This window comes from Eucalyptus grandis, chromosome 2 (genome assembly GCF_016545825.1).
Source record: "Eucalyptus grandis isolate ANBG69807.140 chromosome 2, ASM1654582v1, whole genome shotgun sequence".
Classification (NCBI taxonomy): Eukaryota; Viridiplantae; Streptophyta; class Magnoliopsida; order Myrtales; family Myrtaceae; genus Eucalyptus; species Eucalyptus grandis.
Genome location: NC_052613.1, coordinates 8,095,228 through 8,165,207, shown reverse-complemented (window position 1 = coordinate 8,165,207; position 69,980 = coordinate 8,095,228). Strand labels below are relative to the sequence as shown.

Genomic DNA, 69,980 nt, shown 5'->3' with positions numbered 1-69,980 from the left:
GACCCATTTTCAACCAATATAAAGTTGAACTAAAAACGGGTCGAACGTGGGTTAATAGTTGTAATGGGCTATTAACCCATATTCGACCCATATATGAAAAAAATATGGGTGCAAAATGGGTCATGGACCCATTTTGCCACCCTAGCAGCGGCCGGCGGCCGACAATCGACAAGAATAAAAATAAATAAATAAATACAAAAATATAAAATTTTATGTAGTTCTGAAACGCATTTACATTAACTTTTCTATTTCATAATATAAATTTTGTATAGTTACTAAATACATTATTTTACTCAAAAATTATTCCCTAAACTAGAAATAAAAAATAACTATTTTTGAAAAGAAACTGTTCCCCAGCCAAAAGTATTACCATGTGCACTCTTAGCTTCCATCTTTTGATCTTGCTCCAACTTGGAATCGATTATGTTTTGCCATTCTATTGTCACGCTTGTGCTAGGTTACTAGTTCAGCCCATTTGTTTATCATTCTATGATGCAATTCAAATACAAACATGAATCCAGAAAAATAATGTTTTCATGCATAAGAAAAATCATGCTCTTCTCTGCACTTAAAAGAATTGGAAGGGAAAAGGAAAGATTTTCGTGGAATTGAGAGTTCACTTGAATTGCGCAGGGCTTTCACGAACCAAGTTTTCTACTTTTGGGCCTGAACACTTCCAGTCCTATGATCGCAGGCGTAAGTCACGTTGAAGGAAAATCGTTAGTTTTAAAGCATGATTGAAAAGAGAAAGATGAGAAGATTGGAAATTTAAAAAAAAATTGATTTTTTTCTTATTAGAAGTGAAAGTTGTTTTCCCTAGGGTTGGCCCGAGACCTAAGCATCAGATGCCGAATTCCCTTAGAGAGAAAAATATAACTTGCTTACAATCTATTTAAGTATTTATGTGATGAAAATTAGTTTGCATAATTTGATGATATAGCATACATGGCACTAATGGTGCATGTCTCTTTAAAAAATAAAAGTAAATTTAGTTTTCAAACATGAAAAATAGTATCATTTTTCTGAAAAAAAATAATGACTCTTTGGAAAATATTTGCCATTGGTGTCAAATTTTTTACAAAACAAACAAAGCCCTCAAGGTTAATCAATTCATAGTAGGAAGACAAGACCGAATAATAATATCATGGAGCCAATTCTCTTGCATAATTTTTTTTTATTGATGTTCCATCACTAGGTAAGTTAGGCTGCGTTTGTTTTCGTTTCTTTTTTCTATTTTTAAACAACTTTTTGTTTAGAGAACAAAAATAGAAACAAAAACGCGTTTGTGTGCGTTTTTGTTCCAAAATTATTTTTATTCCCAAAACACATTTGGAAATTTGCTCGGAAATAAAAAATGAAAAGAAAAAGTTGTTTGGTTTAAATTTATATTTTCTTTTCTTCTTCTTTTTCTTTTCTTTTTTTATTTTATTTTTCTTTCTTTTTTTCTTTTTTGGCCGGCAACCTTTTTCGCCGGCCCCCTGGCGAAGCTTCTTTTGGCTCGAGCTCACCCGGATCTCCGAGGCCGACCTCGCCTAGCGGCCGGCGAGGCTTGGCGTCGCGGGCCATCCATGGCGAGGCTCGCCGGCTCCCCGGCGGCTCGACCTCACCTTGGCTGAGGCAAGCTCGAGCTCGCCCGAGCTTGGCTGACCTCGCCCGGATCCGGCGAGGCTCGACGTGCTCGCCGGGCCACCGCCGCTGGCGAGAGCCGAGCTCGGCCGCTGGGGGCCAACGAGCCTCGCTATGGCTAGGGAGGCCGATCCTCAATCGCGTCGCCGGCCCTCGACCGGCGGCCAAAAGAAAAAAATGAAAAAAAAGAAAAAAAATAAGAAAATAAGAAAAAATAAAATAAAAATATTAAAAAATAAAAAGAAATAAAAAAATTTTTGTTTCCGTTTTCTTTCATTTTTTATTCCTTTTTGAACAAGTTTACCAAATGCGTTTTTGTTCAAAATTGTTCCCCAAAATAAAAATTTTTTTCATTTCTAAAAAAAATTTTTAAAAAGAACATTACCATGCAGGGCCTTAGCTTCTATCTCTTGATCTTGCTGTGATTTTCAGTAACGTTGTCACCCTTCCATTCTCACGCTTGTGCTAGGAGTCAATAGTTCAATGCTTATATCATCCTATGATACAATACAAAACACAGATAAATCCAGAAAAATAATGTTTTAATGCATAAGAAATATCATTCTCTTTTCTGCACCTAATGAGATGGTAGTGATAAAACGAAACATTTTCCGTGGAATTAAGGGTCCGACCGAATTGGTATAGAGCTTTCATGGACTAAGTTTTCTGGTTTTGGGCCTGAACAATTCGAGTCCCCCGATCGCCGGCGTAAGGACCCAAACCCTCCTGGCCGTGACATTTGTGTTCGCCCTGATCTTCAGGTTCTGTACCAACGTTTGACCGCATTGTTTTGCGAAAAATTTCGGATAAAGAAAAACATGCTCTGCAAAAATCATTTTGAAGGAAACTGATTTTAATTATTTTATTGAAATACTAAAAAACATGATTGAAAATGTTTTCGGGTATTTGGATCTCATCTTTTCAAAAGAAAGAGCTGAGAAGATCAAATATAAAACAATGAATTCGTCAAATATTTTCCGCATAAATTTTTGTTTTCAAAAAAAGTGTTTTCCATTAATCGTTTTCGATCGTTTGAGCATCGAAAGGTCCGAAAACAATATTTTGAAATGGTTTTTCATTAGACAAACCGATTCTTATATTCAAAATCACAGTTTTCAAGACATATCTTATTAACTTTTAAGTATCGTACATCAAAGTCAATTTCTTTTACAATGCCAACACAAATATGAGAAGCATTAGTAGAATATTCGGGAGTGCGAGCTCCTAGAGATGAACGAACCGGGTTGAACTCAAGTCAAGCACACAAGGTTTGAGTATCTGCTTGCTACTAACTAGTACACCAAGACCCTAATGATCAATGTCATACGTGCCGTTCATGCACATACTCCATAAATCTATTCTTTACCAAAGCAACCTCAAGTCAAGCAGGGTTACCATTGAGCAAACTTGTTAAAATAGGTCTTAAACTCATATATGGGTCACTTCAATTTTGAAGAGCCTACTTTAAAGATGTTTTAAATTTAAGGCTAAAATAAATGGGTTTAAATGGGGTAAGTTTAGAACCCATTTCCAACTCACTAGGCTCTCACACACTCTCTCCCTCTTCAGCCTTATAAAATTATTTTTAAAAAAAAAATTGAAATTATAATTTTTTTTTATTTTTTTTTATTTGTCTTTCTTCTTCCTTCTTCCATGTTCCTTAACCACAGTGACGACCTACAGCTGACCAAGCAAGAGATAAGCTCACTAGAGGCTAGTGAAGCTCAAGCTCACCAATGTCTAGCGCTAGCGAGCTCAAGCTCGCTGGCTAGTTGTTGGCTAATGACGGCCCAAGAAGAAGGAAAAAATAAAAAAATTAGAAGGAGTACACAAAGGAAAATCAAATTAGATTTCCGATATCAAACGGTGGAAAATATTTTCTAATTTATTTTCAGATTTTAGGTAAATACTAGAAAATATTATTGTGTTCCTAGAAAATAATTTCCTAGAAAACATTTTTCAAGAAACAAATGAACCCTAATTTTTTTTTTTAAAAAAATTTATAAAAATTGTCCACTCAATTTGTATTGCATTAAAGTGTTTTAGCAATACAATTTTTTTTTAAAAATCACAGGAAACAAGCTTTTCTAGATTTGGTTAAATTGGTTAGGTTGGGCATAGGCTAGGTATAAGTCCAGAAATTTGTATTACAATAAAAGGATTATGAACGGGTTAGATGAATCAATTTGAGTCGAACTATTTGTGACTTAACTCAAACTTGACCCGACCCACCTATTGTACAGGTCTATCGTTGAGTGGCTCATTCATGCCCAGGACATAGCCTCATCTTCCTAGGGAACTCGATCACCAATTCATCCTCTTTGTCCGACACCTGCTCTGTTCAATTGCAACCGATTGCCACTCTTGATTACTGTCTCTATCTGGTACTAATTGCTAACTAACTAGCTAGCCATTAACCAGCCGACCAAACTCATCAATTAGCTGCTTATTGATGGGTCGGGCCGGGAACGTGACTCGACCCATGTGGCAGGCCCTCCATCCGCACGAGACCCGATCGATCCCCTGCATGTGCGCCCCATTGATGATCTTTGAATACGAAAGCCATCATCCATTTCGTGCCCCCACGCTCGTGCGATGACATCGAAGATCATCATCATTAAAACCTGTCCTTCGATTGTACAAACAAATTATTCGACCACGAAAACGATGTTTACCTGAACTAAGAACCTGGACGATCCACGATCTTCGTTCCCCAACCCATTAAACTAGTATTCTTTTGGTTTTAATCCCGAATCAGGAGGAAAAGGAAAAGAAAAAAAAAAACGAGATGATAGTCAGATGGATTAAGCCGGTGCTCACAAAGCCTCGATGCAATCCGAGGGCTAATACTGATGGATGCTTCTGTTAGGATTTAGCACACAATTAATAGCAAGAAAGATAATTTAAGATGAGATTTTGTCTTAGTTCACTTTTAAGTTGAAATTACGTGTAGCTAGAGGAAGAGAATATAAATACCCAATAGGGGTATTAAGAAAACCTAATCCTACTCGAGCTAGGTTTTCTTTACAGGTCCTATGCATTTTGGGTCGAGTTGGTTTAAAGAAAACACGAATTTTATGATCCAGGTTGGATTGGGGACTAGAGAAACCCGACCTAACCCATTGACACATTTTATATTAAGTAGTTATTCATGAGTCTAAATCCACTAACAATATAATCTCAAACTATACAAAACCCTTTGGCGTCTTGGGGGTGTGCCCCGCGACTCTCGCCAGGGCAGCCTGCGGACTCCCTTGTCATCCTATCAACGGGGAAGTGTGGACCATAGCCCGACAAATTCGAGCACGAGCATTGACTCGAGTATCAACGCAACACGAGTCGGTCCGAGCACAAAGGGCGCTCAAATCATGGGATCAGTTCAACTTCCATCCCACCAGCAATCGCGTGCGCGATCGTCCCAAATCCACTTCCACGAAGCAAAAATGGCCAAACCACCGCACGCACAAGAACCAGAAGAAACCCCTCCTGTCGTTGCAATCATTCACGGCTTCAATGCGACCTCTACTAGCAAAACGCCTCGTGCTCGTCTGACCGACCTTGATCCTGACCCGTCGTCGATGATTCCCTGCTCTGGTTGGCCACTGTGAGGTCGTCCACTCCTCGCACGATCTTCAGAAAAGGCCCATTGGAATCTAATCAGATCTCGATAAAATAATTCATTCAATTCGTCGTCTGTTCCTTTTGCATCAGTTCTCTTGCACAGTTCCAGGATTCGGCTGTCTTTTTCTTTGTACTGTTCGAGAATCCAACGTAGGAAGCCACTTGACAGTGCGTAAATAATTATGGATGGGGGAACTGTTGTGGCGCATGGTCACACGTCCGCGTGGAAAGGATGTTCAAATGGAAGTTAGCTAGGATCCACGATCGGTGCAAAAAATGAAGTATCCATCCAAGACCACATCTTTTGGATGAAGAAGCCTAGTCTTTGCCGGGACGACTTCTTATAGACTCTTTGAGAATGATTTTGATCTAGTTCATGGCTTATCCGAAGTAGATGACGTAATTCTCTGATATCCCAAATTAAAGTTTGAAGGGACAGCCACAGATACGAAGCTACTTTGCAGTTAGTGGGATGCGGAGGATCAAATTGGGACCATGTCTAGATCATGCTATTGTCCGATCCTCGCTCACCCGACTAATCCCATATGGTTGCATTGTCGGTCATAAAATCTTGAGGAGCATTGCTAATGACCTGAAGGCCTCAAGATTAGGTTGCATCCTAGGCCCCTCTTTCAGCTGATCGCGAAGCTAGCAGCCCTATAAGAGAAACATTGATGAAATACCATTCTATATTTCGAATCAGCCCTCTATCACCATATTTACCCAAATATCTAAGATCGTACGATAACATCTACAACACCAAAGCACATCATCCTAGAGATAGATCTATTCATTATTTGAGCACATTGATTCTTCTAGGTTTAACTATTAAGACACGTGCAAATTCGATCAATAGTTGTTGTTGTTTGCTACCTATATAGGCATTGTTTACGAAAGGGTTCATGGGAAGAACCCCCAAAATGTTCCAAGTTGGGGAGCCTCATGAAAAGTCAAGACAACCCCCGTATCGTTGCCCAAATTACAACTCAATCGGTAAGTAATAAACATGTTGAATTAATTTGTTTCGCATCATATGTTCTTTATGTTCATATGATCTTAGCCTAGAGATCACTGTCGATCATGAAATCTTAAGGAGCATTGCCAATGGCCCAAAGGCCTTGAGGTCAAGTCGCATCCTAGGCCTCTCTTATAGCTAACCGTGACGCTAGTAGCCTCATAAGAGAAAACATCGTCAAGACACCATCCTATACTTCGAATTGACCTTACTGTGTTTACCCAAATATATAAGATCGTACAATAATATATGCAATATCCAAGCACACCATCCTAGAGACAGATCTATTCACCAATGAATACATCGATTCTTCTGGGTTAACTATTGATCAATAGTTGCTGTTGTTTGCTACTTATCAAGGCATAGCTTTATACGAAAAAGTTCATGAGATGAATCTTAAAAATGTTCCTGGGGAGAGCCTCACAAAAAGTCAAGACAACCCCCACATTACCGCCCAAATTACAACTCACTCACTAGGCATTAAACATATCGAAATAATTTGTTTCGCATTACTTGATAACGGGTCATTTATGCTCTTTATATTCAAATAATCTCTTTCTATTTATTAACATAATTTTTTAAATCGGACTTTTTAATATGGTAATACAGTCATTGACAGTTGATAAATTGGTTTTTATATTCAAGCGAATTGACATGCTAGAAAAGGGGAATAAGTAAGAAAAAATATTATGAGAGAGAGAGAGATCAAGGAGATGTGACTACGAGATCTTGGCCTAGGGTTTCATCCCACCACTAACGTCAAATAAAGTTAAACCTTGTTTAGAGGAATAAGAATGATAGCTGAGATGGAAGGGAGAACGGGGGAGAAGGAAACAACAGAGGAAGATGTGTCGATTTGCATGTGTTGTTGTCGCGTGGCTTTGGAGGAGGGACCAACGTCGCAGACAAGGACGAGGCCCGATTGACTCGACTCGCCTAGCCTCGTGTCATTTCGCTGTCAGTGTCCCTTGTCCTCAATCTCACTTCCTCTCAATCTCTCTCTCCCTAAAACATATACATATACATACATCCATATATATATATATATATCTCAACCTTTTATTTTGACATTTCCCTTTACCAAAGATCCTTTTCCGACGCATAAAAAGGACTAATGTCATTAAAATTTCAAATCAATATTTTTGCTCACAAAAAATTTCAAATCGGTATTTCTTAGAGTAATTAAATATTACACAATACTTTTATCTAACAATTTAAACTTTTAAAACAATTAATAGCAATCTTGTAAATTCTCACATAATATTAAAATAAGAGATTTTGAGTTTAAATCTTTTCCAATCTCAATTTATCTTTTCAATTATAAAATTTACATGCTTTAGGCTTAGGCTAAAATCCAACCTATGCATGAAAAATAATGTTATTCTCCATGTTGAAGGAGAAACTTAGTTTAAATTTTTAGAATGGTTAGTAGTAATTTCATAAATTCTAACAATATTCCATTGATGCATTCACCCTAAATTAATTCAGGACTCACAAAATGCATGTATCAACACGTGGATTTTTCGCATTGGATAATGTCATCTTCCGTGTTGGATTGCCTCGTGATCGTCTACTACATATGTCAACATGCACGCGTTTTAATAGGAGATTATAGACGGAATGCTAAAGGAGGATAGATTAGGGTCGGACGATCAATACAGATTTCATTTCTGAAATGAAAATTAATCTAAGGTACACACGTCAAAGGGGTATTGGTTTCGAATGGATGTGTCACCAGGATACCAAAAATTAAATCCGGAAAAATGTTGATTAAATTAAACGAAAGAAACGAGTCGTTTGGACTTGGTTATGCAGTTCCTTTGTGAAGAGGACAAGAGATGAACTGGAAGGGGGGACCCAAACAGCATTCAATTCCAAAAGCTCACAAGTCACGACTCGACCTATCGAAGCTGCCTCCTCCGGTGAAAATTGAACGGCATTTGGCTGGACTAAAGGACCGTCGCGTTAATTGAAAATTCTACACTAAAGTATTATTTTTTTAATGACTTGTCTATTCGATCCACCGTCATATCACATTATAATACCGCAAAAGTACATGTTTTAATATGTTCTACCTAATTCGAGGGGACCACGGCCACTAGACATTCTCTCGATAAGCCGAACCTAATGTTGTAAAAGAGATCGGCAGCCTCAAGGTTCCGTGTGCTTCGAAGATTATGTGGGGTTGAACTTTGCAATGCTGTTCTTGTTAAATATTATATAGTATAATACATAAGGTATGGAAATTTCTAGTCGGCGTGCGAAACGTTATACCGCGTGGTGCTTACCATCATGCTTGCATGATCTCGACATCACATAATGAAATTTGAATGCGGGTCACTTCCCTTTTCTTCTTGCGAGTTAAGATCGTGAATCGTTGGTCTATTGGCAATGAGAACCTTGCAGAATCCACGCAACATATTTTGATGAGTGAAATGTTACAAAAGTCAAAATCATTTTCCTCAGTAACGCAACAAAAAGCTATGTGTAGATTATCAACAATGGGATCATATTTATGGGCACAATTTGGCTTAGCACTTATATAATCGTTGGAGAAAAGGTGGGTTTATTCAACTTTCTCACAGCCTTGTTTTCAATTGAACCGGAATTCTTCCCATGTGCACTACTTAGGTGTCATGTCATGTCATTCAGGCGTATTTGAGCTATTTAGGACAAGAAACCTTTCTAAACAAAGTTAGTATGTATTTTTAACTTGATCTCCACATTTCGATCTCTAAAGTCATCCCTATGAGCACTAACCCGATTGAGATGTACAGAATGCCTCAAGGGTCCATGAGCACTACATTTGGTTCAAGATAAGAAAGGGAAATTGCATCGAGAAACATGCAAATTTCCAAGAATCCATTTCATCGAAATGGTAGGAATCAAATTAAGAAAATTACCCATAAGACACATTGTAGCACAATTTAGGGATGGTGGGTAGGCTAGCACTCGGGGGGTAAGCTAAGGTTTCGAATAATAGCTCTAAAGACCAACCCTAGAATCTCGCCATCCATCTGCGGAGCCAGCGCCGGGCCGTGTAGGGTGGGTCGTGCCGTGCCCCTGCGCGCAGGTACTTCAATTATTTCCGCTCTTAGAAGGGCTAGCAGATTCAATTTAGGGGGAGAGGGGTGGGGGGCCACACCCCAGAAGGGTGTCTCCTAGCCAACCGACTGGGCCCATCTGGCCTGAGTCCATTGGTCAGTGTCCTAGGACAATGACCCTGAGAGAGAGAGAGAGAGAGAGAGAGAGAGAGGACGAGTTGATTGATATCTTTTGCAATCTCTAGAGATGGTGAAAGGTGCCCCGTTTAGGAGGCGGGAAAAGATCTAGAGAGAGAAAGGATACCCGATGCGAGGGATACCATGCAAGGCTTCCCATCTACATTGGGAAATCTAGCGAGGGATATCAATCCTATCAAGGCAGGCACGCACAGATAGAGAGAGAGAGAGAGAGAGGGAGGGAGAGATATCGATGGAATAGCAGAAGAAGAGACCTTCTCGTTGTTTCGCATGGGATCGGGTCCCCTTTCTCCTTCGATCTGCACCGTCCCGTGTGCAGTGCATTCCTCTCGCGCGTGCTGGGGATGGGGAGTTTGACCCACTTCGACTTCGAAAGAACAAAAGGGTACAGACAGATTCTCGGGTCGTCGTACTTTTACCTACGCCGTTCTCGAACAGCAACCACCTCGCACGGTCGAAGCGATGAGGACTGGTCCTGGCTTTTCATGCAATGCGTCCCCGCCTTCATTTTGCTAATCCATCGTTCCTTTCGTTACTTTAGAACCCGGTTGTAGTTCCACGATATAGATGGAGCGCGAGGTGCATTCCCTAATAGCATTCCAGGTGTCTAGGGCATGGTTTGAATGCTAGAATGTGTCATGCCCCGAACCCAAGCACACAAGCATCCCTCGACGGTAGATTAAAAATGCGACATTTTAGGACACATTGCCGATTTATTCTTTTTATCTTTCAATTAAACCCATGTAGAAGCGACTTAAATATAAACACCAAGTCATTTAACAAAAATGGGATAATAAAACATAACAGACGATTTCCAAAAAGCGGTACATTTATTTATCCACTTGTTGACCCAAGAAGTTTGATATTTACAAGTTTACCTTTAAAGACAATTTCCTAATGACCAATAGGCAAAAAGGGTCAGAGAGGTTCGGGGTTAGCTTAAACTTCACTAACTATGAGACCAACCAAAACTAATACCAGGCACGCCTGCGTCTTGGTCCATTGAGACCCCAAACAGCACGTAACGATTCTCTATACTACGGACCTGAAAATAATTAACAACAATATGGTGAAATATAACTCTTAACGAGTTAACAGCCTAAACCTCGATTAGGACGCAAATTCGTTTTGGAGGCAGCCTAAACACACACCACATACAAACTACCTCGTCTTGACATGCTTATGCATATTAGCACATATCACATGGCAATAATAGTGCAACATGCATAAATAATAATCAGAACGTATCCTAAACCCTCAGGCCACAGCCAACCAACATGACCAGGGTATCGTCCCACCCTATCGAGCACGGCATCGTCTAGAAATTCCGCCTAGATGGCATTCCATAAAGGAATATCAATGCGGCCTTAACTGCGACTCGGTATCTATATTCCTGCCAAGCATCCAATAAAAATCGGGCATCGTTCCCAAACTCTCATTGGATGACGGGTTTGATTAAATGACCATTTAAGCACACCAACAATCAAACCAATTTTTATTGGAATTAGCCCAAAACAAAAGTTCGTTTTCAAATAATTAATTCTGGCAATTTTTTTTTCATATTTAAAAATTATAGTAAAAAAATTCGTACGTGGTCACGTATTTGAAATTAACTTGTTAAACTTTACACACTTTCATTTCAAAACCCCATGATTTTATTTAGTAGTTAAAATTTGGCCTCAAAAGCCGACACCTCATATTTTTCTATTTTCTTGCCCATAAAACCTCTTTGAAAATAGTAAATAAAAATATATAATTGAGCAACCAATAGCCTAGTATCACGCGTGCAAACAACCGGAATTATACACAATCTCATCTAGAAAAACGAGCATAAAATTCCACTTAACAATTAATCTGTCATTAAGTACACTAATAATGATTAACTAAGCTAATCATGATTAATTAGGTTAACTATGATTAATTAGGCTAATTGAAATTAATTAAACTAAATTCGATTAATTAACCTAACTATAATTAATTAAAAATTAATCGACATTAACTAAAATAATTACGATTAATTAAATAAATCATGATTAATTAATGTAATCATAATCACTTAAACTAATTGCACTTAAATTTAATCTAAACCATCTTTAATTGAAATTAAGGCTAAATTAAAATTAACTAATAATAACCATCATTAATATTAAACTAATTTATCCCTAAACATAATTAACGCATTAATTCACAATTAGAAGGTTAACTCCTGGTTTTCGAACAGCAAGCTCGGGGCAACGGCGGCACGACGACATGAAGAACGTGACACTCGCGGCTCGAAGGGAGGCTCGACAGTGGCGGCGGCAGCTCCAGCTCATGGCTCGAGCTTGGGTGGCTCGAGCAAATGGTGGCTTGCGGCTACGTCAATGGTTTCAAGGGTGTCGGTGGTGGTGGTGGTGATGGTGGTTTGGTGTGGTGGCGGAGATGGGCGAGTGAAAAATGACGGTGGAAATTTGAGATGATGATGCAAGGGAAATGAAGATGAAGAAACGAAGAAGAAGAAGAAGATGGTGAAGAAAGGAAAAATGGAGGAGGGGAAAGAACGTGGGGGAGAAGATAGAGGGAAAAATAAAAAAAAAAAGAAAAAAGGGGGTTGTAGAAGGTGGCGTGAGGGAGGAGGGAAAGAGAGAGAGAGAAAGGGGGAGTGCGTGGGTTTGGCAGAAGGTGGGGAGGGGATGGACCTGAGAGAGAAAATAGAAGGAGCCCTAAAATCCCTAAAATCTTCATGATTTTCCCTTCCATCCACTCTTCATAATTTCCTCTTCACCAAGAAATTTATTCCCTCAATTTTTTTTAATTTCATAAAAACAATCTTTTTGATCCATAATTTCAATTTTGTCTCTTCATCCGATTTTTTTTGTCCGAAAATTTCAAACTTGCTGATAATTCGACGGACGATAAGTTGACGTCTAATAATTAAATCTCGAAAGCCTCTAAAGTTCGATATTGAAATCGAATTAAATTTCGTGATTAAAAATTGATTGAACGTGATTTTAATACGACTTAATCTATAGTGGCTTTTAGAGGTTCTCATGTAATTGACCCGTGGTCGATAATTTCAATCCACATTTGTGCCTCTTCGAATCACGAACAACTCTCGATTGTCATGTAATTGCGAGGATTCAATTACATACTCCAAATTAATATCAATATAAAATCGGTTTATCATCGTTCGACGCGAATATCATAATCATGTGGAATTACCCACAAACCAATTACGTAATTCCGTCGAATCAATTTATATTAGTCCATTAATTGATTTATAACAGTGTAGTATTGACCATTGTCAATCCTTATGGATTTCTAATCGAATTCTTTAGTTCTTCGTGTTTTAACTCTTTTATGGCCTCACTTAATAAATTAGTTAACTCGTGAATGATTAGTTTAGGGTAAAGTAATTATAAGCGCATCGACAAAATAACAATTTCATATATTTCGAAATAGGGCCGAATTTCGGCGTATCACAAAACGTACCGAATCGAAGTTGATACAACCTGACGAAGGGAACCAGGTGGGGTGTATGTGATATTGCGATCCAAACTTTCGAAACCGACGCGAACGAATCATCACAGAGAACAGTAGGTGCGGCTCATGACAAAATGCCCGGATCGTTCGGATCTTTTTGGGGCGGGGGATGATGGTGGAGGGATCTGTTTATAGAGTGATTGACGTCGGGTCGGATCGAAGAACAGGTGAGATCGACATTGAAGTGGCCACAAGCGTACGCACTGTTTCGTCACATTCGATAATGCCCGAACAGAATGGAGGGGTCCTCGCGGAGCTCTCTTGTCCGAGCGTGCTTGGATGAGATATTGGGATGTGGATTGGCCTCTCGAGTGGGGCTTGGACTTTGGGACCAACATTTATCGGACACACACCCATTTGCACCTACTTTAGTGTGCCGATGTGTCGAGCACGTGTCGATCTCTGATACGTGCGCGCCCGAGTCGTCGGGTCGAGTGCATCCTATGTCAGACTCTTGATATCGGGTCTTCAGATCCGTCTAGAAATATGGTAGAAATACACCGTTGACATATTTCATAATTACTCAAAACTTTTAGGAAGAACAGTCCATTGAACACGGTATCGCACGGATTACAAGCATCCGAACTTGGCACTCTCTCTTTATTCATGTCTTAATAAGATTTTTAGGGGAAAAAGAAAACATATGTCTAACGAGATGGACACTATTTCGAGTATGATCGTCTCTCTTTCTCCCTTAGGATTTTCTCCTCTCTCTCTATAATTTTCATGCAGCTTTCTTCTTCAATCTCTATGGAGGGGAGGAGTTGAGTTAGTTCTCTCCCTCCCCTTCATTTTTCCTTTTTCTTTAGCTGATTTTGTTCTCTTTTTCTTGCTTTCCTCCTATTTTGTGGAGTTTTTCTCTTTTATCTAGTCTAGATTTAGAAACTTATCTCTCCTGTTTTAAGGAGATTTCTATTCCAATCTAATCTAGATTTGGGGGGATTTTGCATGTATGATTTTGGGTTTTCACTTCCCTTGAGTTTTATTGGTGTACAAATCCAATTTCAAAGGAGATTGGATGAGCTTCGCAGATGTTTCACTCTCACGAGCGTTAAATCTTTGCTCATTCAACTTTATTTTTTTGAATGGCGATGGTTTTGAGAATGTCGAACCTAAACTCAGTGTCTCATCCATGTTCGTACTAGCAATGTTTTCTTCCACCATCGGTAGTGGACCAAGGGTATCGAGTATTCAATATTGGAAATGGCGTTTTGCATTCCTTTTGCATCCATGCCATCGGTCTTATATTTGATGAATGAGAATGTCCGGTTCAAGCAATTGACCAGATTAATTGTTAGGTATGCATAACGTATGAGGCCGAAACATCGACCGAACAACAACTTTATGTTTTTGGGTCAAAGACGGAGCAACGACTTAACATAGAGGAAAACTTGCTACATGATAGGGGTAGCAACCCTAAGGTCCTTACGTAATAGGGTAAATTACCCAAGTTCAGAAAAATTCCTCTTTTTTTCTCATTTTTATTTAATTTTTTTGGGGTGTCGGTATATAGAAGCTGGAAGGCAAAATACGAAACATAAATTCTAGCCATCAGCGACCGATTTAAGTCCATCCTTAGTGGTGGGTGCACCGTCGCCTTTAGAACGTATCCAAACCGATCGATCAGACCCCATAAGGCGCCGAGAAGATTGGTGTCAGTCGTTTCTCTTGTCTTGCTCGTGTTAGTGCTCCCGAGTCATGTCGTTGTATTAATGTTGTTGGATGCTACTATTGACATCTCGATTGTTGTTCCATCCGGATCTAGCAAGCTCTGTCCAATGGGGCATACCACAGCAATTAGTTCTTATCGGTTTATGAACCTTATTGGTTCGATAAATTTCTCTCTCTTGGATGGCTCCGTTTTTCCTTTTGTGGAAAACAAATGATTTGATGAACATATTCTTATAAATAATCATTTGTATCGCTTGAAATAGTTTATCCGTGAAAAATGTTTTGTGAACGATGGATATGTTTTTCTTTGAATAATTACTTTTAGAGGTGCGAGTGATCCTTTATAGGAATATGTTTTCTAAATTGTTCATCTTTTGCGAAATGAATGGAACCTTAGAAAATGGATCTTGTCTGTATTAAGGTTCTTTAATGTAGAGGCGAAATAGAGCGAAGGAAATGCGTGATGATATCTCCTAGAAGGATGCTTTTTCTAAAAACTCTGTAAGGAGATAGTTAAAGTGGAAAAATCATACAAATAGACCTCGTATTATTGCCCTTATTGGGTTTTGGTTCACATTTGATCCTGTGATGGACTTGGTTCCTAAGCTAACCTCTGGTCATGATTTCGCGTACTTCCATCCCAAAGTGGATGGAATATGCAAACGGAGCTTTAGAGATGAACACATTGGCATGACAATGAAAAAAAATTGAGGAGAATTTGCCAGAACGATCGTTGTACCTATAGCTTATATTTGATTTTGGTCCTCGTACTTTATTTCGTGAATGTCCCTAATTTCCAATCTTGATTTCAAGGTAAATTTTGTATCACCTCCAAAATGGAGATAGAATTTGACGACTAAGTGCTTGAGACGAACAAACGACATTGCTGCTCGACTGAGGCGTTATATATTATTCCAATATTTTAAAACTCTGACTCCCTAATTTCGCATAATGCAATTAAGGGGTCAAACAGGAGTTTGGAAATATTTGAATTTATGACCCCTTATTCTAATATCCTATAAGATTTTGTAAAATTGTTGTAAACTATTTTAAAAATTTAAGTTGTTAGATTAATACACGATTTATTAGTTAAATATTTCAAGAGTAATGATTCAATTCGATATTGGTAGGCCATTAGTTTTGCACTAATCATAACACGTGGATGCCAAGTGTTAAGCTAAAGCGTTTGGCCAATTTTTTTTTTTAATACCCAAGAAATTAAACCCAGGAACGATGCTAGCGAATGATCCACCATCCCGACGTCGCGCTTAAAATCCCGTGCGACCCGCGAGATTCGAACTCCTCCGTCTTGAGTAGACGTCATGGGAACGCTTATTCAACTAAGTCACCGTAGGTGGTGGTGTTTGGCCAACACTTTTATTAGCATTTAAATCGGAAAGTACGCAAATCGCCTGTGCAAATCAAGAATGGAGATTAGTTCAATGACCTGATCTCTTAGAAAGTGAAATATGAGAACCAAAACCCAGTAGGACGATAGTATAGGGACCAATCCTTTTGTACTGGCACTGGTGTTTGGTCAGCCCGCCCTGTTGACATTTGAAAATAATTTTATAGCCGGTGCTCGAATCATGACGGAAGATTAGTTCATGGTTGAATTTATCACGAGATAAAATATGACGACCCAAATCGAACAATAATAATAGTATATAGGCCAATTTTCTAATTTCCCCCGGGGCACCCCCGTAAAAAAAAAAAAAAATTGAAACACGTGCCGCAATAAGTATTATCATAAGAAATCAAATGTTCTCAAGCTAATCCATCCTGTTGTATGACTCGTGTATTGATATTCCGGAAGTAAACTGCTAGATATATGGAGATGGATTGATCGCAAATTGACAGATTCAATAACAAGGCAATTTTTTTTTACTATTTCTTAAATGAAACTCACTTTTTTAAATACATGTGAGAGTTTGACCAAAAATAAAATATACTTTAGAAAAAAAAATGACATAAATGGTCCATGGGTTTTGATCAGGTGTATAATGTGACTCTAAATGTTTAATTTGTTCAACATAACCTATGAACTTTAGCTCAATATATAATGCGGTCCTTGAATTTTAGCTCAACGTGTAATGTGGCATTTGAATTTTTAATTCGTTTAGTGTGATCCTTGAATTTTTTTATTTATATTCAATATGGTCCCCAAACTATTTGATTATTCTTCTATTAATTCAAAATCAGGGACAACATTGAACATCGCTTATGGATTAAATTAAATATATATAAAAACTTTAATGATCATATCGATAAATTAAAAATTGATGAATCACGTTACAATTGTATTAAAATTTAGGAATTACATTGAATACATTAAAATGTCATAGATCACATAATAAATTGGACCAATGTTTAGGAACTGTTTGCATCATTATCCTTACATTTTCCCCATATATGTATGTACATATATTATGGGACTGAATCATTGAACATTCTTGTTCTGTATAAACCAAAAGATTTCTCGGCAAACTCTGGTTCGTACAGTATCCGGTTGGATGTAAACTGACAAAGGCACAGTGTACCTCCAAAAAAAAACACAAATCAGTTTCGACGGTTCGGCCAATGGGCGGTCGCTACGTGGCCGCCCCTCCGCCAGTCGCAACAGACAACTTCCCCGGAGATATCAGATTGAAAAAACTACTGTGGCCGACAAGCCGACAACAGGACGTTTGTGGACAGCAGCCGCGGGGGCCTCGCGACCGTCCACGTGTCGGGAAACGGACGGCCGGATGGCGCCCCCGCGCGCGGACCTATCGCGCCCCCTCGTCGTCGGCGATGTCAAAATCCCCTATTTTTTTTTAACCCCCCCAAAAAAAAAAAATTTCGCTATTTTCACCTCCCCTAATGTTGCCTCGGCAATAGGCCATGCACTAGCGCACGGAAACCGCCATTTATAGTCAGGACACAAGTCGCCATCGCAGGTCTGCGAAAGAAATATCTCCGATTGGACAGATTTTCGTAATTTTGGGAATTTGCTGAAATTGCCACGGTTCTAATTAATTTGGAAAAGAAGGGGGTAAATTAAGAAAAAAGAGAAAAAAAATGGAGCAAACCCAGCATTTGATACTAAGATGGTGAATTAGTTTCTTTATTTTATTTATAAAAGTCCAAAATTAGATCGGTATGCAATACAATAGGATTACATTATATAATTATCAATAGATCACCAAAAATGCTTGATGAAAAACAAACTAATTAGATTTTCGATTGGAAAAATATCAGGCGACATGACATGGTGTGTACATTTAAACTATCGAGGGGGAGCTTTCAGTATGTTTTGTGCATCTTTAGCTTAGAACCACAAGATTCCATTTACTTCACAAAATATCTCGTCTCTATCGATGAAAAGCATGTCGTATCACCGCCAAAAGTACATGCATGATCGTGTTAGGTGCAATGTTACATTGCTTAAGCATGTGATTATAATGTGCCTTATATGCAGGTCGTGCCCATCACTTGATATCTCCCATCACTCGAGATCTCTAGCTCTCGAGTTAGAACATTTTTAAACTCAACATCTGAGCATATGTCAAGATCTTGAGTCCTAGTACTCCAATTGATGCTCATTGTTCGTGATGGGTTCAAAGCTTGATTACACCATGGGAGTCGTGCCTATTTCATAATATACGGTAAAGTCAAGCACTCATAAGTTCGACCAAAAAAAAAAAAAAAGCACTCATAATCAAAACAAGTGTCGAGTGTAGCCTCGCATCACTAATTACGTATTTGTAATATGCCCTTATAAGCATACCACTGCACTCCACTAAATAATTTAATTTTTTTTAGTTGACTTCTCTTAATCTATTTAATCGGATTTCCTTTTTCAATCGAACCAATTACATCTTCCGTTACATAGAATTTGATAATCAGGCAATACGTCGTCCTTCTCCGAACAATCCTTCTAGACTTCGTTCATCGAACCCAGGTGGTCTCTACATATGAATTCGAGACTTACTTCTTATGTCATCGCTTAAATTTTGCCCTAAGGACCAGTCTCTCTACCCATGCTAAATCAGGATATTGTCCCGGTCACTAATAAGTAACTCCATGTACCTTAATTTGTGCAGGGCCAAATTGGTCATTTCACACCCCCCCCCAAATGAAAGTAAATGAATAAAGGAAAATAGGAACTGGTGCGGGCTGATATTTGTCGCTCCCCTCTCTCTCTCTCTCTCTCTCTTCCGCAGGCTGAAGCCGCTCGCTCTCGCTCTCGCTGGCTTTTTTCTAAATCATCATCATCTCGCCGTCGCCGCCGTCGCCGTCGTCATCATTATCCTCCACGCACTGCGAGAGAAGATGGCGTCCGCACGCGCCCACCAAATGTGATCCCGTTGCAAATCTCTCTCGAGCATCGCCGCGACGATCCCCCGACGAATCCCGGGTCGCTCGTCTTCGAGGAAGAGGAGGTAGGCGGAGGAAGGAAGGAAGGAAGGGAGGGAGGAAGGAAGCGAGGAAGGAGGAGGAGAACATGCAAGATATCCACTCGATCCCAGGGGGGCGGATATTCGGAGCCGCTGCCGCCGCCTCGTCCGCCGTCGGGGACCGGAGGCTGCGGCCGCACGGTCACCACGGCCACCACCACCAGCACGGCCACCACCCGAACCACCAGGCGCTGAAGTGCCCGCGCTGCGACTCGCTCAACACCAAGTTCTGCTACTACAACAACTACAACCTCTCCCAGCCGCGCCACTTCTGCAAGAGCTGCCGGAGGTACTGGACCAAGGGCGGCGTCCTCCGCAACGTCCCCGTCGGTGGCGGCTGCCGGAAGTCCAAGCGCTCCTCCAAGCCCAAGTCCTCGCCCGCCGCCGCTGCTGCGCCGGCGGATCCCCCGCCGGCTGCTGCGGCCGCGGCGGCGGAGGATCCGCCGAAGGAGCCGAAGACGAGCTCCCACTCCAGCAGCGAGAGTTCGAGCCTCACCGCGACGACCACCGCCGTCGCGACCGAAGCGGTCTCCGCGCCGTCTTCGGCGTCGCACCAGTCGAGCTTGCTGAACATCAGCGATTACAAGTCGATGATGTCTCAGGGCATGAACGCGAACCCCAGCGACGCCGGCTACGAGCATCCGGGCTCCGCGGAGGGCGGGCTCGGGCTGTTCTCCGACATCGGGAGCTTCACGAGTCTGATCACTTCCTCGAGCGACGGCCCTCTATCCTACGGGTTCAGCGCCGTGATGGCGCAGCAGAATCAGGACCACCAGGCTCAGCAGAACCAGTGGCACCAAATCGCCGCCGGCGCCGGCGCCGGCCCCGGCGACGAGATGAAGATGCCGGAGCTGGGCGGCGGCGGCGGGTTCCTCGACCAGAACGTGCTCGTGGACCTGCCCACCTCGACGTCGCAGGGGAACAGACCGGGCGGCGGCGGCGGCGGCGGCGGCGGCGGAGGTTTCGGGGCGTTGGACTGGCAGCCGGGCGCCGATCAGGGGCTGTTCGATCTCCCCAACGCCGTCGATCATGCTTACTGGAGTCAAAGTCAATGGAGTACGGACGGAGACCAAGACCCGACGGGCCTGTACCTCCCGTAAAATCTCTCTCTCTCTCTCACTCACTGCCTTTACTCCCGAAAAGGCGGACGGAAAAAAAAAGGAAAAGGCCTTGGGAAGAAAAAAAGATATAACAAAATAAACCGAAAAAAGAAGAAGATGGGAAAAGAGAAGGAGAACGTTATATCGACTTATATTTTTGCAGTAATGACTTTTTGTAAATTTTTTGCTTGCGAGTTTCTCGGGCCTTTTTCTTTTTTTTTTGGGATGCGAATTTTTTTCTTTAAGGGTTTTAATTCTTAAGTCTCGCATGGGTTTGTTCTTGATGTTCATGTGCGGTGCAGCTACGAGCTCTAACCTTTTCCCTGCCCATTCCTCCGGTTTGCATTTTCCCTTTTAATTTCTCCTGTGCTTTTGATTTTTGGGGGGGTTTTTTTTCTCCATGTAAGAAAACCAAATTATTGGTGGCGATAATAGACGGGATTATAGAGTGGTTTTGCTGCTGAAAGCTTTGCATGCTCACTCGAGAGCGCGCCACGTAGCCGCCGTTTCGATCGGAGCCGATGCTGATAACGACGTCGATCGTTTTTTTTTTTTTTTTTTTGGGGGTGGGGAGATCGTACGGACCAGATTTTGGGCGGGGAAGAGGGCAGTTGGCATGCGAGTCGGTTGGGTGGGTGGGGCCCAGCTCGGGGGCGAGCGGGCCGGGGGTGGTGGAGCAGTGACGAGTCGCACGCGCGATTATGACTCCACGTGGCGATGGGGACGGGACTTTACGGAGTGGGGGACACGCGGTGGCCCGTGATTGGCCGGGTGGCGGAGTGGTCGGTTTGTCCCGACTCGGCCCCCGAACCGAACCCCACCCCGGCCACCACATGCGATCTCTCCCCACAACGTTTTCAGTGCCCGAACAGCGATCTTTGCATGCGCCGTGTATTGCAAGACGGGTATGGGAAAATTCGTTTTTTTTTTTTTTTTTTTTTTTTAAATTTTGTTTTTCTTGACATGTTAAATTTCGGATGATGAAGATCGTGGGATTTTGCCGCTCGGTTAAAATTCCTCGTGCTTCGAAATATGTTTCCTTCCGGGCTTTCGCCTGAGTGAAGAAAATTCGGGCCGGCGGGCAGGCGAGCGAATGCCGTGATTCGCCACGTAGTCGAGGCGTCTATGGCGGAGCGGGTTGTGGTCTACGTCGGCACACGAACGCGAAATATCTAACTCGGCGGCACCGGTCCTGGGGAGGCGTAGCGGGGATGTGGACGGGTCGGATGACGTGGAGGGGCCAGGTGGTGGGGGTGGGGGGGGACCATGTTAGGTGGGTGGTTGCTCTATTGGGTGGGGCCGGCCACGTGCGACGGGAGTGGCGGCACGTGCGGAGGGGGAGGGGAGGGAATGTGTGGGATTGGACATCGTGACTCCCTCGTTGCCTGCTCATTAAAAAAAAAAAAAAAAAAAAAAAGCTTTCGAGAATCGGACTTCCACGTCTTTCCCAATTTCGATTAAAGCTAGATACGTTCTCGGGTACGTCAATTCGATCTCGTCTCGACGATAGCAACATCTACGTGACGCATCGACTTTAACGAATTCCGACTCTATACTTTTCTTTCCCGTCCGGCCAATCTCTCGATCCGGAACGGTCTACTGCATCATTTAATTTTGGGGGGCCCTCGGCCTCCCTACGCATGCGGACACGGGGAGGCCCGTCGCCATTAATGGTGGGGTTCCTATAAACGGGTCGACCGTAGGCCCCATGCTCGAGCGAAGCACGCCTCGAACGAACTTGGAAGAAGGCCTAATGGGAGGAAAACCTAACCCGTGTTCTGTTCGGTTTCGCGTGCACCGTCCTTTGACGAGAGGGTCTAAACAAGGGGCGATTAATCGGGGAGTGAAGCGCATTAACCTCAGTGCCTCTCTCTCTCCCCCCACCTCCACAAGGGGCAGTGGTCCAGGGCATGGTTGATCGTGACCCGCCATTACTAGGGGCCGGCCTAATTCTGGAGGGGGACAAATTTGCTTCTTTTTCGTCACCTAACGTGTTTGAAAATGGAGGGTCAGGGGGGGTCCTTGATGATGGAATTGAATGGGGGGCACGCCTGAAGAAGTGCTGTAATGTGGCCAGTACCCCCACCTGGTTTTCTTGAAATGTCCAGGTGGGTGGGGAGATCTCTCACGGTTCCAGCGGTTCTTGATCTTCTTGTAGAAAGAAATTTGGTTGCTGAATTGCAGGAAGAAGTCAGCTAATGTGAAAGCCTGATTCTTGTGTTGGTGTTGTGAAATCTCGTTTTCTTGTTCCTGGGAATCGTGATTTGGTTTACTTCTGGAATGGGACTGCAGTAATTTCGTGTGTAGTCATGTTCAATTAGTGCCTAAACTTCGCTTGTAGAGATGATTCTGCCCAGCCTAGGCTCGAGAGATCATAGGCGACCCCATCCCGGCTTACATTGCTGAGCTGAACGAACGAATTTATCGTCCCGCTAATCAAATGCCGCGCCCCTCTGCATCGATCATGGAGCTCCGTGGTTTAGTCTAAGTCCCTCTTTTGACAAGAAGAATCTGTTTCGGTTTACTGTTGGTGAAGGCATTATTAGCTTCATCTGTCTTTACCAAAGTAATCAGATGCATAGAAACTTTTGTGTCGCGGTCTTTCGAATGGCCAACAACTATTTATTACACAACAACTATTTCACGATCTTATGAGCAATCTCATCATCCGAATCGCACTGGCTTATGTACTTCTGTTTGCAGCAGACAAAACGTGTCCACCGTGGCCTGCTCTGCTGCTCCCGCAATTTTGTCTGGTTGGCTTTCGCCATCTTTATCGGGCTGCCATTCCATTCGAAGGGCAATCTGTTCACGCACGAGAAGACTCGATGGTGAAACCTCTTCGATAATTCTCATGGTATTGTATAGGACGTGTAGTTGGAGAGGAATTCAGGCTTACAGTGGAAATGAAAAGGACGTAGAGCTGGCTGTACTGCTATTCGATTTCGAGCGAAGAGAGATAGTACGGAAATACGGTACCGTATCGGACTCCGTCGGAGTTGTTGTGACTGAACTAGGTGCAGAGAAATAGGCATCGCCGCAAACCTGTTTCTTTACGAGTATCTGACCTGATCTTGTTCCGGCTCCCGGCATCACGCTTTCGAGCATCGGCTTACTTTCCACTTCGAAAGTATCTGCAAATTCTGAACTCCCAGGACACTCTCGTCGTTGGTTAATGTTGGGAGGAACATCGTGCTCCATTGCTGCCGCTACATATGAAGCTGCAGAAATTGGTGCTGCAGATGTCTCACCTGGAATCTGTAAACATCAGACTATACCATTTAAATTACCACGAATAAGATGGCATGCGACATTGTTCTCTATTCACGGAATCCTTCCTAGTTTATGATTATTAAGTATCGACATGTTGAGTGGAAGACGTATATAACAAAATGCAGCAGCCGGCATGTTCTTACATGTCCGTGTACCGGCGGCATTTCAGGTGAAATATGCTTGACTGGAATCTCGTCTTTCACGTGAACATCTGCTTTCTTCTCCATCGCAGCCTGTCCAGGACTGCGTATCTCTACTTGATCCTTGTGGAGCACTTGCTGTGCCTCGAATTTTACGGCATATGATGCAGAAGTTTCCGTCCATAAAGCATGTCTAGTCGCCTGGCTTCCGCTGTCCGTATCCGAGTCAAGTAGGCACGAAATGGCATTACGGTCGAGTTCACAACCTTGCACCCTGCACTTTCCGTGAGGAGGATGTCGTTCACCAGCAGCGCTTGTATCTTGCAAGAATGCGACTAGCTCTGGGAGATCCAGATCTACGGTGGACTGGTAATGTACTTCCTTGCACCATTTTGTTTCAGCTTGAACTTCAGCATGCTTCACTAAATTGTCCGCCTCATCGAATTTTCTACTTACCCCAAGTCTATTGCCAACAGAACAATGCAAGAGCGCCCCGGAATCTCGACTTTGTAAGTCGAGAATGAAGGGATGCATGTCCTCGTAGCCCTGTTCCTTTAACTTCCTCATCCTGTAAGAACTTTGTGGTCGACAAGCTAGTGATTGGGTTTTTGATCCAGAGCTCGGTCGGTGGAATCAACGTCGTCTGTTCTGGGATTTATGTCTAAACCTGTAGGAAACACATAGCGGACAGAGTCAAGGTCGAAAGGCCCGAAAAGGCTTTTCCTCGTAACTATGTTCATCCTTGCTGGCAGGCATGCAGGATATACTCTTGCAAACAGGCTAGTTCTGCAGTGCGGTATAATGCAGACTTCTATTGGCATTGCATTGATATACAGGTGTATCGGTTGAGCTGAGCTTCATGAGTTTGTTCGATGAAAATAATATAGCTGTGCAATACACGCTAACGCACAGGAGGGTAATGCAGAGGCGGAACCTTATTCTGCAACAGTATTAACAGGCCAAAGTACCAACCTGTTGCATACTGAGGATGCAAAATGGAAGTCAAGCCAAGCCTACCCGCTGCAACCTTTCAAAGATCGAATATCGAATGAATAAGAATAAAAAGCGACGTATCCTAAGTGTCGATGTCGAAGAAAAGACGATAGAGAGAAACTACACCGGGGCATAAAATCAGCTTGAAAATTTCTTTGGCAGCTGTTCTCGACCTGGTTGACACTAGTTAAATCATCACGAAAGCACAAGATCCTTCCAATGCCATTCCTTTCCCTTTCTATAACCAAGTTTCATTCTTTTCTTGCCTTTCAGCGTGAACTAACAAAGATAAGACCATTGTCATGAACCAGAAGGGTCTCTCTTACACTCGGAATAGATGTCACCCATTTGGAAATGAGAACTCTTAGCAATAAATAGCGCATGACCTTTCAAGCAGTTAGGCTCTTGCTAGATACATGATCATCCAGAACGGAAATTGATTCGCATGATGACCTAAGAAAGAGCAAATAGAGATGTAAAAATGCCCGCTGATTATAACCACTCAGTCAATTCGAAGATGTTGATTCTGTCTTAGATGAAAGCGGAAACAGAAAATAGCTATAATGAATAACCTGAAATGTAACTTAACAAGCAAAAAAATAAAAATAAAAATGCTGCGCCTGTTTGTCATCTATCTTACCATAGAAAAATCCATTTACTGCAGTTGGGTTCTAATAAAAGCTCATGAAACTCAACCTGCTCTTATCGGTCCGTCGTTCTTGAGCACAGTTGTTACAGATTTGATTGTACGGGGCCCTTCGAGAACCCCCGACCCCCTTTTGTTGAGGAAGCCTCTTAAATGAAAAAGGAGGACCGGTTTCATTGATGCTAAAAGCAGAGGCCCTCCTCCTTTTTTCAAATGGTGGCGTGCATATTGTCAACTAGAATTGCAAGCCAGGATTAATTTTCTGGGATCAACACCGGTGAATTTTTGTGACTGTGTAGACTGAAGTTGTCTTCTTTCCCTTCTTTTTTACTCTCTCTCTCTTTTCATTCCATCACTCTCTCTTTCGGCTTCCTTCCCGTTAGTGCTTTTGTCTTGCAAATTCAGGAATTCACAGTCAATCCGCATTTCACATTTGGGCTTCAAGCTTGTCTTAATAGCATTCGACCGGCTTGATGGGGGTGAAATGAAGCCCATAAAGCCCCATTCATGAGGGGGGCGCACCGGGTCTGGTTCAGGGCACAAACCGAACTAAACTGGCTCAGACCGATTGATTCGATGTCAATTTTAGAGAGCATTGGTTTGATTCCCCGTTTTAAAGGCCGAAACTGCCCGTTTTCGAGTCTTAATCCGGTTCAATTGGTTGAACTAGTCCCGCTCCAGTGTTAAATTGGTTCTGGACAAATTTTAAAGCCTCTTTCCGGGGGTAAAAACCTTTGTACCCATCGATAATCGAACCTGTCTTCAAATGAAGAACCCACTATGTATTTACTTGACCAACATATGTTTTTGAGTTGAAACTGTGCAACCTTTGTATATTATAAATAAAATCATTTCTTACAAAACAAAAAACAGACTGGTCCCAACTCCAAGCTATAGGGTTGGTTTCCTGTTCTAGGTAGGGAATCAATTCCTCCGAGATAGTGACTTTTGGAGTAAAGATCACATGTTCACAGAAAAAGAACCATTAATGAAAAACATCATTTGATTTTGAAATACTATAGATAGTGAGAGAGACATTGAGATAGAACTTGCTTGAAATTCCAATGTGACCCTTGCCGGGATAATATTTCTAATGCTCAGTTGAATCTCCTAAATTCCGAATTGAAAAACGGAAACAAAACAAGAGAAAAAGCTAAGAAAGGAAAAGGAAAATCAAAGAGAAAAGAAGATAAATTGCACGAACGGCCGACTTCTCAGAATCTACAGCACTGAAAGCGGACTCGGACTCGCGGAACTCTCTGCTTCTTCAAGTACGGCAATCCCTCCTTTGCCGCCGGCCTTGGCATTTGCACCGGACTTCCCGTCCACTCCACCCTCAACCTGCATCATTTTCACGTTCAACAACACTCCGTCACGCAAATGTTCGCGAGCCATTCGATCCGTAAACTAGGTCCGAGCGAGGCTTACGCGGGGAAGGAGAAAGAGCCGCGGCCGCTGCCGTCTGATTTGGTGGAGTCCGTCCGCTCCGTCGTCTCCTTCCCGGCGCGGCTGACTCCTCCTTTCTTCTCCTGTAAAGATCATTTAAAAGGAGGAAGGGAAAATGCGTGAGCTCTTGTGGCATGATAACACGTACGTACGGTTCCTATCCTATGATGATCTATGAGAATACGTCGCTTATTAAGATCAAGGGTTGACCGACTTCTAGGGTTTATGAACTCGACCTTCTTATTCGAGCTTGTGCATTGCCCGTTGCCTCTCGATCCATTCCCTTCATCTTTAGACCGAGAATGCTCGACGACTTCGTTCCTTACCGTTTCGATCTTGCTATGATCGAGCTGCGCTCAAGAAGATCAAGAGAAAATGATACTAAAATTAGCCAACTTCCCCAATGAGAGAAATTGAAAAATGAACGTACGTTCGATGCAGATCATGATATCCATAACACCGGCATATGTGAATATATAACATGACTTGCATCATCTATCGAAACTTAAACTTTTGGAACAAACACGGGAGGTGCACTGAACCGACTTTCCGGTCGACGGGCCTCGGAATTGGAGCAGTCGAATTCACGCCATCGAGCTGAGCCGACGCCGACGCCGATGCCGACGCCGATGACTTGTCCTGGTTATCCTTGATGACGTGGAACGCGCCGTCCTCTCTGAAACAGAACTCTATGTAGTCCTCATCCTCGGGAAGAATTTTCCTACCGGTCTTCCTGGCCATCGTCGCCGTCGCACAGCCGCTCCCGATCTTGGCCATGGCATCGCACGATCTCTTCTTTGCGGTCGTGCTGCTCCTGCTCTCGTCTCTCTGATCAACACCCATGTCCCTCTTCTCCCTCCTTCGAAAACGAGAGAAAATGTCTGCTACTCCAGACCACGAACCTTCTGATTTTATATACATATATGGCGACGACGTGGGATTTGAAAGCCCGTGCTGCATGCGATCTCGCAACTCTCGTGACTCTCATCATCCCATGGATCGGGCCGAACGGTAGAATCTCTGGGCAGAATGAATATCTTTGAATGACGATGGCGATGCGAGAGAGAGAATGATGGGGACGGAATTAATGACGGCGGAGACAGAAATGCGCAGATTTTGAATTTCGAAATAATGGAAATGGATAGAGAGGAAATCCGCACGAATTCGGGCCGTATTTATTATGTATTTTACGTAGGAGAAAAGGCAAAAAAAAGGAAAGACAGCAGTGCCAGTGCCAAGATAAACTGTCCCCAGTGACCGTTGTGTATAATCAATGTCTCGTGTAGCAAGGTTTCTATGAATTGTGCGTGGCGTGCATTGCGATCCGGTGAACCTACACACCGTTTCGAATGATTGATCTCGAGATGTTACGCCAAAGTGAAAATCGAAGTGGTGAATTCTGTATTTTGACATGTCAAAATTTCAACTGTCTTGTCATTTCTGCAATTCTAGAAGGGGTTTTCTTTAATTAGATATTGTATATTTAATTGTTGATTTTTTGCACTGCGCATACATGCGTAAAAAGGAATTGGGAACATTTTGTTCGTTCTTAAGAGCTTTCGAGTCACCATTAAATGGAGAAATAAAGTTCTCCGGAGAGAGGTATGCACAAATTCAAAATTCAGTTGATCATTTGGGCCTGAGAGTGGAGAGAGGTCCACGATAGTCTGATAGGGAAGAGATCGGACGGCCCAAAACGGGTCCGGAATAGTGAACTTGGATCGGCCCATAAAACCTTGTTCTATTACCAGTTCGACTGGGTCCCGTTGCTCCTATGTGAATCATCAGGAGGTTGAGCCGGTCAAAAACGTGTGTTGAACTGGGTCAACCGGTCGAAGAGGTGGCATGTTCGACCGCATCATGGTGTTAAATTTAACAAATGGTGTATGAGGTGACGGTTCAATCCCTAGGTTGGACTGTCCTGCTGCAAGGGTGGAATTGAATATGTGATCTTGAAGTGTATTAAGACATCTCGGTTTGAGGAGAAATTCCATCTAAGGACTTGGAGTACTTTTATTTTCTCAAATAAATGCTTGAAATGGATCTTGTATTAAATAAGAGTATAAAGTGACCATGCCAATCTCAAATAAGGGCTTGCAATGGCCATTACAATTTCAAACAAAAGATTGGCCTCGGTGGTTGTCGGTCGGCTAAACATTCCAATTGGTTAAAAACATTTTCTTCCATAGGCAATTTTAATTTTTTTTTTTTTTGGCAAGGGGACAACCCTCATTGGATGTGGCCCTTGCCAGTGCTAGTTCTGGCCGAGGCCCCCTCGCCTAGATATGGCGAGGAGGGTCGGCCTTGCTTGTGGATTTCAAGTGTTGCCTCCTTAGATTTGGCGTGGTGAGGGCCAGGGCCAGCAACCCTTGCCTTGTGTGAGGCCATCCCTCGCTTGTGGTCGACGAGGCTGGCCCTCACCAAATTGGGCAAGGGTCTGGTGAGGGCAACCCTTACTTAGTCCTCTTCAGCTATTGCCTCAAATCAGCCATCGGCAGAGAAAAAGGGAAAAAACTAGGGGAAAGAAAAAGAAGGGAAAAAGGAAAAAATTCAAAGAAGATGAACAATGAAAATGCACTTCATCAGCTAGAAACTTAGGCTTTTTTTGAAATTGACATGGCTAGATTTTTATTTAAAATAAGATTCATTTTAAATCTTTATATGAAAAATAAGAATATTTCAAATTTTTATTTGAAATAAGATCCACTTTGAGCTTATATATATGTATGTATGTATGTATGTATGTATGTATGTATGATGACACTTCAATTCTTATTTGGAATTTTCCCTCGGTTTAATTAAAGGACATACCAACCGGTCGCATTGGACTATATATTAATATGTATGTATGATGACACTTCAATTCTTATTTGGAATTTTCCCTCGGTTTAATTAAAGGACATACCAACCGGTCGCATTGGACCATATATTAACAATTTTGTGTTCTTAGTGATATGAGTAGGCCGGTTCAATTGGTCGAAACAAGTTGAACCGAGAATAGCCTGCTGGTCCGATGTGGTCATTGCCTGTCAATATGATTTCAAAACATTATCTCTTGCATCGTATCATGAGCTCATTTTTATGTCCTTCGGCTTTGGCGGGCCGATGAACACGGTGGTTAACAATTCATTAAGGCAAAAAAAGAGAAAAAAAAAACAGCCCTCTCTCACCTAACTATCTGATTGGAATCTGTTCCCAATCGAATCGGAACAAGAGAAAAAGGACATGAAAAAGGGTTAGTAAATGAGCTCTTTCACCTATAACAACTTAAACAAAGAGTCCTCAAGTTGCACATGCGTGCGTGGCAAAGCCTTTGTTTATGCCATTCTAGAAGCACATTAGAAAAAGTTTAATCATGAATCGCTTCTTAATATATTAGGGTACGGACATAGACATTGCACTTCCTAAAATCTCATCAAACTGTTAGAATATTTAAATAATGTAATACATTTTCATATAATTATTTAAGTTTTTAAAACAGTTGACAGTGGTTCCACTAAAATCTCATATGGTATCTAGAGATACTAAGTTCGATTCTTTCCGGGCCTTATTAAGTATGAAGGGGAGTGTTGGAATATTTAAATAATAAACAATACCTTCATTTAACAACTTAAAATTTTAGAACAATTGCAATGGTCACACCAGAATCTTATCAAACACCTCCACAAATCTCATCAGTTGGTTAACTCTAGACCTTTCATCTATGTATATGTCCTCTCGAAGCACTTACACGTTATTGGTGAGATTTGAATAGATGAATTTCAGCTTCCAAACGGAAAATTCAGAACGTTGGACCAATTGTGCAAATATTCAAAAACGTTCCTGTTGTCTATTTTTTATTGTTTGGGCGGTCTAGCTTTCTTGGAAAATGAATTTTGGCTCGCGACCATGATAACTTAAAATAATATGTTCTTCTCACCTAGCAATTTCTGTATTTCATTTTTACAAAAATCCAAGCGTAGGACAGATCCAAAAGGAGCAACTGGCAAAGACTAGTCTGCTTGAATCCACATGTGATTCGGATTCGCTTTGCCTTTTAATTCAAGTTACTAAATAGCATGAATAAACGATGGCACAGTCCTCATCGTTTTCAGTCCTCGTGAGTAAACAAGACCTAAAATTAAAAAGCAAAAGCATCCCTTGAAAATTCAAATGATACGTGAGTTCATATAAGGACAGTATAATGCAAGTGCAATCTTAAACAAATAAATATTTGATACTTAGGGTCTGTTAACTGTTTTCCGATAATTATTTTCTGAATTTTCGGTATTTATTATACGAAAAATTAATTGACGTGCAAAAAACGTTGCTGCATTTGTTTCACTAAAAATTTCATGATAAAAGCAGAATATTTTCCATGAAAATAATTTTTAAGGAAAAAAATATCTGTTTTTATTTGTTTGGTGATTTTAAGGAAAGTGTTTTCATTCTTGCCAGAAAAAGAGGTTGTCTTTTTCCCAATCTAGGCTAATTGTTTTCAATTAGAATAATTACAAAAAAAATTCTAAATCTATTACACGTATGCCACTTTAATCTTAAACCTTTTAATTTGGCTAATTTTACTTTAAACTTATTATATTTGTACCAATACGTCAAGATAAGAATTCGACCTCGTTGCCAAGGGCTAGGAACAAGTGTTGGGGTTACCATACCAAAGAACAGAGTTTCGGTTCAAAAATCAATATCTAATCATATTTTGAAAAATGAATTTTTAATTTTTTTAAAAATGAATTATTTTCTTGAATTTAAATTTGATTAAGTAAACACTTTCGTCGACTCATTCATTTTTCTAAGCAATCTAAATATCAGAAAATGAATAAAAAATATTTTCGTATGGAACAAACGGACCATTGCTCTTTAATGAAATTTTTACAGGATGCAATGCAATCCTACCTTTATTCTCGATTGCAATTAAGGATCGTGATGTCACAGACTGTTTCCCGATGCTTTGCGACAAAATGGTCATTCGAACAGGAAGCCACCAAGCAATCATGTCGAGGGCAAAAAGAGCCCCAACCAATTTAAACTTTTCTTTTTTTATGTCGATAATGTTCTCGTTCGTTTTTTTACTTTTGTTCGGTAGTGTCAACGAGTAGTTTTAAGGTAGTTGCCGATCGTGACTCGTTGGGCCTCGGTCGTGGCCAGACGCGCATGCACGGTCGTTGCAGAGAGATCGAGGGAGAGGTGTGGTGGTGGTGGTGTTGGTGGTTGGTGGTGGCGAATGGGGTGGGCGATAGCGTTGCACGGCGGAGCAGGGGTCCCGCTGACCCTGCCGCCGGAGGGCCGCCTCCCGAGGGAGGCCTGCCTCCGCCACTGCCTCCAGCTCGGCGTCGACGCTCTCAAGTCCAAGAAGTCTCCCCTGGACGTCGTCGAGCTCGTGGTAATTGATTTGCGCTTAAGCATCGATCTTATTACGTGTTTCGTGGTGGGATAGCGAGTTCTTTTAGTTCTGGGTAAAAGAACAGAGCAGAGAGAAAAGTCATCTTTTTGAGCTGATTGGAGAGTTGTGCTCCTAGATTTCAAATGACCCATCTGGTTTCTCCGTTCTTGCTCTCTATCTCTTTTCGTTTTTTTGGTTTATGATGGTGTTCTTAGCAAAGGAATCCCGAACAAATGAACGATCCGCAGCTTATCATCATACTGAACTTTGAAGTTGTGCATGTGTCCTTGTGTGCACTCAGTCTCTCTCTCTCCCTCCCTCTCCAAGTGAGACTAGATCTTCCAGTGGCAAGAAGATTTAGTACATGAAATTGGACAGTTTTAAAGTTGTCTAGTTTTAGTACAAGATCAAGATGCTTGTATTTTACTTTTACACTCTGTTTTATGTTATAAAATACACTCTGTTTTATGTTATGCAAACATATCTTAAATCTGGTATTCTGAACACAAGTATGGCTTGCTTCATCTTGAGCTCTAGCGTCTCTTCAAGAACATTCAGTAAACTTGGAACTATAGTGAGAGCATCCTAGCGCAAAGTGTTTTGCACTTTCTTGATTGGAAATTTTCTATAGAAGAATTTCAAGTCTTGCTAGAAATTAATGCTCACTAACATCAATAAACAAAGAAGGAGTTTAAACAGATTTTGGAATAAGAAACAAAGAGGGTGAGCCAAAAGTTGCTGGGTTTACGCCTGCTGATGTTTTGAAAGTCTTAACACATCTTCCTGCAGGTTACATCAATCTTGATTTGCTTGAAACGCGAACTATGCTCGTTCAATTTTACCTATGATGCATGGCTACAGTTTGTATATGAGAGCCTATTCCATGTCTAAGAATTTGGTCGTATACTTGCCGTGTTCGGGGATAACCAGGTCCGGGAGTTGGAAAACAACCCTCACTTCAATGCAGGCAAAGGGTCGGTCTTAACCAGCAGTGGCACTGTTGAAATGGAGGCTTGCATCATGGATGGAAACATGAAATGTGGAGCTGTTTCTGGGCTCACCACTGTTGTCAACGCCATATCTTTGGCACGACTGGTCATGGAACGAACTCCTCATATATACCTGGCATTTGATGGGGCAGAAGCATTTGCGAGGGAACATGTGAGTTAAAAGTCTTACCAGGTCACTCTTCTTAAGTGAAGGAGGTTCGATATACTCTAGCATCTCTGTAGTCTTTGGAACTTAATCGGTGATCAGAAGACAAAGCCAGATCTTTTCTTTCTTGGCTGTACTATTTGTATTTTTCTAGATATTGCTCATTGATTCGACCTCTCTAGTTTAATCAGGCCGTTTTAGCTTGCTAAATCACTTCTACAAAGATATCAGGGGTATGCGGCATCTCTTTGGCTTCCTTTCCAATTCTGAACTTTTGTAAACACATATGCATGATGCATCTGCATTCAAACCTCTGATAGAATTGCCCTTCCAGTTTTCTTGGTTTACAGTTGCTTTAGCTTCTAATCTTGTGTTTGGTGGAGGTTTTAATCTATGCGGACTTTTCAAATATGCCAGGGTGTAGAAACTCTTGATGCATCTCATTTTATCACTCCAGAGAACATTCAAAGGCTAAAACAGGCCAAAGAAGCAAACAGAGTGCAGGTATTTCGCTCATTTGAATTTCTGTGACTGCAAATTGGATTTCACATCTTGAATCCTTTATAAATGCCTTATTTTCTATTGCTTCCCGATGATCAGCCAAAGTTTAGGTTAGTGCAAATTCTCAAGAACCACTAAGTTCAGAGACATGCGCAAAAGAGTTTACTTCCCGTTTGTGATTTCCTCCACTTACATTTTGTGGTGGCTAAAGTATCAGATCCTTTAACGCCAGAATATTACAAAGCCAAACATATGCCGAATGGCGTGAGGCATGTGACACCATGAATGTTCTCGGCTGGGCCATGAAGAACTTGTTTTTTTCTTGCTTGTTTTAGTTCAAGAATCACTAGATAACCCAAGTTGGAATTTGATTCTGTGATCACATTTCTGTCATATAACTGCAGATTGATTATACGCAACCCATGCAAAAGAAAGAGGAGGACACTGCCACTGCTGATGGTGACAGCCAAACTGGTACTGTGGGATGCGTCGCTGTAGATAGTGATGGGAATTTAGCTGCGGCAACTTCTACTGGAGGGTTAGTCAACAAGATGGTTGGAAGGATAGGAGACACGCCCATTATAGGGGCGGGGACGTATGCCAACAGTTTATGTGCAGTATCTGCTACGGGCAAAGGTGAGGCTATAATACGTGGAACTGTCGCAAGGGATGTGGCCGCCCTTATGGAGTTCAAAGGACTCTCCCTGGAAGAAGCAGCTGCCTGCGTGGTGAAAGAGAGGGTTCCGAAGGGCAATGTTGGCCTCGTCGCAGTTTCTGCGACTGGAGAAGTCACTATGCCCTTTAATACGACCGGATGTTCCGAGCATGTGCTACCGAGGATGGGTACTCGGAAATTGCAATATGGCCTTTGACAAAAGATTGAAATGGTTCAGATGTTTGGGGCAATATCATGTCTTCACCATCGATCAAATGCTCCTTCTATTTACGTTACTTGTAAAGAACCGTGCTCTAAAGATTGTCCAATTCCCGTAAGTTGTCCATGTTCGAGTGTCGTATCTAGGACTAGGACATTTACTGCCATTGCGGTGGCTGTCGGGATGGCCTATTCCTTGTCCTTAAAATCCTCGTTTCCTTTTGTAGTAACTTAGTTTATGTACCTTTGCAGATCTATCAGCAACTTGATCTTTTGCGTTGCCTTGCTAAGGTTTCTATCACTGTATTACTTTTACTTGCATGAAGTTTGATCCTTGTTTGGTGGAAAAGAAGGAAAAAAAGCTTTGCTTAAAGTCAGTCTGTCAAGAGAACCACCGAGATCGCGACACTGAGCAAGCAGCAGCCTACGGTCATCCGTAATTGGTTCACCCTACGTTGTCCAGAGGAGATGAAAGACTGTCATGATTCGAAAAAGATGATTCGTAAACAACCTATGAAAGCAGTCGTATTGCATAAACGTGATCATCCAACAGCTTCATGAGTTTCCACCAATAATCTGTAGTTACGAAATCATCCGCACGTATCATGCATCTCCCATCACAGAAACTTTGACAGCAGTTATAAAAGTTCAGCTTCAATATGCAGGAAAAGCGAGTATAATGCCAGCAAAACTATCGGAAAACCAATGTTGGTCAATCGTTTCTCCAATATGAACCATCGCAAAAGAGGCCTCCACAGACCAGAAAAGCATCGCAACACAACCAGTAACTTTTCCATTCCGTCTTGAAACCTTGTTCTATTACCAGTTCGACTGGGTCCCGTTGCTCCTATGTGAATCATCAGGAGGTTGAGCCGGTCAAAAACGGGTGTTGAACCGGGGTCAACCGGTCGAAGAGGTGGCATGTTCGACCGCATCATGGTGTTAAATTTAACAAATGGTGTATGAGGTGACGGTTCAATCCCTAGGTTGGACTGTCCTGCTGGAAGGGTGGAATTGAACACGTGATCTTGAAGTGTATTAAGACATCTTGGTTTAAGGGAAAATTCCAAATAAAGATTTGGAGTGCTCTTATTTTATTAGATAAAGGCTTGAAATTGACCTTGTATTAAATAAGAGTATAAAGTGGCTATGCTAGTCTCAAATAAGGGCTTACAATGGCCATTACAATTTCAAATAAGAGATTGGCTTTGGTGGTCACTGGTTGGCTAAACATTTCAATTGGTTAAGGTGTTTTCATCCACAAGTAATTTTAATTTTTTTATTTTCTGGCAAAGGGACAACCCTCATTGGATGTGTCCCCTTGCTTGATCTGGCCGAGGTCCCCTTGCCTAGATTTGGCAAGGGTCAACCTTGCTTGTGGCAAGTGAGGGTGACCCTTGCTTGTGTATTTCAAGTGTTGCCTCCCTAGATTTGGCATAGTGAGGGCCAGGCCAGTAACCCTTGCCTTGGGTGAGGCCATCCCTTGCTTGTGGTCGACGAGGTTGGCCCTCCCCAAATGGACAAGTGTTTGGTGAGGGCAATCCTCGCTTAGTCCTCTTGAGCTATTGCTTGAGATTAGACATTAGCGAAGAGAAAATGAAAAAAACTAAGGGAAAGAAAAAGAAGGAAAAAAGGAAAAAAAGAATGGGAAAAATTTAAAGAAGATAAATGATGAAAATGTGCTTCATTAGCTAGAAACTTAGGTTTTTTTTTTTTTTTTTTTTAACTGATATGACTAGATTCTTATTTAAAACAAGATCTACTTTAGAGCTTTATTGAAAATATGAAAATATGTTAGATTTTTATTTAAAATAAGGTCCATTTTGAGCCTTTATATGTATATATAAATGATGAACACTTCAATTATTTGGAATTTTCCCTCGGTTTGATTAAAGGACATACCAACCGGTTGCATTTGACCATATATTAACAATTTTGTGTTCTTAGTAACATGAGTAGGCCAGTTCAATTGGTCGAAACGATTTGAACCGAGAATAGCCTGCTCGTCCGATGTGGTCATTGCCTGTCGATATGATTTCAAAACATTATCTCTCGCATTGTATCATGAGCTCGTTCTTGGGTCCTTCGGCCTTAGCGGGCTGATGAACATTGTAGTTAACAACTCATTAAGGCGAAAAAAAAAAACCCTCTCTCACCTAACTATCTGATTGGAATCTGTTCCCAATCGAATCGGAACAAGAGAAAAAGGAAATGAAAAAAAAGGTTAGTAAATGAGCTCTTTCATCCATAAAGACTTAAACAAAGAGTCCTCAAGTTGCACATGCGTGCGTGGCAAAGCAAAGCCTTTGTTTATGCCATTCTAGAAGCACATTAGAAAAAGTTTAATCATGAATCGCTTCTTAATATATTAGGGTACGGACTAGGGGTGTGCAAAATACCCGGAAACCACTCGGAACCGGCGGTTCTTGAGGGAACCAGTGGGTACCGGTCTGGTTCCCGGTTCCATGGGCGGATCCGCCCACCCGGACCAGACCGAAACCTTTTAATATTAAAAAAAAAATTACTAAAAGAAATCATAGATTCGATCTCATCTCCTCATTTCCTTCGTCTTCGGTTCTCTCTCTCTTTGTCTCTTCTTCGGTTCCTCCTAATCTTATCGCCATTTCGATTCCTCCCGAGCGTCAACATTGACGTTGCTGCTCCTCCGCCGCTATTGTTTGCCCCCTCGCGTCGGCCGCCACCCGCCACAGCCGCGCAAAATTGTTTCGTGACCGTTCTATGTTGAAAACCCGACCATAGACCTCCTCCCTTCCTTCCCAACTCATAGACCCGACCGTTCTATGTTGAAAACCAAAAATGTTTCGCGTCGAGATTGGTTCCATGGATCCACTCGGGAATTGGATTGGACTGGCAGTTCGGTTCCCAGGTGGATTCATGCAACAAACGGGTGGATCTCGATTTCAATTTTTCGGAACTGGTCCTTAATGGGCGGTTCCCGGTTCTAGGTTGGGAACCGCCTGCCCGAACCATACACACCCCTAGTACGGACATGGACATCGCACTTCCTAAAATCTTATCAAACTATTAGAATATTTAAATAATGAGATATATTTTCAACTAATTATTTAAGTTTTTAAAATAATTGACAGTGATTTCACTAAAATCTCATATGATATCAATGTTGTAGGTATTGAGTTCGATTCTTTTCGAGCCTTATTAAGTACAAGGGGGAGTGTTAGAATATTTCAATAATAAACAATACATTCATTTAACAACTTAAAATTTTAGAATAATTACAATGAACCGATGGTCCGGTTCCCGGTTCCATGGGTGGATCCGCCCGCCCACCCACCCGAAACCTTTTTAATATTAAAAAAAAAAATTAAAAGAAACCCTAGATCTCATATCACTCTTATTTGCCGTCCGCAAACACCTCTTGCTTTGACAAATCCCATCAGTTGGTTAACTCTAAACCTTTCATCTATGTATTACAATGGTCCTCTTATTAAACACCTCCACAAATGTCAAGTTGGTTAACAGACTTTCATCTACATTATTGGTGAGATTTGAATAGATGAATTTCGGCTTCCAAACGGAAAATTCAGAACGTTGGATCAATTGCGCAAATATTGAAAAACGTTATCGTTGTCTATTTTTTATTGTTTGGGCGGTCTAGCTTTCTTGGAAAATGAATTTTGGCTCGCGATCATGATAACTTAAAATAATACGTTCTTCTCACCTGGCAATCTCTGTATTTCTTTTTTACAAAAATTCAAGCATGGAACAGATCCAAAGGAGAAACTGGCAAAGACTAGTCTGCTTTAACCCATACGGGATTTTGATTCGCTTTGCCTTTTAATTTAAGTTACCAAATACCATGAATAAATGGCGCAGTCCTTCATCGTTTTTAGTCGTCGTGAGTAAACAAGACCTAAAATTAAAAAATAAAATCATCCCTTGAAAATTCAAATGATACGTGAGTCCATATAAGGACAGTATAATGCAAATGCAATCTTAAACAAATAAATCTTTGATACTTAGGGTTCGTTAACTATTTTCGGATAATTATTTTCCGACTTTTCGGTATTTATCATACGAAAAATTAATTGATGTGCAAAAAAAGTTGCTGCATTTGTTTTACTAAAAATTTCATGATAAAAGCTGATAATTTCCATGAAAATTATTTTTAAGTAAAAAAATATCCGTTTTTATTTGTTTGGTGAATTTAAGGAAAGTGTTTTCATTCTTGCCAAAAAGAGAGATTGTCTTTTTCCCAATCTAGGCTTATTACTTTCAATTAGAATAATTACAAAAAAAGTTCAAAATCTATTATACTTACGTCACTTTAGTCTTAAACCTTTTAATTAGGCCAATTTAGCTTTAAACCCATTACACTTGTACCAATACGTAAAGAATTCGACCTCATCGCCAAAGGCTCGGGAACAAGTGTTGGGGTTACTATACCAAAGAACAGAGTTTCTGGTTCAAACATCAATATCTAATCATATTTTGAAAAATGAATTTTTAATTTTCTTTAAAAAGGAAATTATTTTCCCGAACTTAAATTTGATGAAGTAAACATTTTCGTTGACTCATTCATTTTTCTAAACAATCTAAATATCAGAAAATGAAAAAAAAATATTTTCGCATGGAACAAATGGACCATTGCTCTTTAATGAAATTTTTACAAGATGTAATGCAATCCTACCTTTATTCTCAATTGCAATTAGGGGTCGTAATGTCACAGACTGTTTCCCCATGCTTTGCGACAAAATGGTCATTCGAACAAGAGCCACAATTAACTATTGGGATTCGCCTCAGTGGCCACCCTTCCAACATGAAATGGGGAGGTGATGGGTTCAAATCTTCACATTCTGAGGGGGATAGGGGTGTGGACGAGTAAGTTTCAGGAGTGGGTTTCAACTCCCACGCCCTGCAAGTGGCAGTGGTTTGAGAGTGAGTGTAGAATAGGTATATAGTAGGACTGACAAAAAAAGAAAAGAAAAGAGCCACCATTTGCTCAAAAAAAAAAAAAGGAGCCACCAACCAATCATGTCGAGGGAAAATCCGGTTCTAACTTTTCTTTTATGTCAATAATGTTCTCGTTCTTTTTTTCCTTTTGTTCGGTAGTGTGAACGAGTAATATTTAAGGTAGTTGCCGATCGTGACTCGTTGGGCCTCGGTCGTGGACAGACGCGCACGCACGGGCGTTGCAGAGAGATCGAGGGAGAGGTGTGGTGGTGGTGGTGGTTGGTGGTGGCGAATGGGGTGGGCGATAGCGCTGCACGGCGGAGCAGGGGACATCCCGCTGACCCTGCCGCCGGAGCGCCGCCTCCCGAGGGAGGCCTGCCTCCGCCACTGCCTCCAGCTCGGCGTCGACGCTCTCAAGTCCAAGAAGTCTCCCCTGGACGTCGTCGAGCTCGTGGTAATTGATTTGCGCTATAAGCATCGATCTTATTACGTGTTTCGTGGTGGGATAGCGAGTTCTTTTAGTTCTGGGTAAAAGAACAGAGCAGAAAGAAAAGTCATCTTTTTGAGCTGATTGGAGAGTTGTGCTCCTAGATTTCAAATGACCCATCTGGTTTCTCCGTTCTTGCTCTCTCTCTCTTTTCGTTTTTTTGGTTTATGATGGTGTTCTTAGCGAAGGAATCCCGAACAAATGAACGATCCGCAGCTTATCATCATACTGAACTTTGAACTTGTGCATGTGTCCTTGTGTGCACTCAGTCTCTCTCTCTCCCTCCCTCTCCAGGTGAGACTAGATCTTCCAGTGGCAAGAAGATTTAGTACATGAAATTGGACAGTTTTGAGTTTTCTAGTTTTAGTACAAGATCAAGATGCTTGTATTTTACTTTTACACTCTGTTTTATGTTATAAAATACACTTTGTTTTATGTTATGCAAACCTATCTTAAATCTGGTATTCTGAACACAAGTATGGCTTGCTTCATCTTGAGCTCTAGCGTCTCTTCAAGAACATTCAGTAAACTTGGAACTATAGTGAGAGCATCCTAGCGTGAAGTACTTTGCACTTTCTTGATTGGAAATTTTCTATAGAAGAATTTCAGGTCTTGCTAGAAATTAATGCTCAAAAACATCAATACACAAAGGAGGAGTTTAAACAGATTTTGGAATGAGAAACAAAGAGGGTGAGCCAAAAGTTGCTGGGTTTACGCCTGCTGATGTTTTGAAAGTCTTAACACATCTTCCTGCAGGTTACATCAATCTTGACTTGTTTGAAACGTGAACTATGCCCGTTCAATTTTACCTATGATGCATGGCTACAGTTTGTATATGAGAGCCTATTCCATGTCTAAGAATTTGGTCGTATACTTGCCGTGTTCGGGGATAACCAGGTCCGGGAGTTGGAAAACAACCCTCACTTCAATGCAGGCAAAGGGTCGGTCTTAACCAGCAGTGGCACTGTTGAAATGGAGGCTTGCATCATGGATGGAAACCTGAAATGTGGAGCTGTTTCTGGGCTCACCACTGTTGTCAACGCCATATCTTTGGCACGACTGGTCATGGAACGAACTCCTCATATATACCTGGCATTTGATGGGGCTGAAGCATTTGCGAGGGAACATGTGAGTTCAAAGTCTTACCAGGTCACTCTTCTTAAGTGAAAAAAGTTCGATATACTCTAGCATCTCTGTAGTCTTTGGAACTTAATCGGTGATCAGAAGACATAGCCAGATCTTTTCTTTCTTGGCTGTATTATTTGTATTTTTCTAGATATTGCTCATTGATTCGACCTCTCTAGTTTAATCAGGCTGTTTTAGCTTGCTAAATCACTTCTACAAAGATATCAGGGGTATGCGGCATCTCTTTGGCTTCCTTTCCAATTCTGAACTTTTGTAAACACATATGCATGATGCATCTGCATTCAAACCTCTGATAGAATTGCCCTTCCAGTTTTCTTGGTTTACAGTTGCTTTAGCTTCTAATCTTGTGTTTGGTGGAGGTTTTAATCTATGCTGACTTTTCAAATATGCCAGGGTGTAGAAACTCTTGATGCTTCTCATTTTATCACTCCAGAGAACATTCAAAGGCTAAAACAGGCCAAAGAAGCAAACAGAGTGCAGGTATTTCCCTCATTTGAAATTCTGTGACTGCAAATTGGATTTCATATCTTCAATCCTTTGTAAATGCCCTGTTTTCTATTCTTTGCCAATGATCAGCCAAATTTTAGGTTAGTGCTAATTTTCAAAAACCACTAAGTTCAGAGAATGGGCAAAAGAGTTTATTTCCTGTTTGCAGAGGTCAAATATAATGGGAAATGACTTCCTTCACTTACATTTTGTGGTGACTAAAGTATCAGATCCTTTAACGCCAGAATATTACAAAGCCAAACATATGCCGAATGGTGTGAGGCATGTGACACCATGAATATTCTCGGCTGGGCCATGCAGAACTTGTTTTTTTCTTGCTTGTTTTGGTTCAAGAATCACTAGATAACCCTAGTTGGAATTTGATTCTGTGCTCACATTTCTGTCATATAACTGCAGATTGATTATACGCAACCCATGCAAAAGAAAGAGGACACTGCCACTGCTGATGGTGACAGCCAAACTGGTACTGTGGGATGCGTCGCTGTAGATAGTGATGGGAATTTAGCTGCGGCAACTTCTACTGGAGGGTTAGTCAACAAGATGGTTGGAAGGATAGGAGACACGCCCCTCATAGGGGCAGGGACGTATGCCAACAGTTTATGTGCAGTATCTGCTACGGGCAAAGGTGAGGCTATAATACGTGGAACTGTCGCAAGGGATGTGGCCGCTCTTATGGAGTTCAAAGGACTCTCCCTGGAAGAAGCAGCTGCCTGCGTGGTGAAAGAGAGGGTTCCGAAGGGCAATGTTGGCCTCGTCGCAGTTTCTGCGACGGGAGAAGTCACTATGCCCTTTAATACGACCGGGATGTTCCGAGCATGTGCTACCGAGGATGGGTACTCGGAAATTGCAATATGGCCTTTGACAAAAGATTGAAATGGTTCAGATGTTTGGGGCAATATCATGTCTTCACCATCGATCAAATGCTCCTTCTATTTACGTTACTTGTAAAGAACCGTGCTCTAAAGATTGTCCAATTCCCGTAAGTTGTCCATGTTCGAGTGTCGGATCTAGGACTAGGACATTTACTGCCATTGTGGTGGCTGTCGGGATGGCCTATTCCTTGTCCTTAAAATCCTCGTTTCCTTTTGTAGGTAGTTAGTTTATGTACCTTTGCAGATCTATCAGCAACTCGATCTTTTGCTGTCGCCTTGCTAAGGTTTCTATCACTGTATTACTTTTACTTGCATGAAGTTTGATCCTTTTTGGTGGAAAAAAAGAAAAAAAAAAGCTTTGATCCTGAAGTTTGAAATGTCTCAGAACCAATGTATTCCGGTTTAATTTCCTGCAAAATAAGCCTCCTGCCCTTTTTGCTTAAAGTCGGTCTGTCAAGAGAACCGCCAAGATCGCGACACTGAGCAGGCAGCAGCCTACGGTCATCCGTAATTGGTTTACGCTACGTTGTCCAGAGGAGATGAAAGACTGTCATGATTCGAAAAAGATGATTCGTAAACAACCTATGAAAGCGGTCGTATTGCATAAATGTGATCATACAACAGCTTCATGTAGTTTCCACCAATAATCATCCGCATGTATCATGCATCTCCCATCACAGGAAACTTTGACAGCAGTTGTAGAAGTTCAGCTTCAATACGCAGGAAAAGCGAGTATAACGCCAGCATAACTATTGGAAAACCATTGTTGGTCAATCGTTTCTCCAATGTGAATCATCGCAAAAGAGGCCTCCACAGACCAGAAAAGCATCGCAAGACAACCAGTAACTTTTCCATTCCCTCTTGAAATGAGATGAGATTATTACAAAATCCACTATTGAAAGGGGGAAAAAGAATAACTCTATACTTCTAGAAGGCTAACAGAAGATTCCACCAGAAAAATTTGAAGCCTCATATAATAATGAATTTCACTTTCTCCTCTATAAGAATAATCCTAATAATTTGATATATAATTAAAGAAAAGGAAGAAAAAGAGAATCTCCTAACAACATTCAAAATTTTCTGCTTGTAACTCTATGCTAGAGCTGTGGTGGCTATGAAAGTGTCGGTCATTGTGTGAGCTACCAAAAATCAAGAGGTAGGACATTTCATGCTGCAACACAATCTTGAAGATACGGATGACTTGTATTCACATACCTTTCCCACAGAGGCTTATACCTGCCAATTCCCAACTTGAGCCACGGCTTCATATGGCCATTGAAGTGAATGACAGCTGCACTCTCTATTAGACGACTGTCGATGTTCATGTCATAGCCCAAACCCAGCACATGCCATCGTCGATCAAGTGGCTCTGTGAGTCCATAAAAGGCTAAAAGGCCAGGTGGAAGGGTACCGAGCTTCCACAGTGTCCCATCTGTGTTCTGCTGCTGCCAATAATGATACCTAGACGTAACATTTGCTTTCCTCCACGCAATCAGATCAAAAACATTCATTCCGAATGCCCAACCACATGCTTGAGGGTCAAACTTGGAGCTTATGAGTGGACTCGAAAAATTAAGATACCTGTAGTAGCGATGAAATGCCTCCAGGCACGTCTCCACTGCTCCATTAACATTTCCATGCATTTCCAATGAAAACAGCGGTGTCAATTCCTTCTGGACGACAATATCATCTTCCAGAAAAACCACCTTCTCCAACTGTGGGTAGATATCAGGGATGTAAAACCGGAGGTGATCTAGTAAAGATAAATACTTTTGGTTCCACGTCTTTGGCTCAGCATCTGCATCCGATGGCTGTTTCATGATAGGAGCAAAAGAAGCATTCAGCCAAGTAAACTCCTCGATATTCTGCACTTCTATGGTTGCTCCTTTTAAGTCATTATGATGAAACCATGCCTGCATTGCTCCATAACTTATTCCGTTCGTCACAACATGAAAGACAAGCTGTTGAGGATGATCAGCATTAGAGACAGTAGAATTAACAACTACAGATGTCGCCAGCAAACTATCAGAGAATATGCAGAAGTGATACAGATTGTTGTCAACAAGCCGAGGAGAATATCTAGTCTCTTCCATGAGTTGTTGCAGTGATGGGTTCTTGATCCAATCAACGGTGAGTTTGACATTTAGGCAATGGAGGCTTTTTGGTAAAGCTTCCGCTGCCAGTTGTCCAAATACTGTGCTCTGAACTATAGCTGCATTTGCACGCTCTTCAAGGGCTTGGGTATGGGATTTCATTGTTGTTATTGTGGTTGCTATGTCGTAGTGCGCATCTTGCGCCTTAAAAATTAAAGAAGATAAGCTTTTAATGATTGGCTCTGCCTCATCTAACGTGAGGGGTTCTCCTCTCTTTGCAGCTTTTGAGAGTAAGAGCTGGCAACTTCGTATCCTTGAGCTCAGCTCCCATGCAAGGTGAAGGTTATTGTGTTCCTTTGCTATGACAACATACGCCTTGGCAAGTGTCATTTGCTCTGCCAACTGCCGAGAAAGTGATGTTGTGCTCACGAGCTCTTCAGTAAAATTTAAAACCCGATGAGCTTCCCGTTGAGGACTTTCTCTCATTTCCTGAGATACATTGTCAAAATTTATACCAATACCAATTACAACACTTACAGTCCAGGAGCAGGAAAGCAATGGGAAACATTCAATTCAGTCCTGACAGTGCATAAACGGGGAGGAGAAAAAGTGACCATTTTGATCCTAAGTACATCAAAATGATTATCAGCTACACTAGAAACGCCAATCTACACCTTCCGGCATTGGAAGCTACGCAAAACCTAGTAGAAGAGACAACACATCAAACTCTTTGCGCTCACTCAGAAATCCTCTACCTCTAAGTGCAACAATGTCAAGAAGCATGATCTAGCTAGTTTGTCAGCCACATGCCGGACAGATTAACTTCTTTGTATTCCCCTGACCTTTTCCACTCCATCTAATCCCTCTTAATAATTTTCTAGGTAGAAAGCATTGGTCGGAAAAAAATTATGACTAAAACCTTCATTGTGGCCGCTTATGCGAGTAAATAGCTACCGGAGTTACAATAAGAGGTTAATCTAAACAGAAAGAGGAACTAATACCGAGAGATAGAACGTCTACAAGCTGAATGACAAGCATTTCAACCAAGACACGACCAATTCAAATAACGAGGGTCCAGAGATCGCCAGCTGAAAATCAAATCGAACCCGCAGGAGGCCATGACACCGCCAATCAACTAAGATCAAATTATTACTAAATGGGATTTCCCTTCAAATAGCGTGGTCTACAGATGAAACAGAACCATCAACAAAGAACCCCTGCAATCATACCTGCACAGGCTTCCCGTCCCGATCCTCATTCTGATTATGCTGAACCACGAACAACAGCAACCCAGCGACCAAGAACAGGCCAAGAAGAGCCCAGATCCAACACCAATACTTCCTCCGCACCGGGCGCCGGTAGTCGGCGGCCCGCCGCCTCATCGTACGGCCACTCGCCCCCCCACACAACAATTTCACCACCGAATCAAGAATTCGCGAGCACCCATTTCCCAGATTCGATCAAGAAGCCATCAAGAAAGGGCGGGCTTCCTCGCGCACGTCAAGAAGCCATTTCTTGCGGCGCGGCGCAATCCAGCTCGATCGAGGCGGCGACCCAGCAGAGATTCTTGAATCAAGAAAAGGACGGCCACCGACTGGGGAGCTCGACGCGGCGCGAAATCGAGCACGGGCGATTGGTGGGTATGTAGAGAGGATCGGAAAGACAGGATCTTTGAAGGGAACAGAGGATTTTCGAGTTGAATCGCATGCGATGTGGGGGTGGTCGAGGGGGGCGTTGATGTCAGAAAAAAATCAGTTCCAGTGGGAGGGAAAACAGCAGAAAGGGCGACGGCAGAACAAAGAACATGTCATGTGAAACCACGTGCCACCCGGTCACACGTTGTCTCGCTTGTAACGAAAGGTTGGCAAAAAAGAATTGGAAGAATTTCATGACTTTTATACAGTATTTATTAAAATTTTATAACTTTTTTTTGCTCATTTGAGTGTCAGAGATAAAAAAGATCGTGACAATTTCGATAAATTATTTTATGTAATTTTTTAAATTTTTTTTAATGTTCGTTTCAAATAAGAGATTTGTTTCTCGTCTATAACCGACGCCGCCGCTATGGTCTTGCTCAAGGTCTTAGTTGCCAAGGGCAAGGCAACCTTTGCCCAATCCTAGGTGAGGGTTTCTTGTTGAGACCTTTGCCAGCCTTAAAAAAAGTGAGAAAAATAAGAAAGCAAAAAATAATTTAAATAATTAAAAGAATTGCACATGTTAATACCGATGAAGTCACGTAGGACGATTGATGTCAACATTGGATTTTCTGATGGGGAAAATCATTGATGGCACTCAAATGGTCAATTTTTTATATTTGTGTATCAAGTTAGTACTGTACGAAAATCATGACACTCCTACTATTTTTACCTCAAAAGATTTTACATGATCATGTTAGAATTAGAGAAATTTATAGATCTTTTCAAGAATGAGGAGATACTTAAATTTTATTATTTTTTCAATCATAAAAAGGAAATTGTCATCGACCCTACTACTGAAAGCTACTACTAAAATTGATTGAAAAGAAATTGATTGAAAGTCTACTTATTGAGAAAGGTTGTTGAGATGGTCAAAATCATGTTTTTATCATGGAACAAGCATCAAGTCACTAAATTATGACCGATGTCCCACTTCCCTATTCAAAGAGCGACCCTAAACAAGATAGAAGGCCAATGGCTTTTTAGGTAAATCATAATCCATGAATAGTCCTGAAAGTCAAATTCGACAAGTTATTACTAAATTATCTCCTCAATCCTTGATATGTAAATGAGGATGCAAGAGGCTAAGATTTTCTTGAACTTTCTTTTCAGAAATGACTAGTTGTTTCTATGTAAAAAAAAACTTTGTCTACAAAAATTTTTACTGGAAATAGATAAGAATAGAAATAATTTTAAAAACCTTTTTATATTTATTTGTTTTTTTTTTTTGCTATAGCTTATAATTTCACATACATACCATTGGAAAGAGGATACAAGACTTTGATTATTATTATTATTTTTTAATTTCTTCTTCACTTTTTGAATCGATGGGTCGTTTTTTCTAAGGGCGGCGGCATGGGCGAACAAGGGCGGTCAACAAGAGAAGAATAAAAGAAAAAAAAAAATTAACTTATTTCTTAAACTTGTTCCCGGAACAAGAAGCAACTTTTTTTTTTTCTCATTTCTATTCCAAAACTCATCTCGGCTAACTTTTTGTTCCCGGAACAAAAACTAACTTGCCGTTATCAAACGTGGTTTTATTCTTTTTTTGTTCCGGGGAAGAGAAGAATAGAAATTTTTGGGCTGGGGAAGGTTACCATGCAGAAATAAGATTCTTGACTAGATGACTAGTTGTGCTTTGTCACAATTTTTTTGTGGATTAGATAAGATAAGTAATTTTACCTTTTTCATAATTTCATTTGCTATAGCTTATAATTTCACATACATACCATTGGAAAGAGGATACAAGACTTTGATTATTATTATTATTTTTTAATTTCTTCTTCACTTTTTGAACCGATGGCTTGTTTTTTCTAAGTAATGGCGAACAAGGTTCACCGGGTCATTTTTTATTAATATCATCACGCCGAACCCTTAACATGAAAAGTAGTGATGACTCGAGTCAAAAGGTCACATTCAACTAGTGAATTTCTCATGAAGCCCATGCGAAGGTTGACCTAATGGATAAGGCTCGAGAGTAGGTCCTCCCTCACAGCTTTTCTGGTTAATTAGTAGATGCATTAATCATTAGTTACCTATCACATATAAAAAGCAGTAAGTTTAAAAGCACCTTTCTCCAGGAAAAAGTTACCATGTTTAGTAACTATTCGATGTGATGGAGTTTTTTAATATGAAGAAAAAAAAACAAGTATCAACGGGCAATTTTTGTTAGTCTTTTTCATAATGGGCTAATTCCTTAAAAGATACTCAATCTTAAGTTTAATCCCGATTTTGCCTTGAATTTTTTTTTAAATTGATAACTTTCACTTTAGCCCAAAATCTGCCTATGCATTTGACAAATTTTATAGATTTCTTTAAGATTATTAATATCGGGAGGCTATTATTGTTCCATATAAATGTGAATGTGTTAATGAAGATATGTGTTTTGATAATGAACCTCTAACTAACCTCAATATTGATAATTTGAAGAAATCAATGGCAATTTTTAGACATGTTTGCAAATTTGGGATTAGAGTAAAAGTTGGAAATTATTTTTTTTTGACAAAAAAATTTGGAATAGAATTGGGATTAAATATAAAGTTGAAGATTTTTTTTTTTTTTTTTTTTGTGAACTAGAACATCTATGATGGTATTAGATTTTTTTTTTTTTAAGTTAGTAATTTTCGTAAAAAATAAATTCCAGCCTACCACTTATTATTTACTCACCTAAATGGTTAAGAATATGAAAAGGTAAGCATATGCCCATCAACGCAACTAGAAATTTTGTTGTATGATTTTGAAATCAATAGGTAATTAGTAGAGTCTCCCCATGGTTAGTGACTTTGCCAATAATAACTCAAACTTAAGTATTGATGTATCAAGTGATCATATTACATAACTTTTTTCACAATGTTGAAGTAACTTTTTTATACCGAAAAAGTAAGCATACGACCTCTTTTTTTTTTTTTTTTTTTCATAGTAGGGCCATTTTTAATCTAATTTTTGAATTTTTAATGAAGCAGCTTTTTTTTTCTTCCATTTTTCAAGAAAGATGAGTTTTGGTTTTGTCCCCTTTCCTTCCACAAAAATCCATTAAACTTATGAAATAAACTTCTCATTGATGTATTGTTTCATCGAGATCTAATCCAAATCACAATGTCATTTTCTTGTTCCTGAATGGGCATTTTTTCAATTCTTTTAGGTTTATGCTCTACTCTGAGTAAAAAAAATCTGCCCGATTTTTATTTGCACATATAGGACAAATGACACTATTACTATGTCTTTTTTCTATGACTTACTTATTTTTTTTTTCAATTCAATTTATGTCTTCTGCCAATACCAAATATTCGACGTATTTATTATATTACTTGATTGATACATTTATCCAATATTAGTAACTCTCACGCATGATAAGTACATCATTATATAGGATAATAAGTATCATATATCAGTATAAAACTAGGTAGACTTTTACCTAATTTAGTAGCTTTCCATAATAAGTGGTAATTTCGAACATCTTGGTAGCTTAGTAGAAGGAATTTTGAACATCTCAATAGCTTTCCATACGCCCAAGCGTTCCACAAATCTCCAAAGCTCATCTGTCGCGTTCAATGATCTACTTATTCGAAAGTGAGTTTGTAATCAACTAGTATCTATTTTGAAACTCTCCTCTCCTGAATTAGAGGTAAATCTAGATTTGGGTGCTCTTCTATCACAATTTAGGTATAGGTCTAGGATTTATAAGGTTCTTAGTGCTCTTTCAACCTATTGTTATTGTTGTTGTTGTCATCTCTATATGGTGATAGTGTTGGGGATTTCAAATGTAGATGCGCATCTCCTTTTGACAAAGCTATAAGTACTAGAGAAGGAAATTTTGGCGTGTGCTCATCACTAATGATGATGCGAGTTTTGGTGATCAGCCATTGGTTATGCTTTGAAGTTAAATGAGTGGGTCTCTGTAAGCCGTACTGAGTTGTTTTATTTTTCGGATTTGCACTGGACTATAACTTATTGGGATTGGTTTTGTCTGTAAATTATGTGTCTCTCTTTTATGTCAAATACAAATTTTCCTTCCGACCCCCCCACATAAAAAAAGCTTTCCATAAAAATTGGTACTTAATTATTATATACTTAATAATGTTTTTATTGGTTGATAGGAGAATCTAACATTTACTACAAAAGGAAGGTGCTGAGATGAATATGCATGGATAAAAGCATAGAGTCATATAACCTAATGGCCTAGTACAGTTGAGTGATGTTGGAGCCAACTCGATTGTTCAATGGATCAGGCTTTCCTATAAAAATGAGAATTTAACTATTGTTGTCTTACCAAAGAATAAAGTTTGGAGGATTAAATTAGTCAAATCCAATTTACTCGCTTTTTAACGTAATTAAAGAATGTGTTTACTTTTACTTATAAAATGTCAAAATATTCTGACTTTTTTTCCTCAGAATAAAATATTTCTTTATTTTAAAAGTTGAGAAAATACTTTATATATTTAAATGGCTTGTGGGTTCATAATTCGAAAAGAACTAAGGTGTTCGACATTAGATAAAAGTCAAATCTTAATAGATATTTTGGTTGAGAAGATATGCCCGATAAATTAAAAGTATAGATTCATGTGTAACGTGTGTCCTGTCTAATATCTTGTTTGAGCAAAGGTCATGATAATGTGGTTGCATTTTCTCTACACAAACAATTCTAAAAGTAAAATTCATTAACTTACGTTCCTACTTGCTAAAATATGCGTAATCATGTTTTTGTTTTTGCTTGGCAAATGATAATACATAGACATCGTAAAACAAGATGAAATTTCAAAGATTAAACTGCACTTTCTTAATCGGGAAAATCAGAAAGACATTCACATACATTTTAAAAGAAAATATATAATATTTGGAAAAAAATATACGTAGATATAGATCACATAAATTCGTTAACAATTGCAACGAACCCCATGGCTTACTCTAATTCGAATAAATTATAAACAATTAGGGGCGAAAAGCTAATATAATTAGATAACTCAAGCTAAAAGCCAAAAATTCTTGTGACGCTTGGTGGTGATCAAGTACCCACCGAGACTCCTCTTCCTCCTCACGCCGACGGTCAGGCAAGCAGCATTCTCTATGCAGTACTCCACCACTCCTCCGCGGTGGAGCCGCCTCCAGGGCCACCGCCTCGTCAGCTGCCACATCATCGACCGCTTCCTCTGGCCGATCGCCAGCAACGACACCCGCCGCCGGTTGGCCTCTTCCACTATGATCGGACCCTTGTTATTTTGCCCTTCTCTTAGGACCACCTCCACTTGTACCTTGGAAAAAAAAGAGGAATAGAAAGAGGATCAATCATGAGCTTGAGATCAAAGACATTCAAGGCCCAAAAGCAGAAGGATCAAAGAACGAGGAGTGACAACAAGCAAGCATGAAAAACCCATAGTGATCAGGCGGATTCTCATCATCCCAATTTGTACCACTATTGCAAAACCTGTATCGAACCGACCGGTTCGGCCAATTTAACAGAGTATAGGTCCGGCTCTTTTGCCGGTTTCAATCTGATAACCGGGCGTCACTTGGCAGTCCGGTTCGGTCTTTGGTACAGTTTGAGAACGTCGGTTCATAAGCAATACGTAATCGAATTAGCCACAACTAGACTAACAACACCCGATTGAGCAGATAGACCCGTCCGAATTCTAAAACACTAATCGACGCATTCTTCTCATTGTTTACAGATTTTATCCGCAATATATCCTACAAATTAGCATATGGCTACATTGTTCTTAACACATATGTTGGGAATGACAAGTCAAACTGAGACTCACCTTTGGTCTTCTCGTTTGGCACATGCTCTTCATCGAATGCAAGAGCTCCCTAGCCCTCCCATCAATCTCCCTCCTGCTCTCTGCAAACGCAAGCCAATTCACAAACGCCCAGAATCTCATATTGATTTCCATCTTCTCATACCATGACGTCATAAAACAAGAAGAAAGCAAACTCAATTATTTCAATTCACCTCCTTCGTAGGGCTTGGCCACGTGAAGGAGAACAATAGCGTCGTCTTGGCTTTGGACGGTGTGAGAGAGCGCCCATTCCAGAGCGCCCTTTGCCTCGAGGCTCGAGTCCACCACCACCATCACCTTGTTCCCCCCGCCGCCGCCAGCGGTGCCGCCGGCACCACCCGAGGAGACATCATCTTCGCCACTGCCGGAGAACCCGGGTTTCGGGGCCTCGTCTTCATGGCTGCCGCTTCTAATATAGCTATGGTTGATCTTGAGCCCGGCACCACCGTTGCCGACCGCACAGGCCGTGCAAAACCTCGGCCATCTGACGCGCACCTTCTTCATTTCTTCTCTCTTTGGTTGATGTCTTTCTTCATTTGTAAACTAGAATGTGAATTTGATTTATATAGGCTTCTTCCCCACGTCTTATTGGATGCCATTGCCGGCTTAGACTTTACGGAGTGTAGTTTTTCTAGGAAGGTCATTATGACATAGAAAATATTCTTGTCTTGGTGCTGAGCTTGTCTCTTGGGTTTGGCAGTATTGTGCGGGTTCCATCCGTTGATCGTGCTTTCCATGTTCTCCAACAGATGTTGACTAATCTCAGTCTTGCAAAACAATAATCAAGAACGAGATGATGCCAGTTCCTATGAATACACACACACACACACACACACACACACACACACATTTATATATTTATATGAAATGGTTCACACGTTTGGGTTTAATCATATGTAAGAGTGCACTAATTGGTACTCACACGTTTGGGGACCTAATTTTTGGGACATCAATGCTTTATTAAATAGGAAAGATGATGTGTTGCCTATCAGAATGCTGATACTAAATTCAAATCGAACTTTCTTTCAAATTATGTTATTTTTGTGCCTTCTTATGTATTGACCGTATCATAATGCTGATACTAAATTCAAATCGAACTGTCTTTCAAATTATGTTATTTTTGCGCCTTCTTATGTATTGACCGTATCATATCAACGCATGGCAGAAGTCTAAGATCATTGAGAGGAGCCTCAAGTCCGAATCCGTTAATATTTCAAAAATTTAAATTAATAAATTATGTGCCAACTGAAATTATTTCTTGTTCCACATCAGACAATTTTTCTGATATAGGGCTTTTCAAATTCAACTCACACATGTCTCCCTACGTTATATATACATTTGTACAAGCTTGACACTAATGAATAATTAGATTACATCAATTTTTGATGTGAGATTTTTCTAATACAAATGACACGCTTATTTCAATATTATATTGGCACTTGCACAAGCTCGACACTACTGAAATTTTGGATCATATCAATAGCTTAATGTGAGATTTTTCAGATGCATTTCATACATCCGTACTTGTACAAACTCGGCCCCGATGAAGACGATTCACACCCAGACTCTAGTGCCTCTTCCTTTGGTAATTACACAAGAGAACAGGACAAATTAAAAGGACAGCACCCGCATTTAATGTCAAACATCGCCCCTGTACACTTAATAGCAGCCACGTCACGGGCCGTACAATCACGCAGAAATTTCCTCAATCCTTAATAATCAAAAGGGTGAATTCGAGGCCATTGGATCAGAAGTAGCTCCAAGTCAACTTCATGGTGGGGAGCTCCTGTTCATCTGTCGTGCCCCGACGTGTCCCACTCATGAGTGGTTTTTTGTTTGGATTAGGACCCGAAGTCAGAGCATCCCCATTGGAAATGGATTTCTCTACACCAAGTCAAGTCTTGTTAATTATTGGTGTTCCGATCTCCATTTTCTATTCCGGGCTAATTCGGAAATTCTAGGTTGCAGTGAATCGTCTAATTTATCTTTTTTTTCTCATCAACATCATATAAAATATAGATTGGATTGAAAAGGGATGTGATTTTTAATATCTTATATTATGTTTGGTAAATAAATGAACATTCATGCTACAGTAAAGGTCCACCGTCTAGAACCTTTGAGCCCTCATGGATATCACCTGCAACACAAAGACTAACCATGGAGGTCACTGAAGGTGCTGAATCGACATCTGAAAAAAGAAGAAGAAAAAGTTGCCTGAGGCTTCACCATCTATCCCGTGGTCGATGTCGAGAGCGAGGCCTAGCAAATGAAGGTGTGACTACTCATGGGAGAAGGTGCGTGAGATGTAAAGGGACAACTACCGTTGCTCTAGATTTGGCCATGGGACTTTGTAGCCGAGGTTTGGTTGAGAAGAACTCGGCCATGAAGGAGCTCAAGCTCCATGGTCAAGATTGTGCTTGAGATTAGATCTATTAAATATGTGGGTTAAGTCGAAAATGATCTGATCCAAATTGATCCATATCTATGCAGTATAAATTTAGTGATTCATATTCGATTAAATCCATACTGCTAAAATACTTTTATACATAATCCAATCTATGAAAACTCATGCCCAAATTGAAGTGAGAGCATAGAGTGTGTAAACGCAAGAAAGTGAGGGCAAGAGAGTCATAGAGATGGATTAAATTTATATAAATTGTGAATCCATTTAACACCCGTGAGGGCAAGATTTAAGTGAGGGCAAGAAAGTCTAAATTTATATTTCTATATAGTTGGGTCTAAACCTATTTATAACTTATTTATTACATATAACTAACTCATCTAATAATTCAACACATCAAATATGAGTTAACAAATAAGTTTATAACCTACCTTGACATATCTAGTTGAGATTGAGTCAAGCTTGTCAACATGATGAGCCTTGTCAGTGGCAACGAGACGAAAGGAGGTGGGAGGCTGTGGGTGGTAGCCATGGGTCGGTAGAGGGGATAGAGAAATGAGTAAGAGACATATGTAATCCACCTTTACTCCATCTTTACATGAGATTATTTTATCTTTGTAATATCCTTTTTACATCCGATATTATCCTATCTTAAACAACAATCAAACATAGGACTTTAATCCTAACTACATAACGTAGCCTTAGGATTTCATGAATATGTAATTGTTATGTCTATTTTGATATTTCTTTGCTAGGAATTGAATCTTGTAAAGGTAATTTTTTGTGTTTGAATGTGCCCGTTTACCAACAGTGATTTTCTTATTTACTTTCGAAACTCCGAGGGCTTGAAGGAGTATACTACCACTGATCCATAACATGGTATCCATTGGCTCCACTTATCCACTGATCCATAACATGGTATCCATCTATACTTTCGGGTAAGGACACGTTACCCCGACTTCTTGCTCCATGACGTCTTTTGTAAATTCTAAAATTTCGATTTCACCGTGCGAAAATGTTTCATGCGTCGCGCATTGCTCAATTTGACTGTTCACAATCCCATGCACATATTCCAAACGTCAACATCGATCGAGAACCAGTATAATTTTTTAATAGAAACGCAAGTAGTAGTATGATTCTCTACAGGATTCGAAGGCGAGTTGCACGCATTTCTTCCACCGTCGCTTCATTGCCTTCTTCTTGACTTCGACGCGAGCCATTGTCGTCCGACCACGTCGTCGTTTGCGAACCACCACCCTCCCTCGACCATGCGCAATCATGGAACGAGACTGGGAAAAATCAAAGGAAACATTCGAGGACATTCTTCGTTTTCCCATTGGCTGAGGACGAAGGAATCGACAGCGTAGAAAAAGAAAGGTTCGAGAAGTCCGGCAGGAATTCAATTCCGCGAATGTCGGAATCGATTTTTTGGGGGAGAAGATTTCCGATCGGGATTGACTCGAGGGTAATGTCGGTAGGAATCCTCCTTCACATTCATCATTCTCTGTTGGAATTGCTCGACCAGTGGGATCCATTTGATTTCGAATAAGGTTGGGTACGGAATCTTGTTAGTTCACCACTAATCCGAATGAAGTGCGAGTAATTAGGTCGTTCATGGAGCCGTTGTTAGGACGAAAATTTATGCCGCATGTGACGACAATCAGATCTCGACGGGAACGGTCAGACCGTATTTAGAGGGAAAAGAAGACAATTCATTGAAGACAATCGATTGAACTGGTCAACCTACTCAAACAATTGATTGACCGTATTTAGAGGAAATGTTCATACCGTATTTAGAGGGAAAAGAAGACGATTGAACCGGTTACTGAGTAGTCTCATACATCGGAAAGGAACTTGTTATGAAAAGGCTTATCGAGATGTCAAAACTCAAATTTTGATCAGTTATGAAGCAAATGGTACTAGTAACAACGTTGGGATAATTGTCCAAAAGTCCTAAATCTATTGTATGAATAACTCATTCGGTCATAAAGATTTCAATTATGCAAATTTAATCCTAAATCTTTTGATGATTTGCCAATTTAGTTTTAAACTTATTATTTGGATAATTGACCAAAAGGACAATATTGGCAAATTGTAAAAAAAAGGACTAAATAAGTGAATCATCAATAAATTTAGTCTTAAATTGGCACCATTAAAAAGCTTAAGACTAAATTGATCGCTGGACAATAAGTTTAGGACTTTTTTGAAAAAAAATTCCTAACAATGTTTGATTAATTCACTTTTTTTAATAAGTGTTTTTCTTGGATTTAGTAAGTTTTATATTGAGTAACCATTTTTATTTGTCATGTTTACTAACTGGTTTTAGAAATTACGAGCCCAATATATAGTGGCTATCAGATTTTTACCAATCAAGTCATCAATTAGTTTTGCACTGTCAACGATTATTTAAGTTAGTCTCCAATGTTTATTTGATTTTTATTTACGAATAATCGACTTCTCTTATCTCTAATAAAAAATGAATACTCAATTTACCTTTTACCATTGTTTATTTCCTTTGTTAGAATGCCTAGATTTACCGACTGTCATACGATATTATCAATATTTTTGTGCTACTTATCAATTTTTCTCTTTTTAGATTACCAATTGGAATTTTCCAACTCTTATTTGAGTTTTTTTCTTTTATTATTTCCCCACTACTCTATTAAGTTACAACTCTCATATAAGTTTCTTATCTCTCCATGATCAACCGATTTTTCGATACTTCTCTTATCATTGACAAAAAAAAAAAAAAAAAATGAATGTTGATAAGTAACCTTCTCTTATCATTTTACAGCTTTTGTCGCGACTCACTTATCTTTATTTGGTGACTGCCCAATCATTTTCACAGCTAGGTAATCCATCTAAATAAACCAAATGAATGTTGATTTGTAATTTAAACGAGAGTTGGTAATCCAGTAATAGTTCATAACTTAATTGGAAAAAAGTTGACTAATCACTTAGATTGAAATGATTTATTTCATATGAGGATCGATAAGTGAAAGGTGCTAAATAAAAGTCGACAAAATTTGTTAAATTACTCACATGAGAGTTGATAACCTATAATTTTAACTTAATCATTAAATAGTCGGGAAGTCCCACTAATTAAGGTCTACTCTTTAAAAAAAAAAAGTGGCAAACTTGAGAAGTTGCTAACAAATGCAACTAAAAGTTTATAAACCACACGAAAAGTTGGAAAATTAAAAATAAGAATATCTTTTTATTTTTTTTCAGTATCGAAAATGGCAAAGCCCAAAATTTATAACAAAACTTGCCTAACGAAACTGCATTTCCAAATGTTTTTTTAATGACTTTTTTTCCATTTTGCCCTCCAACCTAATCTCCTATCAATAAAGGAATGAGACCTCTTTGTGGCCTATCCAAGATTAAGGTGTCATTCACATCATAAGAGTAAATGGCCCAATTTGCTAGCCAGTCAGTACATGAGTTTCCTTTCATTATACAGAATTCTAACATGCTGGAAATATGTTAACAATTTCTGAATCTAAGAAATGAGCATGTCACCAAAGTTGAGAGTAGGAGTTGATTTCTGATACAATGAAATAGCGGCTTGTGAGTCCATCTCCATGTTAAGTTTGGGGATACCCAAAAAAATTCCATTTAAGACCCAAAAGTATCACCCCATAGTTCTAAAGCAAATGTATCTTTATTAATTGATCATGGAGCTGTTGGATGGATCCTTGCCCATTTGGTAGTACGAGGATTATCCAACGCTCGTGCACTGATCCCCACCAGTCTCTTGTTGGATCAAGGACAATCACATGTCGATATATATAGAACCGACCTGCTTGTTACACCGAAGACTCTCTATTGGCTAAGGAATAAATTTTGATAAGTAACAGAAATAAGAGTTGATGACACAAAGTGGTTGGTAATTTAATGGAAGAAAAGTCGGTAATCTCTGAAAAATAGTTAGTAAATGTAAAGGTTATTAATTAAGCTAGAAAAAAGTTAGTAATACAATAGAAAAGTGGGTAAACTTAAAAAAATTAATCACTGTCAAGTAGCTTAAAAAAAAGTCCATAACAAAAAAATAGTAGTTAATTTATTTTTTTTTTTAAAAAAATTGTAAACCACTTTACGTTAGGTTGATAATTTCATGTAAGATTTAGAATATTTGAAACCTTAGTAATTTGCCAATCATAAAAAATAAAATTAATAATTCCATAAAAGTGTTAGTAACTTACCGGTAAGTTACTTGGGAAAATAATGTCACCGGTCATTCTTTGGACCGATGATTTTTTTTTTTTTTAAATACATATCAACACTTAGGGAAATTTACCCGCACGAAAAATATTCTGCATCTTTTTAGCACAGAACGATAGAATTCCGTCCTATTCAACCAGGAGTCCAGGACAATATATCAGAATATCTTGATACAGTTTGACAATCTCTTTTGCTAGCAAACAATATACTTCTCCATCTGCTTTATGGCTGTGTTAACTACCATATATAATTTTGCATACATGTACATTGGTATGCATATTTGCAATGGTGCTATACATACACGGAGGACCACACTTAGGAGTACTGAATGCAGCAAAAAGCAGAGGTATGTTTATTTCGCTAGAACAAGGGTGGGGGAGAGCCCCAGATTATGCCATGCAATTCATCAACTGGACTTCAGAATTGCATATCAAAGATATAGCAGCAGAAGTTTCCCTTTATGTCGAAGCCTTAATTGAGACGGTGGAGCATCCACGGAGGAAGAAGTGTACCAGCCCGAGGCTGAGTCAGGTTCTCTCCGTCATCGTGTCCGTTGTGTCTCGCTTGATAAGAGCCACTGCATAATTTCACATATATCTTATAGCTTAGAACAGGCACCAGAAACCAGCTAATCTGTCAAACTACTCGCAGCACATAGTTTTCAAAACTTAGATAATTGAAACTGGAGATATATCCCAATTGTCTACTGCACTAGACGCATTCACTTGACTTATTACAGGAACTGCATTCAATCTAAAATGCTAGACTCAGGACCAAAAAGAATTCTCATACCGAACCCTTTACTGTCATAAGTACTTAGAAAAGTGCTATACTGTTGTATAGGGAAAAATAGCACGTTTTGAGATTATCTTATTGGTTTCAACATGGCGTAACTAGTGTCAGTGTGCAGACATGAGTGAATCCTAGCATATGTGTCCGCATGTGTCTGCGTGAGTGAGCACATACGAGAGAGAGAGAGAGAGAGAGAGAGAGAGACTTGATGTCGAGAGATGGCAAGTAGTGGGGTAGAACAACAGGTGAGTCAAGGGCATGGTCTTGCTGCTCCCACTGAGCTTGCTGCGCTAGTGCCCTCTCCTTCTCCTTTACCTGTTTTCAGCAAAAGAAAAAAAAATTCAAAAATACATAAGCTTGTGCTATTTTTCTAATCATATATCTCCAAAAGGATGATTTTTCTTAAAAAAATATAATAATAAAATTTCTTTAGGAAAATTCATTTCATATCGGGAGCTCTCAAAACAGCTCTCGGAATAGGCCACTCTTTGAAGCAATGCCAATGCTTCGCAAGATTTTGAGAAATTTTGCTATATCAATACAATTACCAAAAAAGAATAGAGTCATGACCCACACACAACCATTTGCCAACTCATGGCTATCAAATATATGTCTATGGTCAAGAAACGGTGAAATTTCGTCATCGTATTCTGGAACCTAGTTCTCGGACAGGTTATAAAAGCAAGCTCGAAAGACTACTGACTTCTTTTAATTTGTTATATGTCCAGATGTATTTGACTGAAAGGGTGAGTCCCTTGAAGAAGATTAATTACTTACTTTCCTTGTAAGCAGGTTGTTTTGCTCCTGCAATGCCCTATCCTGTGTGAAGACGAAAACAGTCAGCAAATCTTCAACCACTATAATAATATCTGGGAAAATGGTTGCAGGGTTTTAATCTGTTGTTGACGTGAAGAACATAGTCAATCACGGCACAACAATCAGGTAATGGTCAATATCTCTCACCCCCATCTAAAGTTCCATCTAACCCATTTATATGGTACGATATCATAGTTCTTCTGTTTGTGCTTGGACCACCCTAAATATAGTCACTAGGGGTACACATGACAAAATTTCTGGAACAGAAATTGATTTCTAACTAGAAATTTTTCAATTTCTAGAATAGAAATCTGCTCTAGAAATAGAAAAATCAAATTGCGTTATCAAATAGATTTCTGTTTCAAGCCTGTTTCGAGAAACAAAGAAACAGAGAAATAGAAAAATAGAAATTTTATCATGCGCGCTCTAGATGTGTCTATCTACATTAAAAAGACAGTCATTCATGTTCCGAGTTTAATGTGAAAAATATAATATCGTGCCAACTAATTCAATAAGCATACCTTTTTCTGAAGCACTGAGATTGATTCATGCATGAGCTGATTCTGTTCAGTAAAGTTTAGAGTGCAATCAGCCATATGCAGGACCTGATAAGGGTAACTTTGGCTTTCAAATGGATCTTGCTTATGTACCTTTCTCGATCTTATGTGTTTAAGAGCAGACTCCAGTTGTTGCTCCAAATTTTGGAGGTCCTTGAGACTCAAAGAATCAAGATCTTCTCCCATGAAATGCCTGTAACAATCAAACAAATATCAAGATTTGTTAGCTTCGATGAATTTTCAGTTCTTGCAGTAAATTCGTCTCAGTATATATATACATATATATACCTATAATTTCTGTGTAAAACTTCAAGTCTGGCCTTGAGCTTAGCATGCTCCAAAGTCCAGCTACCCTGAAACCCATGATCTAGGATTTAGTGCTAACTGCTTTGTCATAGCTAAAGAAGCTCTTTTAATTATATATGAAATTGCAATAAAAAGCCATTCTTGCTTCTATGGTTCTTGTAGATCTAATTTATGAGCAGATCAAAAGACTTGCACGTCCAGTGATTTGCACAGGTTCAGGGTCTGCATATTGCAGCTCCATGGGTAAGCACTGAACGTTGAGCCACTATGATTTGTGGAGAACGTCGTGTATGCCACACAAACTGGAACTCCATTGGTCTATCGAAAGTTTTTGGTTGGATGTCTTACAATCGATTCTGTCTCACTTGCAAGAACTTGGTGCTCCGAATATGAGTATCTTTCATAGCGTTCGAGAATTCTCTCCATGCTGCCAAAGAAAAGAAGCAGAATCGAAACATGTCGTACGAAGTTAGTCAATGTGATAAGATGATGCTCCTATAAGATAGAAAATTGAAATAACTCTTCTAAAGAAGATCATAACCACATAGGCAGATGCATGTATGGTATTACAGCTCCCTCACTAGTCAATGTATAAGTAGAATCTATTGAAAACCATTTTGGATTAATCTACATTTCTTGCTCTGGCAAAAGGAAAAGAAGTCTATAGTTTGCCAGAACATGGTAGAAGTTTTGTTTTTTTTGGTTGGAAAACATGGTAGAAGTTTACTAGGCATAGAAAGAGGCACAAGCCATGTCGTCAAATAAATCTGAAAGAAGTAAGAAGAAGAAGAATACGTAGTTTGGCTATAGCTATACGATTCGCATCACGATAACAAGATTATTATCAGATCGGACTTGTACTTAGCCTCACAAACTAATTAATCATTGTTGACAAGCACTTGGAAGCAAGGCACGAGAATGGATTAAAAGCTGTTAATCGACAAGATTAAGAACGAGCATAGCGAGCAAATTTAGCTATAAGCCATGCTCATACGTAGAGTTTTTCTCTACCACAAATGGAAGATCATCGAAAGGGACAACATGAGGACATTGAACATAATCCCGTATGCAATCCGGACAATAGTGATCAGCATCAGTGGCCATCACCAATCATGGGAAAGGAACAGAAAAGGAAACTTTTCCTGTTTCCTTCTCTCGTGCAACATAGAAATGCCAGCTGTCTGTCAACTAGGTCAAGTGGTAATTTCGCGCTCGCACCATCATCACCCTTTTGTGTCATCATGTTCGGCAGGTGACATTGCCACCGTTTCGAGTGAACGTATGCTCCAAAGATATAGGAGCATCCTTACATCATCCTTCCCTAAATTTGAGACTCACAAATTAAGGATTCTCTGACCAAAAAAATTAAGGATTCGAGCTGCTCTTCATGTTTTTAATCCTTCCCGGCCCTATCTTTTCACGGCTGAATCTTTGTTTTCAGTATTGATAAAACCTGTCAGATGAAGTTCTTAGCACAATTCCTAACATACTGCCCGAAAGCAAGTTCGTTTCATTTGCTCTAAGCCACAAAACCTGTACTTCCTACTAGGACTCAATTGAGTCCGACCCAATTCATACTATACACCTTGACGCTCAAGTTTAGACTCGAATCCAGCCAACCCCACGATTTAAATTGCATATTCAGCCTCTTCTTTGTACAAACTGTAATTAGAGTTCTAACTGCAGTTGTTATATAGAGGTTTTGACAACACTTCTAAATCCCTTACCCGCCATTGATCACGAATACATTATCACTAGAATGATTGATTCAAATCAAAGATAAAACCACAGTGAGAAAAAGCATATACTTACTTGGCATCCAAAAAAGAAACACAGCAAATTGCGACGCGTGGAAGCAGAAGCATATGATCATTTTCGCTTGAAAGTGAGGTTCTTTTGTCTTTTCATTGCGAGAACCAAACCAGTCACAACAATTTTTACTAGGAATCTCAATGTTCTCCAGGAGAGCGGTGTGGCCCCATAGCTAGAGACTAAAGTGGTGAAAGAAGATTAATTGTAACATGACCTGTCTCTTTAACCTGGAAAACACATCGTATCGTGATTTAGCTTCTGGGTTATCCAGAAAGGAACTTTAACTGCGTGATTAGCCCTCCCTATGAAGAGATCCAGCTGGTGATTAGGCAAAAGGAGTTCGCATTTTCCACAATCTCTTCTTTCTCAACTTTCGACGAGGAAAGCTGATCTCTAAAGTCAAATAGGACAAAAAAGGATTGTAGAGTCCAACGAGTTAAACAGTAGACGATATACCCGACCAAAAAAAAAAAAAAAACCAGTAGACGATATGGAACTTCGAAAAACCACGTGTTGGAATGCTAGTGAACAGATTCGCCATATAATCCGCAACCTAACCTCTTCTTTTGTGCACACGTATCACTGCGTATACAGTAACCATCAGTCCACTCGAAAGTTTAAATTACAGACACGAATGCAGCTTAGATCAGAGAGTCCCCTAACATTAGTTAACAGTAAGCATGCTTTCTTCGTACGCAGTTCTGACCCTATATAACATCTTCTTTGTCCAAGAACTAGAACGTCGGGATGAATTAATTCGTTTTAAAATGAGCCCTTTTATCCACATTTAGAGCTCTTTCACTGCATTACAATTTGAGTTTACACTCGCGTTGCACCTTCGCACTTCATGACGTGTGGATCGAGCCACGGAGGCGAGAAAGCTTAATGCTATATCAATCTCACAGTCGAAGTACGGTACCTTCGATGCAGGATCGATCGTAAAGGATTTTCACAGGAAAAACGTGGTCTCCCTAAAACAGTCGTGACATGCTTTCTGCTTCGTAAGCACAAACGGAAAAAACTTTTCTGGAATTGGCAAGAAACAAGAATCACTGCACCTTCAAATGCGCAAACCCGAATACGCACAAAACAAGAAACCGCGACCCATCAAACCTCATCAAGAATCGAAGTGGAACCCACCGATCCACGAAGCGAGACGATATTAAAAGAAATCAAGAAGCCTCGAGAATGGAAACGCCGGAGATGGCGGCGAACGAACGTATGGTGATGAAGCGAACGTTACCAGGAATCGGTGGAGTACTCGAAGAGCTTGCCCTTGGCGGAGAAGACGATGAGGGCGACCTCGGCGTCGCAGAGTACGGAGATCTCGTGGGCCTTCTTGAGCAGACCCGCCCTCCTCTTGGAGAAGGTGACTTGCCGGTTGATCTTGTTCTCTATCCTCTTCAGCTGCAGTCTCCCCCTCCCCATCCTCGCTCCAATTCACACAACCCAACACACACACCCCAAAACGGCAAGAAACAAAAGAAAGACAGAGCCACAGAGAGAGAGAGAGAGAGAGAAGAGAGATGGGGCGTTGTCTTGCCTGCTCGCTGCTGTATATTCTTAAAGACGAGCCTGGTGGATCCACAAGAAAGACAGACACAGAGAGAGAGAGAGAGGGGTCTCTCTGGTGAAGTCTGGTCTGCTGGTGGTGGGTTCCTTGGTGCTATATGTGGAAACGGCAAAGCCTAAGAAAAACCAGGGTGGTTTTGTCAAAAGACGCTGTCGACCGCTGATTGGATCCGCACCGCTCGTGAATAGTGTCAGTGGTATTAACTCTCCACTCTTCTGCTCTCTGCATGCATTCGTGCTCCTTTCGCCTCAGGTTTTCACCTGTACGTCTCGCGTCTTTCCCGTTCTCCCCTCTTTTCTTGTCCTTGCGAAATCTAATACCGACACCTACAATGATTACATATTATATGCTGTGTTTGGTTCAGCTTTAACAATGAGTCTCGAAAAGATGTAAATATTTTTGACCTAAAAGTGTTCTTGGACAATGTAAATTGCGTTCGATAAAAAAATTCTTCATAAAGTTATTTTGGCGTAAAAGTGTTTGACAAAAGGGCTTTTTGATTTTATTTTTTCCATTAAAAAATATTAAACTCTTTGTTGACTCTAATGAAGGTAAGGATAATTTTGGAACAATGAGAGGTAAAACTGAAAAACTAAAAATTTATGATGGTAGTTTTGAAAAAAAAAAAAAATGTAGTTTCGGCATTTGGTTAAAAGATGAAAGCCCGAAACTGATCCTTATTGGTATTGGGCTTTTAGCTTTTTCAAGGCCGACAATTGATTGAAAGTTTCTTGAATAGGTTCGTTAAACACCTCAGTATTTCCTTAAGGGATTTTAGAAATTGAAAGCCCATTGGAAAAGTTGAATCAAATACACCCATAATCGTATAAGCTAACAAGAATATATATATACATACATACATACATACATACACCACCGGATGAGATCGTGACCAACTACAGAGAAGAAATATACATTTCGAAACTACGTATATGTATTAGCCCATATATATTATTGTTAGCTTATACCATTGTAATACGTGATGATTGTGGATATTCTATACACACGCTAGTTGAGATCATGATCGACTAAAGAGAAGAAATATACCACTACTATAGTACTCCAGGTAAAAATCCTTAACGATGCCTCTGGGATTCGAACTTCTCTGCTTCATGAGGGGGAGAGAGCCCAAGCCAGTTGCGCCGCTGATGGCGATGGTGTATTAGCCCATGTAGTTTATTAGTGATTAGTTGACAGATTTGAGTTTAATTTAGTATAAAACATAGTTGTTGATAGTAGGGTGAGCAAAAGGAACTACTCGAAATGGTGATTTTGATCCAATTTTTGGTTTCGATGATGAAACCGTATTGCCCGAACTAGACCAATTTTATTTTTAATTTTTAAAAAGTATTAAAGAAATGATTTGCACTCTTATGCTCTATTCATTCAGGAAAACATTTTTAAATTTTCCAGTGTTCGTTTCACAAAATATGAATGGATTAGGGAAAACATTTTGCAAGAAAGAAAAAAATATTCTAAAATGAGGGAAAATATTTTCCATGTTTAAAATAAGGAAAACACTTTCCTAAGTTAGTCTCTCTTATATGAGACCCCTATTAACCCCACTTTTTAATTTTTAATTTTTATTATTAAGAAATTGTAATTTTTATTCTTTTTCCTTTTCAAATAAGTAGAAAGAAAATAAAAAATTTTAAAAACTATTTTTTTTTTAAAAATAAATAAGAAAATGAGAAAATAAAAATTCATTAAAATGAGTACATGGAGAAAAATTGAATCAATTTTTCATACCAAAGAGTGGAAAGTATTTTCTAATCATTTGCAAATTTCAACCGAAAAATATTATCATTTTCTTGGAGAACGAAAGGAGTGTTAATTATTAAAGCTTTTCTTAATGTTGCTGAGATGCAAACATTTCGACATAAAGTCAACAAATGCATGCTTTGGATAGGTTCATGACTTGGCTTTTATTGACATCTCCTTTTAGGATCTCTGTGTGCCCATTGTGTGCCCGTTCATGTGGGACTCTTGGCATGTCTAGCTTGTCTCTCTTGTGGTGTCCAACCTTCCATGCAAACAGCTTCGATGTGGGACTCTTGGTTGGTCTTTGTTGTTTTGTTCCAGCATTTCATGCGAATGCTAAGGCTGCGTTTAGTCGTCCGGATTTCTAAACGGGATAGGACTAGATAGGATAGGATAAGAAATCCATGGATTTCTTCATATCCCATCAACTGTTTGGTGAACTACGAATTTAAAGTTGGATATGCTCATATCTTATATAATCTATCGTTTGGTGAACTACAGATTTAATTTCGGATATTTTAAAAACACTAACATTAGGCAAGTACAAATTTGCAGGTTTAATATTCACAAAATCATCCAAAACAATATATCTTTTTCAAATTAACAGATTCTCATTGAATTTCATGATTACGCATCGTAATAATCTTTTACGTTCCTTTGAAATAATCTTTTGGATACCCCTTCAACGTCAAACGTTTTTAGAATAAGTTTAATTTCAATATATTCACTTTCAAACATGAATTCTTTCTCTCTTACAAGTTTTCATTTGTTTCCATTTTGTTACAGTCCAATACCAAATCATGGCTAGGTTTTTGCCAAAGAGACAGAGAAACTATTAAAAAACAGAGGCAAATAATATTATAGATAATGGTTTTCTTGGCAATGAACATAAAGATAAAGTTTCAAGCCATATCCACCTCTTTTCAAGTCATGGCTATGACCGAAAGGTCCAAAAAGATAACATTAAAGCTTATAGCTAGCCCCAAAAACCCTTTAAAAAAAAAACATAAAAAAAGAAAAAAAAGAAAAAGCATGGAGAGAAAACATATCTCCTACAAACTCATAAACAACTCATCATCACTCATTCTCTTCTCTCATCTCTTGGAGAAGTAATTCCACAAATGCTTTCTGTCGTCTCCTTGAAATCCCAAAAATAGATGAATATTCTCGGGATCCTTCACAATTTTTCTACATAATTTTATTCTATCCATAGTACCTAAAGACATTTGAAGAAGCTCCTCATTGATTTTTCGTTTGTCATTATCCAAATCCTTGGCATGTCCGATGCGGCTAGCGATCATCTCCATTCTCTCGTTAGCTTTCTCCAAAAATGAGCCAAAAGTTCCTGCTATCTCAACTAAGCCAGCAGCCCATTTGTCACTTGCTTTAGCCCTTTTTCTTTTGAAGAATCAAAAACATTTTGTGCATGAGAAGATGATAGTGGGGGTGAGTTTTGACTTACACTGTTGGTTGCCACATTATCATGATTTTCATATTCCTCATGATCTACAGCTGCATGAGCTTTTGAAGGGTCTTCACTGAGATTTCCTTTGGCACGGTCTTTTCCAAATATGTTTGCTAGTCGATCATATTGAGGGAAGGACTTCCCTCTCAAAGAAACAACTCCTGGATAGGTCTACAAAGAAAATTATATTATTTTGTTAAAAATGAAACAATTAATAAAGAAGACAAATGAGAAGAAGTGACACAAACCTTGCAATATTTTTGCCAACTATCCTCAGAATGAATATCGACGCAATGCTTTTCATGGTCCCAGCCAAAGCCACTTTGACTCCTCAAGTCATATATCTGATTATACAACTTTTTTAAGTTTTTTATTTTTGACTCTATGTGAGGATTACCCTTAATGCGAGAATGAGGGAACTTTTCTTCAAACCACTTCTCTAACATAACCATGTAACCACTCTTGAAGCCGTTATCGGCTTTCATTCCTCGCGTAACTAATTCTTCAAGACCGTCTAGAAGTGCATTTTCTTCATCTATTGTCCATATACGTCGGTCTCTCTTTGTTCCCCTTCCTTGAGTTTGATTGAAATTGCTACCTTCCATTCCTAAACAGAAAACTATCTCAGCATATATGTCGATTGAACCACTCCCAGATTTATTAAAGTAACAAAAAACAGAGAAAAAGAAAACTAACTCAACATTCAATCAGCCACGATATTCAACCCACACAACAAAATACAGGGATCTCCTTCATACGATAATATCTTGCAATTTCTACTAAATACAGGGATCTCCTTCATTACTTGAACTTTTCTTACTAGAAAGAAATTTACTTGAGATTTATCTAGAGTGAGAAGATCAATACATAATGTATGACCTATAAAGGCATAATCAATAGGGTTTTACATTTGAGTTATACTTTTACTTTTTGCTAATCAGGCCATGTTAACAACCTAACTCACTGCAATCTATCAATGATCTAGATTAATTCTCCAAAGAGTAGAACAATGTAGCATTGAATGTCATATTTTCAATATCAGTGCCAGGTTATATACACATACATTTATATATCTATTCCTAAATAAATTTATAATGGAACTCCAGCACATGCTACATGAAAAGGTCCCAAACAAAAGGAGTGTGCAAAAATTATAACCAAAGAAATTTTCAGATATATGCCAATGTTTCAGGTGGAAGGCGATAGACTTTGCAGCCTTGAAGCATAGTTTCGTATCATTCTACAAGGATGATAAGCCTGAAACAGTTGGTTCTCGGTGGGCGAGGGCAAGAACTAGAGTCGCCAAGGTACATAAAAGGCAATCTTTTGAAAGAGCCCATTTTGTTTTCCTGTTTTTGACTTACGTGACAATTAACAATATCATGAGGATGCTGATAAATTATCTTTCAGGTAGGAAAAGGTTTGTCAAAAGACGAGAAGGCTCAAAAGCTAGCATTACAGCTATAAGTCCCTTAAACTCCTGAGACATGCTACAGCAAGGTCACTTTTCTTTCTAAGAAGAGGAGATCTAAAAATAAAGAATACTGCTGATAGTCTCCTGCTTGAACAGATTGACCCACGGCATCGTTATGGCCACAATTTGCATCTCTCATGCGCGGTGGTCGTGGGAAAGGCATTGGGGGAGAGGGGGGTTGGAGAAGGGAGAGAAAAAGCACGGCAAGACAGGAACAATTGCGAATCTTTTGAGTCAAAAATAGAAAGGCCTTTATAAATCTACAAATTCAAAACTATCAAGAAGACGATCTCCAATCAACCAGCAAAAAAACCTAGAACTACAATTCTGACCTACGTAAGATGAAACATAGATGAAACAGGAAAACAATCCACAACTACTTTAGAAATCAACATTAGAGAGAGAATGATTATTTACCTTTGAAAATTCGTCACTTTCGTAAAATTTCGATGAGAATCAGAGAGCTATTGAGGAGAAGGCTTCAACGTCGATACTTTGAAAACAGAGAGTCGTGTCGTTTGTGGGTGAACAACGGAGAAAAGAAAAAAAAAAAAGCGTAGGGTTTTATGTTTCGGATAAAAGAAATCCTATCCGACCTTATCCCACCCCCTCCCCTCGGATTTTTATCCGGTCTATATCCCTTCATATCC

At 40.0% G+C, this 69,980-nt stretch overlaps 8 protein-coding genes across 8 annotated transcripts; 3 read left to right on the top strand and 5 right to left on the bottom strand.

The window, feature by feature from the left end:
• The first annotated feature begins 18,857 nt into the window (after window positions 1-18,857).
• On the top strand, window positions 18,858-20,684 carry LOC104434375 (dof zinc finger protein DOF5.4). Its single transcript, XM_010047312.3, has one exon. It carries the CDS (start codon window positions 19,184-19,186, stop codon window positions 20,234-20,236), a length of 1,053 nt encoding a protein of 350 aa, XP_010045614.2. The 5' UTR covers window positions 18,858-19,183; the 3' UTR covers window positions 20,237-20,684.
• A 2,159-nt stretch (window positions 20,685-22,843) lies between these two features.
• Window positions 22,844-24,238, bottom strand: LOC104421011. The gene is made up of 3 exons (XM_010032826.3): window positions 23,653-24,238; window positions 23,136-23,494; window positions 22,844-23,041 (listed from the first exon to the last, which is right to left on the bottom strand). The coding sequence occupies exons 1-3, from the start codon at window positions 24,214-24,216 to the stop codon at window positions 22,873-22,875; spliced, it is 1,092 nt and encodes a 363-aa protein (XP_010031128.3). The 5' UTR covers window positions 24,217-24,238; the 3' UTR covers window positions 22,844-22,872.
• Window positions 24,239-26,319: 2,081 nt separating this feature from the next.
• On the bottom strand, window positions 26,320-27,745 carry LOC108956073 (protein BREAKING OF ASYMMETRY IN THE STOMATAL LINEAGE). The gene is made up of 4 exons (XM_018865045.2): window positions 27,281-27,745; window positions 26,971-27,084; window positions 26,717-26,817; window positions 26,320-26,629 (listed from the first exon to the last, which is right to left on the bottom strand). Exons 1-4 carry the CDS (start codon window positions 27,692-27,694, stop codon window positions 26,503-26,505), a joined length of 756 nt encoding a protein of 251 aa, XP_018720590.2. The 5' UTR covers window positions 27,695-27,745; the 3' UTR covers window positions 26,320-26,502.
• Window positions 27,746-31,922: 4,177 nt separating this feature from the next.
• Window positions 31,923-34,950, top strand: LOC104421003 (isoaspartyl peptidase/L-asparaginase 1). The gene is given in 5 exon segments (XM_010032813.3): window positions 31,923-32,114; window positions 33,045-33,275; window positions 33,687-33,773; window positions 34,175-34,583; window positions 34,586-34,950. Coding segments are annotated over 5 exon segments (954 nt in total). The 5' UTR covers window positions 31,923-31,955; the 3' UTR covers window positions 34,654-34,950.
• Window positions 34,951-39,776: 4,826 nt separating this feature from the next.
• LOC104420996 (isoaspartyl peptidase/L-asparaginase 1) lies at window positions 39,777-42,957 on the top strand. The gene is made up of 4 exons (XM_010032801.3): window positions 39,777-40,030; window positions 40,961-41,191; window positions 41,603-41,689; window positions 42,113-42,957. Exons 1-4 carry the CDS (start codon window positions 39,869-39,871, stop codon window positions 42,587-42,589), a joined length of 957 nt encoding a protein of 318 aa, XP_010031103.2. The 5' UTR covers window positions 39,777-39,868; the 3' UTR covers window positions 42,590-42,957.
• A 459-nt stretch (window positions 42,958-43,416) lies between these two features.
• On the bottom strand, window positions 43,417-46,482 carry LOC104420988 (hexosyltransferase GAUT11). The gene is made up of 2 exons (XM_010032787.3): window positions 45,911-46,482; window positions 43,417-45,170 (listed from the first exon to the last, which is right to left on the bottom strand). Exons 1-2 carry the CDS (start codon window positions 46,061-46,063, stop codon window positions 43,755-43,757), a joined length of 1,569 nt encoding a protein of 522 aa, XP_010031089.2. The 5' UTR covers window positions 46,064-46,482; the 3' UTR covers window positions 43,417-43,754.
• Window positions 46,483-51,213: 4,731 nt separating this feature from the next.
• LOC104420979 lies at window positions 51,214-52,668 on the bottom strand. The gene is made up of 3 exons (XM_010032776.3): window positions 52,323-52,668; window positions 52,132-52,211; window positions 51,214-51,624 (listed from the first exon to the last, which is right to left on the bottom strand). Exons 1-3 carry the CDS (start codon window positions 52,651-52,653, stop codon window positions 51,337-51,339), a joined length of 699 nt encoding a protein of 232 aa, XP_010031078.2. The 5' UTR covers window positions 52,654-52,668; the 3' UTR covers window positions 51,214-51,336.
• A 6,235-nt stretch (window positions 52,669-58,903) lies between these two features.
• LOC104420971 (truncated transcription factor CAULIFLOWER A) lies at window positions 58,904-64,728 on the bottom strand. The gene is made up of 8 exons (XM_010032766.3): window positions 64,301-64,728; window positions 61,594-61,672; window positions 61,228-61,292; window positions 61,033-61,132; window positions 60,904-60,945; window positions 60,344-60,385; window positions 59,772-59,881; window positions 58,904-59,351 (listed from the first exon to the last, which is right to left on the bottom strand). The coding sequence occupies exons 1-8, from the start codon at window positions 64,483-64,485 to the stop codon at window positions 59,246-59,248; spliced, it is 729 nt and encodes a 242-aa protein (XP_010031068.2). The 5' UTR covers window positions 64,486-64,728; the 3' UTR covers window positions 58,904-59,245.
• Window positions 64,729-69,980: the final 5,252 nt, after the last annotated feature.

Bases quoted from the DNA above. Each gene is read 5' to 3' on its own strand.
- LOC104434375 (XM_010047312.3), top strand. From the start codon at position 19,184: ATGCAAGATATCCACTCGATCCCAGGGGGGCGGATATTCGGAGCCGCT.
- LOC104421011 (XM_010032826.3), bottom strand. From the start codon at position 24,216: ATGAGGAAGTTAAAGGAACAGGGCTACGAGGACATGCATCCCTTCATT. The intron at 23,495-23,652 runs GTAAGAACATGC...TGATGTTTACAG, and splicing joins TGCCGCCGGTACACGGACAT to ATTCCAGGTGAGACATCTGC. The intron at 23,042-23,135 runs GTAAGCCTGAAT...GTGCGTGAACAG, and splicing joins ACGTCCTTTTCATTTCCACT to ATTGCCCTTCGAATGGAATG.
- LOC108956073 (XM_018865045.2), bottom strand. From the start codon at position 27,694: ATGCAGCACGGGCTTTCAAATCCCACGTCGTCGCCATATATGTATATA. The intron at 26,818-26,970 runs GTCGAGTTCATA...TGATCTTTACAG, and splicing joins GCACAAGCTCGAATAAGAAG to GAGAAGAAAGGAGGAGTCAG. The intron at 26,630-26,716 runs GTAAGCCTCGCT...AAAATGATGCAG, and splicing joins GGCTCTTTCTCCTTCCCCGC to GTTGAGGGTGGAGTGGACGG.
- LOC104420996 (XM_010032801.3), top strand. From the start codon at position 39,869: ATGGGGTGGGCGATAGCGCTGCACGGCGGAGCAGGGGACATCCCGCTG. The intron at 41,192-41,602 runs GTGAGTTCAAAG...CAAATATGCCAG, and splicing joins AAGCATTTGCGAGGGAACAT to GGTGTAGAAACTCTTGATGC. The intron at 41,690-42,112 runs GTATTTCCCTCA...ATATAACTGCAG, and splicing joins AAGAAGCAAACAGAGTGCAG to ATTGATTATACGCAACCCAT.
- LOC104420988 (XM_010032787.3), bottom strand. From the start codon at position 46,063: ATGAGGCGGCGGGCCGCCGACTACCGGCGCCCGGTGCGGAGGAAGTAT. The intron at 45,171-45,910 runs GTATGATTGCAG...AATGTATCTCAG, and splicing joins GGGACGGGAAGCCTGTGCAG to GAAATGAGAGAAAGTCCTCA.
- LOC104420979 (XM_010032776.3), bottom strand. From the start codon at position 52,653: ATGAAGAAGGTGCGCGTCAGATGGCCGAGGTTTTGCACGGCCTGTGCG. The intron at 52,212-52,322 runs GTGAATTGAAAT...TTGCGTTTGCAG, and splicing joins GGCCAAGCCCTACGAAGGAG to AGAGCAGGAGGGAGATTGAT. The intron at 51,625-52,131 runs GTGAGTCTCAGT...TTTTTTTCCAAG, and splicing joins GCCAAACGAGAAGACCAAAG to GTACAAGTGGAGGTGGTCCT.
- LOC104420971 (XM_010032766.3), bottom strand. From the start codon at position 64,485: ATGGGGAGGGGGAGACTGCAGCTGAAGAGGATAGAGAACAAGATCAAC. The intron at 59,882-60,343 runs GTAAGTAATTAA...TGCTGAAAACAG, and splicing joins ACAACCTGCTTACAAGGAAA to GTAAAGGAGAAGGAGAGGGC. The intron at 59,352-59,771 runs GTCTCTCTCTCT...GAAATTATGCAG, and splicing joins TTGCCATCTCTCGACATCAA to TGGCTCTTATCAAGCGAGAC.